Here is a 72089-nt window from a genome sequence, read left to right on the forward strand (position 1 = left end):
CCTTTGATCTTTGATGTGATTACAGTTACAGATACACACACACACGCGCGCGTAAGCGCGCACACTCCTCACACATGCATACACATGCTTCAAACACACACGTGCACACACACACGCACACACACACCTAACTTTATGTGCTTTTAATTACACACACACACATACACACACACACACACACACACACACACACACAGGTAACTTCATGCGATTTTCGCTACATACACACACACGATACAGATACACGTTTCACGCACACACACACACACACACACACATTTTGAGGTTGAAGGGCATAGTTTGAATTCTCTGAAGAATCTCATCATAGTGTACACACACCGGCAGTAGCCCCCGTGGCCCTTTCAGAATTTCCCCAGAGGAAATTTTCTAGTGCACACTGCAATTTAGCATTGTGAAAAGAAGTGGGAGGAGACGGTAGTGATGTGTAACAGAGCCACTACTGTGTGTACAAAAAGCAATGGCAGTGGCGAGTGCATTCAAAACAATGATGATGGGAAAACTGCATGTTGTGCTGTAAAGATTCTACATACTCAAGCAAAGTTGTTTGCATTTTGCTAAATAATATTTTATTACTGTCAGACTCAAGTGTTATGTGTCTAATAATATAGTGTTGGTCGCACAATAGATCACATTTTCCTGTCTTGCCAGCTCCACCAGTTGACTTTGATCCTGCCTTGAACAGTCTCTTGAATGCCTCTGTTATTACTTCCAGAGGCGTAAATATCACAGCTCTAAATGGCAGTCTGACAGGGTTCCTCTCTCTCTCAATCTCAACGTCAAGGTTTCAACTGCAAATTTTGTAAAAGTCATAGTGTCGAAGATGCGTTCCAGCTGTGTGCCCATCTCTTGTAAAGCTGACCCCTGCATTGGAGGTCAGTCAGTGGCAATTAGTACTCCAGATAAGAGTAATAGTACTCACCATTGCAATGACAGCAGCCCCTTCTCCTGCCAGAGTGCACACGAACAGATGGAATGGTAAAATAGTAAATGGTGTGCACTTATATAGCGCTTTCATCCAAATCGCTTTACACTACACACTACGCTCATTCACCCATTCACACTGGTGGCTGAGGCTACCTGGGCACACTGGTGCCACCTGCCACCTGCCACCATTGGGAATTCATTCACACACCGATGAACGCAGCATCGGGAGCAATCTGGGGTTCAGTATCTTGCTCAAGGATACTTTGATATGTAGCTGCCATGGTCGGGGATCGAACTACCAACCTTCCGGTTACTGGATGAACACTCTACCAACTGAGCCACAGCCAGAAGGTCAAGTCCAGCTGTAACGCACCACACAAGTCAGTTCTGATGGAGTTTGGACTAATCTGCTCTTGTCCTGAGTCACAAATGATATTTACAGTTTTTCACAACCGCTATGACCCGTTGTTCAATACGTTTACCGCTTTTTCAAAACTCTACACACAGTTACCACAACATCAGCCTGGTTGGGCTATACAATTAACACAATTCTTCTTCTTTTGACACAAAATACACACATTTTACATGTTTAAAGTTGGTTTTAACTCCTTTTACACACAATCTCAATCAAGACCAAAACAGTAAATGTTAACTGGTGAATTTTCAATTGCTTTCACACGGTTTGTCAAAACAGAAAACCTCATGTTCAAAACTAATGGATTGAAGATTACATTGATCACAGCTTCTGCTCCTTTTTCTTTTTGTGTATTTGACAATACAGTAATGAATGACAGCTAAATGCTGATTTTTTTTCCTCTTTACTCTACTGTAGGTCATTTTCATTTGCAATACAGTAAAGTGTTTACTGCAAATCCTGTCATTTACTGTCTTCTTCTTTCATAAATATTCTGCAAAGCTGCTCTGACATGGCCCGTTCATTTTTTGTACTGAGTGAACAAAATTCATGCCCAACAAATGAAAAATGAAGAACATCATCACATACATTATCTCTATGGAGTCTTGGGCTATTTTGTCCATTTTTGAATCCTTTTCATGTCTTTTCATGTCTTTGTAAGTCATTTTGTGTCTGTTTTTAGTCATTTTGTGTCTTTTTGTGTCTTTTTTTTTTCATTTTGTGTCTTTTTGTGTCTTTTTTTGGTCATTTTGTGTATTTTTTAGTCCATTAGTCCAACATAAAATGTGATTTTGAATCTTTTTTTTACTTTCAAAACACTATAATGCTCAAAAAATTATTTTAAATGTTGGAAATGTGAACAAAGGTCGCAAATATAACATATAAGAGGGTTACATCCAGTTCTATTATTTTACACTAAACATATTTGAGCTTGTCTCCAGTTTTAATTGGTATATCATCATCAAACTGAAACTGGCCTCATGGAGTTTACAGCCAGAACTTTGCTTTGTTTTCTAGTCTGGATGGAGTAAACAAGCCTGGATTTGGAGCTTTTGGAGACTCCAGGGGGTTAATTTACATGTATGATCAATACAATAATCCGTTGATTGTAAAAGAAAAAGGAAAACAAGTAGATTTGACACATGCAAAGTGATTGAGTTTGTGTTCTTCCATCAGTTGTCAGTGTTTTTTATGACACTGTGCTGTGACTGACAAAATGTTTCTGTTGAACGTGTGTCAGTGCTTTGGTAGATTTGGTGAACTGTGTTAGTGTATTACAGTTTTTCACAACCGCTATGACCTGTTGTTCAATACTTTTACCGCTTTTTCAAAACTGTTCACACAGTTACCACAACATCAGCCTGTGTGGGCGATACAATTAACACAATTCTTCTTCTTTTGACACAAAATACACACATTTTACACATTTAAAATTAGTTTTAACTCCTTTTACACACAAGCTCAATCAAGACCAAAACAGTAGATGTTAACTGGTGAATTTTCAATTGCTTTCACACAGTTTGTCAAAACAGAAAACCTCATGTTCAAAACTAATGAATTGAAGATTACATTGATCACAGCTTCTGCTCCTTTTTCTTTTTGTCTATTTGGCAATACAGTAATGAATGACAGCTGATTTTTTTTTTACCTCTTTACTCTACTGTAAGTCATTTTAATTTGCAATACAGTAAAGTGTTTACTGCAAATCCTGTCATTCACTATCTTCTTCTTTCATACGTAAACATTCTGCAAAGCTGCTCTGACACGGCTCGTTCACTTTCTGTACTGAGTGTTGTACAAAAGAGGACCAAAATTCATGGCGAACAAATGAAAAATGAAGAACATCATCACAAACATTGTCTCTATGGAGGCTATTTTGTCCATTTTTGAATCATTTTCATGTCTTTTCATGTCTTTGTAAGTCATTTTGTGTCTTTTTTAGTCATTCAGTCCAACATAAAATGTGATTTTGAATCTTTTTTTACTTTCAAAACACTATCATGCTCAATAAAGAATTTTACACTACAGTTTTTCACAACCGCTATGACCCGTTGTTCAATACTTTTACCGCTTTTTCAAAACTCTTCACACAGTTACCACAACATCAGCCTGTGTGGGCGATACAATTAACACAATTCTTCTTCTTTTGACACAAAATACACACATTTTACACATTTAAAATTAGTTTTAACTCCTTTTACACACAAGCTCAATCAAGACCAAAACAGTAGATGTTAACTGGTGAATTTTCAATTGTTTTCACACGGTTTGTCAAAACAGAAAACCTCATGTTCAAAACTAATGAATTGAAGATTACATTGATCAGCTTCTGCTCCTTTTTCTTTTTGTCTATTTGGCAATACAGTAATGAATGACAGCTGATTTTTTTTTACCTCTTTACTCTACTGTAAGTCATTTTAATTTGCAATACAGTAAAGTGTTTACTGCAAATCCTGTCATTCACTATCTTCTTCTTTCATACGTAAACATTCTGCAAAGCTGCTCTGACATGGCTCGTTCACTTTCTGTACTGAGTGTTGTACAAAAAAGGACCAAAATTCATGGCCAACAAATGAAAAATGAAGAACATCATCACAAACATTGTCTCTATGGAGGCTATTTTGTCCATTTTTGAATCATTTTCATGTCTTTTCATGTCTTTGTAAGTCATTTTGTGTCTTTTTTAGTCCTTTAGTCCAACATAAAATGTGATTTTGAATCTTTTTTTACTTTCAAAACACTATCATGCTCAATAAAGAATTTTACAGTAAATGTTGCAAATGTGAACAAAGGTCGCAAATACAACATATACGTAAGAGGGTTCCATCCAGTTCTATCATTTTATACTAAATATATTTGAGCTTGTCTCCAGTTTTACTTGGTATATCATCATCAAACTGAAACTGGCCTCATGGAGTTTACAGCCAGAACTTTAGAGGTAAATTTACAGTAGGGCTCCACGCTGCTTTGTTTTCTAGTCTGGATGATGAAGATGTCATGCTTTGGAGCTTTTGGAGACTCCACAGGGTTAATTTACATGTATGATCAATACAATAATCTGTTGATTGTAAAAGAAAAAGGAAAAAAAGTAGATAAGAAACATGCAAAGTGATTCAGTTTGTGTTCTTCCATCAGTTGTCAGTGTTTTTTATGACACGGTGCTGTGACTGACTAAATGTTTCTGTTGGAAGACAACGTGTGTCAGTGTTTTGGTAGATTTGGTGAATTGTGTTAGTGTATTATTGTATTTTGGAAGTGTGTGTCTGTGTTTAGTTACACTGGGTGATTTTGACCATGAAATTAACTGTTTGGGGGATTGTGTGTATCAGGTGTGATGTGCGTTAACAGTTTTGAAAAAGTTTTTAAGGTTCTGACAAATGGGTCATAGCGGTTGTGAAAAACTGTAAATGTTGCAAATGTGAACAAAGGTCGCAAATACAACATATACGTAAGAGGGTTCCATCCAGTTCTATCATTTTATACTAAATATATTTGAGCTTGTCTCCAGATTTACTTGGTATATCATCATCAAACTGAAACTGGCCTCAGGGAGTTTACAGCCAGAACTTTAGAGGTAAATTTACAGTAGGGCTCTACGCTGCTTTGTTTTCTAGTCTGGATGATGAAGAAGTCATGCTTTGGAGCTTTTGGAGACTCCAGAGGGTTAATTTACATGTATGATCAATACAATAATCTGTTGATTGTAAAAGAAAAAGGAAAAAAAGTAGATAAGAAACATGCAAAGTGATTCGGTTTGTGTTCTTCCATCAGTTGTCAGTGTTTTTTATGACACGGTGCTGTGACTGACTAAATGTTTCTGTTGGAAGACAACGTGTGTCAGTGTTTTGGTAGATTTGGTGAACTGTGTTAGTGTATTATTGTATTTTGGAAGTGTGTGTCTGTGTTTAGTTACACTGGGTGATTTTGACCATGAAATTAACTGTTTGGGGGATTGTGTGTATCAGGTGTGATGTGTGTTAACAGTTTTGAAAAAGTTTTTAAGGTTCTGACAAACGGGTCATAGCGGTTGTGAAAAACTGTATTGTATTTTGGAAGTGTGTTTCTGTGTTTAGTTACACTGTGTGATTTTGAGCATGAAATTAACGGTTTGGGGAATTGTGTGTTTCAGCTCTGATGTGCATTAACAGTTTTGAAAAAGTTTTTAAGGTTCTGACAAACGGGTCATAGCGGTTGTAAAAAACTGTAATAAATGTGTTACTTCAAATGTCTTCAATCTTTTCTCTGTGCTTCTTCTTACCTCATTGGATTCACACATCTTGACAAACTTTTCAGATCCTGTACACACCTTTCTCTCCTCAGAGATGTACCTTTTACATACAGGCTTTTTGGTAGGATTTGAATATGGTGCATGTACATGAAAAAGGATGAATTATTATTATTAATATTATTATATTTATAAAATTATAAAATATATGCATATGATGTTTAATTTGTCATTAATAGTTGATTGATATTTTCTTTTGTTATGAAATATGGGTTGATATATGGGTTGTTATTATTGTTGCTTATTGTTATTGGGCGATTGATGTGAGTGAGCTGCGATGTTCATGTTAATTGAAACATTGCATTCCTTAACTTTCAGGTGTATTACCTATTTCTGTTATGACTGATGGACAAATGGCCAAATATATCACTTCATATGGTGACAGAGTAGCTGTCCTTTCCTTCTGTCAACAAACAATGTGCAGCCTTGATAAAGAGACTCTCATACAAAGATTAAGAGATAAAATAGAAACTCAGAAAATGAGATCAAGGACAAAAGTTGTGCTGTGTGGTACATCAGGTGTACTCCAAAACCCAGGTGAGGGGATGGCAAGACATAGAAATACTGCAGCAGAAAAGACTTCCAGGAAGACTGAAATAGGATGGCTTCATTTTTACAATAATGAATACAATCAAGTGAGAACCAACAATGGCGAAGGAACAAGACATGCAACTGTGGAAAAAACAACAACTGTTGCTCAGATTTTGGAGCTAGGAAAGGAGCTATTTTTTCCAAATGGACACTCACCCAAAGGGCAAGCTGATGACTTTACCTTTGAGGTCTGTGATTTTAAAAAGAAAGCAAATTCCTTTCGATGAGACTGTTGGTAGACTGTATGAACAAACCAAACCGAAGTTGCTTAGATTTTACATTTGCACAAAAGAAGAACGACCTGCAACAGATCAGTCTTTATCTGAAGAGGATGAATGTTGTGAAGATTCTTTATCTGAGGATTTATCTGTCAGCATCACTGAGGGAATATATTCACAGTTGACTGAGGATGGATTCCACCTTGATGCAGATGATTCGATTACAGATCTACTGGATCGTGGACACTCATTTGACAGTGACACAAGCGAACATGTCTTTGGCAGTAGGAACAATATTTGTTATAAAATAATAAGTAATGACAGATTGAAAGAGATTTTGCTTAAAGATTAAACTTCAGGTAATACCTTCATCAAAAGATAATTCTCAAGTATTTCATAAAGCACAAAGTGAGATTGTGTACCAACAATAGTAAAGCACTTATATTGAAATATTTTCTTAATGAGAAATATCACCTGTATACCATGTATGTGTTTGCTGCCAATGTATCACAGAGACTGGGGGAATAATATTGCTCAAGTTGTATATTTCCCAATAGGTTTTTTGCACACCATTTGATCTTAAATATGTTCCTCTATTGCATGATTTTAAATTACTGCTGACAATAATTGTGAAAATGTGTCTTTTATTTGTTGCAGAATCTGCATTTCCAGTTGCAACCAACATGCAAAAAACAAAGAGCAATATCTGAGACTGTGACAGCACAAGGTCCAGGAAAGTCACATCTCTCTCATTCAACCCCAACAGACATTAAAAAAACTCACATTGGGCAGGGGCAGGACACCAACACAAGTGATCTAAGCCAGTGATTCCCAACCAGGTGGGCGAGACCCCCCCAGGGGGGCGCAAAGAACCACGGGGCGTCGTGAAGCCCTCTTGATTTTAAGGGGTGTAATAAATCTAATGTGTTTAAATATAGATGAGTCAGCATTAAATTCATTAGTGTGACAAAAACAACTAAATAAGGGCTACATAAATGTTTATTTATTCATTTTTTTTTCTTTTTACAGTACACTGTAGGCTGTACACTTTAATTTGTATTTGTCAATTTCAGGATGATATTTTTCACAGTACCTATGTTTCAATGCAGAGTAAATGCTGAATCCACTGAGTTGTGCAATCTTTATTTTTTTATTTTTTATTTTTTTTACTTTTGAGATGCAAAATGCATTTGTTATACTTTAATTTGACCAATTAACATTTCTCCATGAGCTACATGCCTTGAACACTGTGTTTTCAATTTTTTGGTGTAGTGTGTAATGACTGCTCAGCAATTTTTTTATTTTGACCGATGGTTTTGCTAAAAGAATCAGAGATTTTGTGAATGTAGTGTGAGAAAAGAGTTTTGTGTTTAGAATTCTGAGAAAAGGACAGGAGGATTAGAAAAATGGGTAACACTTTCTATGAAGACTACATCTATAGTGTATTATGAGCGCATTCATAGTGAATTATAATGCTCATTATAATCAATCATAATGCATTATGACTGCATTCATAAACAGATATAAAGCTTCATGATGCACTATATCAACAGTTATAAATATAGCTTATAATGACTTATAAATCCAAGTGTCTTATGAGTGCTCTTGACTGGTTATAAACTACAGGCTGACTGATGAGGCTTATAATACATTACAACCACTCATACCCCTCTATACACACACCTCAACAATCAATTGTTATAAGGATTCATAGGATGCCATAAGTATAAATAAATGATCAATGTATGCTTTAAGTAAAGTGAGGTTCATATAGACGCATCTATAATGCAGTATAGCTAATCATGATGTTTCATTGTTGGCGTTAAGTAAAGTGTAACACATTTTCATGCACTTAAAAGAAGCTATGCTGCATCATAAGTCATTTCGTCAGATACCAAATATAGAGAATTACACTAAGATTAGGAATGTAACGGTAAAGCTCAGTTTCAACCTGTAGGAGGCAATCCAAGTGCATATTTTGTCCACAAAATGTATATTTTTAAGATTCACAGATTTGGAGCTCAATCAATCACCAACACTACTTAATACGTAGATATAAGGGTTTACATATGAAAACTTTGGTTTTGGGATTTAATTACCAAAGACACAACACAAAGGGATATAGAACATATTGTATTGATATTTATTGCAACTTTCCAACATATTGTATAAAAAAGGGTAAACATGGCTGAATAAAAACTTGCCAACATCAACAGTGGATCACAGACGTTTCAAATATGACAAATAAAATCTTTTTTTTTTCAAAAAATTAAAAACTTTCTGTATCAAAAATAAAGTCAGAAAATATTTCAGTGTCACAATTTAACATCTCCAACTCGTGTGATTTCCTTTTGTCCATCAGCTGTGCAGTAGGGGCCATGGACGCACCTAAAAGAAAGAAAGTGTTCATTATAAAATGCATGTAGTTAAATACCAACTGAGTATATTTTCAGACACTTGTGATTTTGGCATGCTTTGACATTTAAGCAACTTTAATCAGTGGATCTCATGTGAAATAATTTATATTCAGTTTATGTTCTATGTCAGCATGTCATAACTTTATATTTTTGTCTAACATACATGCATATACTTTTATTTCCATTTTGTATGAAGCACACCAATGCCTGTAATTTATTTTATGTAAACTTTGGGGTGCATTTATCATTATCAATTTGAATATAGTTATTTTTTAATTGTAATGTCGCCGCGGTTAAGTCAGTCTAGTCTTGTCTAGCCGGGTGAGGTGAGTGCCTAGGTCGGTTTTGCCACCGCGGGCGGGTCGGTAGTAATGCTAGTCGGGGAGCGAGAGCAAACGCGTTCAGCTGCTGACAAGCTAATGTTAGCTTTCATCCATAATGTGTGCTAGAAAACAAAGACACTCACCACTAGTGCTACTGCCGGCCGCCGACTCCAATGTATCCCCCACACCGCCATATGTATTGGCCCGCGTCCGCCTGACTCGTTGATTCAGGCCAGACTTCACCATGCTTCTCTTGGCTGCGCTCTCAGAAACTTCTGAGAGTTAAAGTAAATATGAACGTAAAATGTTGACGCCTCCCACCGTTGTCACGTTGATGACGTGCTGAGAGCGGGATTGCAAGCTCCCAAACCGATAATCATAATACATCTACTAACACAGTCACTAATCATTAATACATGTCTGAATAGTGGATGTGCAAGTGCTTGCAGAAATGTACATCTAAATACTTTGTTCATCATTTACATACACTTTCTAAATGATATTACAAACCACTGACAAATCCTAAATAACTGGTTAGTAAGTGATGTAATACTTGATTTAGAAATGCTGAATCCATCATATATAAAATATGAAAATGCAATCATTAGGACATTATAGATGAGCTTATTAACGAAGAGTAAAACATATAATTGTGATTATAAACCACATAGTAATGAGTATTTACGGCAGAAACATGCTTTATAAATGATGAATTCAGTATTTACTAATCCATAACTAATGTGCTTATCAATGATGAATAAAACATTTTTAACTGTTTATAAACTACATACTAATGTGTGGTAATGTCAGAAAAATGCCTTATAAATGATGAATTGAGTATCTATTAATGCTTAACTAATGCTTAATAGTGTGTACTCATTATAAAGTGTTACCCAGTTGGGTAGAATAAAACCAAAAAAAAGAGAAAAAGACAGTACATTTTTCAAGCTTTATTTCAGCAATTAAAACAGTCTCAATCAACCATCTGCTGGTGAGGAAATATTTGAAGTTTGCATTTCTTTCTCATCTTATTCTTTCTTTCTTTCTTTCTTTCTTTCTTAATTAACTACTGTAGCAAACATAGGCAAAGGGCATGCAAAGCCACCACTGCTACAAATATAAAAACAAATTCTACAAATATAAAAACATACTTTACTGTATACTGTAGCTTTCAACTTTGAACTAAGTATCAACCTTTAGTACAACGATTCATATTTACACTTGGGTAGCAAGCTCGGCCGGCTCATTCATGACATAAGAAAATTCAACATTCATGAATGTGAATAGAGACCTTTGAGTGGAAAGAAAAGCTGTCCAGTGTGGCCACAACATTCATTGTAAAGTGCCATGGTTGTAAGGTTGACACTTAGTTCAAAGTTGAATGCTACAGTATACAGTATAGTATGTTTTTATATTTGTAGAATTTGTTTTTATATTTGTAGCAGTGGTGGCTTTCCATGCCCGTTGCCTATGTTTGCTACAATAGTTAATTAAGAAAGAAATGAATAAGAATAAGATGAGAAAGAAATTCAAACTTCAAATATTTCCTCACCACCAGATGGTTGATTAAGACTGTTTTAATTGATTGACTATTGAAATAAAGCTTGAAATAAAGCTTGAAAAAATGTACTGTCTTTTTCTCTCTTTTAACTGTAATTAAATCCCAAAACCAAAGTTTTCATATGTAAACCCTTATATCTACGTATTAAGTAGTGTTGGTGATTAATTGAGCTCCAAATCTGTGAATCTTAAAAATATACATTTTGTGGACAAAATATGCACATGGATTGCCCCCTACAGGTTGAAACTGAGCTTTACCGTTACATTCCTAATCTTAGTGTAATTCTTTATATTTGGTATCTGACGAAATGACTTATGATGCAGCATAGCTTCTTTTAAATGCATGGAAATGTGTTACACTTTACTTAACGCCAACAATGAAACATCATGATTAGCTATACTGCATTATAGATGCGTCTATATGAACCTCACTTTACTTAAAGCATACATTGATCATTTATTTATACTTATGGCATCCTATGAATCCTTATAACAATTGATTGTTGAGGTGTGTGTATAGAGGGGTATGAGTAGTTGTAATGTATTATAAGCCTCATCAGTCAGCCTGTAGTTTATAACCAGTCAAGAGCACTCATAAGACACTTGGATTTATAAGTCATTATAAGCTATATTTATAACTGTTGATATAGTGCATCATGAAGCTTTATATGTGTTTATGAGTGCAGTCATAATGCATTATGATTGATTATAATGAGCATTATAATTCACTATGAATGCGCTCATAATGCACTATAGGTGTAGTCTTCCAGCAGCTCTCTGTTACCAATGTCGTAGTTGGTCTCGGCGGGGGTGTAACAACGTGAGAAGAAGGCACAGGGGTGAAGCTTCTGGTCAGCCGCTGACTGTTGTGATAGGACCCCCCCGATGCCGGTATCTGAAGCATCCACCTCTACCACAAAGGGCCTTGAAGGGTCTGGGTTGGTCAGGATTGGAGTGGAGGTGAAACGCCTCTTGAGGTTGGCGAAGGCCACACTGGCCACTGGTGTCCAGGCAAAAGGGTGCAGAGTGGATGTGAGGGCCATCAGGGGGGCAGCTACTTGGCTGTAGTTCCGGACAAATCGCCAGTAGAAGTTCGAAAAGCCCAGGAAACTCTGGAGCTGCTTCCTATTGGTGGGCTGCGGCCACTACATGATGCTCTGGATCTTCCGGGGGTCTGGTTGGGTCTGCCCACCCTTCACAATGAGACCCAGAAACTCAACGGAGGGGGCGTGGAAGATGCACTTCTCAGCTTTGAGGTAGAGCCGGTTCTCCAGCAGGCGTTGGATGACCAGGCGAACATTTTGGGCGTGTTCCTCAAGGCTGCGGGAGAATACTAGGATATCATCCAGATACAGGACAACGAATATATTCAGCATGTCACGGAGGATGTCATTCATCATCTTTTGGAAGACTCCGGGGCCATTGGTTAGCCCGAAGGGCATCACCAGGTACTCGTAGTGGCCGCGAGGGGTCTTGAACGCAGTCTTCCACTCATCCCCCTCACGGATCCGGACCAGGTGGTAGGCATTGCGGAGATCCAACTTCGTGAAGATGTTCGCCTGAAGGAGGGGTTCGAAGTTGGCACTCATGAGGGGGAGAGGGTTCTGGTTCCTGGTGATGATGTTGTTCAGCCCCCGAAAGTCAATACAGGGCCGAAGGTCGCCCCCTTTCTTCTTGACGAAGAAGAACCCCGCTGCCACCGGGGAACGTGAGGGACGGATGAGGCCCTCGGCCAGGCATTCAGTGAGGTAACGGTCCATTACCTCCTTCTCCGGAAGAGTCAGATTGTAGAGGCGACTGGCTTGAAGTCTCGCACCGGGGAGGAGCTCGATGGCACAGTCGTAGGGCCGGTGGGGGGGCAGTGTTTTGGCCCGTTCCCTGCTGAAGACCTCACCAAGGTCATGGTAGATGGTGGGGACCAAGGACAGGTTAGGGGGTTCAGGTGGAGGACGGTCAGGATGCAGAGAAGGCTTTGCGGTGCGGAGACAGCGAGCATGGCAGGCGGTGCTCCAGCTGAGAACCCGCGCCTGGTCGAAGTCGAGGTGTGGGACTTGGAGCTCAAGCCAGGGCCTGCCAAGGATGAGAGGAGCCCTGGGAGACTTGATGATGAGGAGCTGGATCTCCTCCACGTGGTTTCCCGAGAGGGTGAGAGGGCAGGTGCGATGGGTTATAGGCCCCAAGCTATGTCCATCGATAGCTTGGACAGGGATAGTGGGGTTCAGGAGGACTACAGGCGAAGTGGTCATCCATGAAGCTCTCGTCGGCACCCGAGTCGATGAGGGCGCCAACAGAGATGGTCTGCCCCTGCCAGGAGAGGGTGGCTTGGAATCTGGCTGGACCGGAGGTAGGAGGGGGGCGAGATAATCGGCTCACCAGGAGGCCGAAACCAGGTCGTCTAGGGTACTGGGTTTGTCTCTCACGAGCTCGTCCTTTACACCTTCACTGAGTCCCTGGCGAAACGCACTCCGGAGGGCTGTGTCGTTCCACCCACTGCCAGCTGGGTGCGGAATTCAGTGGAGTAGGCCGCCACAGTCCAGTTGCCCTGATGGAGGGACGTTAGCCTCGCTCCCACGTCTTGCCCAGCAGTGGGATGGTCAAACACCTTCTTAAACTCAGTCAAAAAGGTCTCACAGTCATCGTACAACTCCGGGCGGGCGAAGAGAGTCGCCTGAACCCAGTTCAATGCCTCACCAGTGGTCAGGTTGGCAACAAAGGCGACACGCAGCAGGTGAAAAATACTGGCTGGGTTGGTGGCGAAAAATCAGGTCACACTGCATAAGGAAACCACATAGCAGAGAAAAAGTCCCATCAAAAGGTTGAGGGCTTGCCAGGGTGGGGCTTGGAGCAGTGCAGCTGGTGGGACCTGGGCTGAAGTGTCAGCGGGAGGAGGACTGGGAGGAACAGCAAGCGTGGCCATCTGGGTCGATAGGGCCTGGATCATGGAGGTGAGGTTCTGCATTTGCAGCGTGTGGTCCCGGTGAAGAGCCTCCTGGTTCTGGAGTTGCTCTTTAGAGACCTGCATGGCCACCGAAGCCTCACGGAGTAGTCGGGCATGGTCGGCGAGCATTCTCCCCTGGTGTCAGAGGACTGTCAGCGTGGCGTCAGCGGACACTGTTCCTGTTGCAGAGCCGGCTGCTTCCATCTTGGCCAGATCTTCTGTAATGGTGGTGTTTGGCAAGGAAGCAAGCGCACGGCCAGGAGAGGATTAATGCCTCGCAGGGCGTTTTATTGAGTGATCAGGGGTGGAGATGGATGGAGGATACATGCAGCATGCAGCAAGCTCCAAACCAGACAAAGGAATTAGATTTAGCATGTGATAATAGCAAAGTTCAGTGAGATACTTGCCAGGCGTTTCTATCAAGAGATCTGGCGATGTGTGAGTGGAAGACCCGGGTCTTTGTAGGCAGCAAGGTGAGGTGATTATTGGAAGCAGGTGTGCAGTCCCCAACTGTGGCTCGTTCCCCTGATCAGCTCCATTGGGAACACCTGTGCTGTGCTGGGTGCCAGTGACGGTGAAACAGTAACAGGTACTAGACTTAGACCACAGGAAACAAGTAAGTACAGAACTGTAAGAGCTAACTGTCATCGCTACAGGAGTGCTATACGTTAAAGAAGAAAAGAAGAGAAGAAGAGAAAAGAAGAACAGCATTTTTTAAAAATATATATATGTTTGGTGACCATGACTTAACCGAGGTATTGTTGGAAGAGGTAGGTCTTGAGCCTGCGGCGGAAGATGTCTAGGCTCACTGAGGTCCTCATGTTGGTGGGGAGCTCGTTCCACCATTTGGAAGCAAGGACAGAGAAAAGACTGGAAGTAGTTTTGAGGCGAGATGACCCATGCTGGGTGGGAGTCGCCAGCTGTTTGGCTGATGCAGAGCTGAGAGGACGGGCAGGGGTGTAGGGTTTGACAAGGTCCTGGATGGATAACCAGAACTCCACGCACTGGCTGCGAAGAAAACCCCACCAATATTCAATTCTTTGATTGGTGGTGCTGGCTCCATCTGTCAAGGGTGCTGTCCGGGGGAGTGGGGACGAGGAAACGCTAGAAACCTTTTACATAGCCATTTTCGGTTCCAAGATCCCCTCTCACAATTCGAGGGCAGCCCCCCAAACGCTGCACTACGTCTACATAATACAGTTTTCCCAGTTGCTAAAACACTAAACCCTATTGTCTGAACCAAATGTTCAGTTGCCTGAACCCACTGATTGAATCAATCACTCTTTTGGAAAAAAACGTAAGCACTTTTCACCTGTTTAGACACAATTTGCCAACACATTTTCATAGTGATGCACCCGTGCTGCATAACAGTGAGCACAGGTGACAAAAGTCAAACACAATAAAAGCACAAGTGTCACCACTAGTACACAACAACTCAAAATTGTTCACACTTGTGGCTGATGATGTGAGGCAGGGGTCTCAAACTGAAATTACCTGGGGGCCGCTGTAGGCAGTATCAAAATGACAAAAAAAGACAGAAAATTACCAAAACAAGACAGAAAATTACAAAAAAAAAGTCATTAAAGGGACCATCCACACACAACACGGTAAAGTGGCATTCATATAAAACTCACATTAAACTTTCATATCAAGGTGGGGGCCACAAAATATCGTCTGCGAGTTTGAGACCCATGATGTGAGTGAACATATAAGCCAGGTCAGAGAGCTGGTTTGTGAGGCCCTAAAATGGATAGGGCTACATGTAAATGCACAAGATTTCTGTTTTTTATCTTTTTGTACAAGCGCTAAATGAACAGGTTTTTAGTTTTACAACATGCATTTAGCCTACAGTGAACAATGAACATGTATTTTTCCAGCTTCATGTCCTGAGCATTGTGTTTTCTATTTTTCTCTATAGTGTTTAGTGACTGCTCAGTAGTGTTTTTCATTTTGATTGACTCGGGGCACGATTTGACAACATAGTTCAGTTTTGAGGTGAAAGTTTGGTTTTGCAAGAAGAGTCTGAGGTTTTGTGAATGTAGCTTGAAAATTGGGGTTTGTGTTCACAGTTTAGAGAAAAGGAGAGCAGCTTTCAAGAAATGTGTCTTAGCAATCGAGAAAAACTGCAACATCCGATCAACTTTGGGGCATTACTTGTTGTGTAGGCATTAAGCCACATTATTTTCCTCGAAAAACCATCAATACTTCGATTGACACAAATGCCATATGGCTTAAGTTTATCATAAGAGTCCATGTGCCAAATTAAATTTGGCCCTTTTGAGAAGTAGCTCCATCGTCTGAGACGTCTTGCCTGGCTTAACGACACTCCTCTTGGATCCAGTTCCTTCTACACCAAGCGCACATCCTCTTTCCTTACTCGTAGTCCATATTCTCTACATTTTGCAACCGGTTACCACCTTCTGTAACCGTGAAGCTTTCCAGAATATTGCATTTGGTTGCTAATGAATTCAATCAGGACCGCCAAGTCACAGTACATTTTTCTACGAGAATGTTGCTTTAAGTAGTCGCTTCAGATGTCTCTCACTTACATGAAAACTGTATTTACGGGCAAGCAATGATTTAATGTCGTTGTATTTGAGGCCAATCTCAAAATAAAACTCTATGAACCTCTCCCATGGGTGAATGCTCTCCATCGTTGTGTTTAACCCTTGTGCACCCTTAGGTACATTTTTTGCACATTTCCATTTTAAATACTCAATAACTTTACCTGTGTGAATGCTATTGGGACCAAATTTTGCAAGGATATGAGTTTTCCATCAAGTTTTAAAATTTCAAACTTTGATCAATTGATAGGGCAATATTTCACTGTGTCAAAAAAATAGTTCCTCTGGGTACCTTAAGGACATTTTTTGCACCATTGACTCCCATTCAAACATACATTTTTGATCCTAGTATAATTTGAGCATAAAATTATGTTTTACAAATGAATACCCTTTCAATCTAAGCTTTTGGCTTGAAAATATATATTTTTTTAATTATCCATCATATGACGTCATTTTCCACTATATGGCTGAGGGCTCCATTATATGCTGTTTCAATGAGGCTTTCTCCTGTTGCATTTCTGACTATAGCTTGGCAACAGAATACATGATTACAACTAAAATGGCCTGGATGTGTTGGTATTGATGTATAGAAGTATGGTATGAATGTGTGTATTGAGAAAATTATTTGTGTGTGAGTGTGTGTGAGTGTGAGTGTGTGTGTGCATGTGTTTGTGTACAGGGAAACAGCCTTTTTTGCTCATCACATTTTGCACATCCCCATCCCAATGCCAACAGACCCCCCCTCCACACCCAAACACACACACACACACCACACACACACACACACACACACACACACACACACACACAATACAATACAGTACTTATTAGATCAAAGAAGCACTCTGCTACAGAAGCAACTTTAGTTTTGGAGTTCAGTGCAGCATGTTTACTCAGGTGCTGTTGCTGCAAACCTATAGGTGCATGTAGCATGCTCTAGCTTGCTGTAGCTTGGCCTGTCATGTCTTCAGCTAAAATGAAGAGAGTCTTTTCTCTGGAGGAGGCTAGGACTGCTGTCCTGCAGTCCTCTAAGGATGCGGAGGAGATGTCCAGCAGGACTGACACAGGCAGTGAGGAGACAATTTGAACAAGATGAGTCTTCCAGCTCCAGCTCAAGGGAAGACATGGAGGAGGAGGCCACTGCTGATATGGGCTCCAACCCCTGAAGAGACTGTAGTTGTGTGTCGTTCATTAATGTTTCGTTCACTCTGAACAAATCTTTTATATGACTGGGGAGTAATGAGCAGTCTCAGTGAGTGATTCGGTCATGTTCACGCAGTACGTTCCCACGTCATGTAGCAGCTGCATCAGCTCAGTCAGGACAGGAAACAGAAATGATTAGTTCACGACTAAACTATGTGTCTTCAAGTTTGAGTCTCTCATTCATTTGTAACGTGACAGCTGTAGAGGCTCAGCCACATGTCTGTGGGATGAGCAGTAAGCACAGTGGTTCGTTCACCATCGGTGATTCATACCGATCGCTCTTCTGCTCTTTTGTCACGTGACAGCTACCGAGTCACTGTAGAGGATCTAAATGATTTGTTCACAATGCATAACAATGCTGCGCCGACCAGCATCCCGGTAGTCCCAGAACTTTACAATCCCTGGTTTTCACATGGTTTGAATTGGTTGGGACATTTGTGTATTATATTTTGTCAACTGAAACAAACCGTGTTGCCTTCAGTGTTTGAGAAACGCGACATTCTCTTACATTGGCCTCAAGAGGGCTACAGCGCTGCACGAGTTAAAATTAACGAAATGACTTGAAAAAAGATTAGTTCAGTTTACCGTCTGAGAGTCAGTGATCTGAGCCCAGCGCATCAACAGAGAGAAGGGATGGCTGCCATCCGGGGTTTGTGGGATTTGTGTTTTTATCATTGAAAACATCTGGGTTAACATTCCTAAAAGGGCATTAAAGGGTTAAAATTATTTAAGAAATACATGTAAATTTTATAGTTATGATCAGGGCTGAAGTTGGTCAAAAGATTTAATGCATTGAAAGTGAAAAAAAATATTCATATATGATATTTTTATAGCACTTTTTAAGAGGTGAACATTTTTTGCACCTAAGGTAATACGTGGGGTATTTTTTTATAAACTCACACTGCTCAAAAATTAATAATGCATTTAAATCAATGTTGTTGTTAATTATTGATGCATCCAAGGGTCTAATAATCCCCCCCAAAAAATTCCAGTTTGCACTTAGTATATGGAAAATATTTCATATTTTGTGTTTTTTTCATAAAAAAAATGTGGATTTACATTTCTAAAAGGGCATTAAAGGGTTAAAATTATTTAAGAAATACATGTAAATTTTATAGTTATGATCAGGGCTGAAGTTGGTCAAAAGATTTAATGCATTGAAAGTGAAAAAAAATATTCATATATAATATTTTTATAGCACTTTTTAAGAGGTGAACATTTTTTGCACCTAAGGTAATACGTGGGGTATTTTTTTATAAACTCACACTGCTCAAAAATTAATAATGCATTTAAATCAATGTTGTTGTTAATTATTGATGCATCCAAGGGTCTAATAATCCCCCCCAAAAAAATCCAGTTTGCACTTAGTATATGGAAAATATTTCATATTTTGTGTTTTTTTCATTAAAAAAAATGTGGATTTACATTTCTAAAAGGGCATTAAAGGGTTAAAATTATTTAAGAAATACATGTAAATTTTATAGTTATGATCAGGACTGAAGTTGGTCAAAAGATTTAATGCATTGAAAGTGAAAAAAAATATTCATATATAATATTTTTATAGCACTTTTTAAGAGGTGTACATTTTTTGCACCTAAGGTAATACGTGGGGTATTTTTTTATAAACTCACACTGCTCAAAAATTAATAATGCATTTAAATCAATGTTGTTGTTAATTATTGATGCATCCAAGGGTCTAATAATCCCCCCCAAAAAATTCCAGTTTGCACTTAGTATATGGAAAATATTTCATATTTTGTGTTTTTTTCATAAAAAAATTGTGGATTTACATTTCTAAAAGGGCATTAAAGGGTTAAAATTATTTAAGAAATACATGTAAATTTTATAGTTATGATCAGGACTGAAGTTGGTCAAAAGATTTAATGCATTGAAAGTGAAAAAAAATATTCATATATAATATTTTTATAGCACTTTTTAAGAGGCGTACATTTTTTGCACCTAAGGTAATACTTGGGGTACTTTCTGAAAGGGTGCACAAGGGTTAAAGTCTCTATGGGCCAAAGTGACCCAGATGTACATCAATTTAAATGAAACTTTTGCGAGATCTCTCAAAGGTTTTGCGAAACTGCAACTACATTTTTGTCGTTGTCAGCAGGATAGGACGTTTCGCTGACTTCCACCGAGAGGGATTAACAGGTATGCACCGGCAACAGGGAAATTCCGCTCTGACAAACAGAGGACAGGATCCGCCTGGAGATCCCTAATGGTGTGGGGCAGCAGACACTCCATCCACTTTAATATGTGAGTACTGGTGTTATTAATCATTCCTTGTAGTATTTAAATCCTAAGACCTAGGTCATGTAATGTTCTACACGTAGTTTTGACTGTCTTAATCTCTCGTAATTCCCTGTTGGGGGTGGAGTAACCTACCCGTGTCAAAAGCCACTGAGTTTCGGGCAGGGAAAACACGTGTTGGTCTAGGACCAAAGTTATATAAAAAAAAATTTAAAAAGGAAAGGAATTAGCAAAATAAGTATGTTTTAAGGCACACAGCAGGGTGAAATGTGCTATTAAAATCAAATGAACATATGAGTGGAAATATACAAAGATAAAGCAATAAGCTTTGTGATAACAAATTCAGTGTCTAATAAAGTATAATTCACATTATACTGAAGGGTGCGCAGGATTACTATTGCAACAACACATCATCAGTAGGGTAAAACTAACTGTGTCACAACGGTCTAATCCCAGCTCACGTTCCCTATTAGTGGGTGAACAACGCTTGGTGAATTCTGCTTCACAATGATAGGAAGAGCCGACATCGAAGGATCAACGAAACAAACGTGTCGTACAAACCACCTGGCTGAATTAAAAGTTACACAAAGTTAGTGTGTGTATGGTAAGATCTGACCATACTGTATATGGAACGATCAGAGTGAGTGTTTTTTGTGTGTGAAAGATAAGTCCATTAAAGGTTGAAGCATACCTGTCCCAGTGAGTCAAATGGGGAACAAAATGGGGAAATTAAAACATTTATCTGACCCTCTTACAGGCCCTGTTAAAATAATGATGGGGAAAAAATGTGGTTGAAAATGTTCCATTAGGGCATTACTTGACTCAGGGGGTATTTCCTTTAACAGGCACACTGAGTACGGATTGTTTGAGGAGGTGTAAGATTATGCTAAAAGAGAGAGAAGAGAGACAGAAAGTAGGAAAGGAAAAGATTGACTGACAAGCTTTTGAGAAATGGGAAATAGAGGCAAAATTCAGAGAAGCTAAATCAGTAAAAGGTTTAATGATAAAGCAACGACAAGAAGGAAAATAGAGAATGTAGGGAAAGACAGAGAGCTTTTTCTGACCCATATGCCGCTGTCTCCATGTCTGCAGACCCTCCTCCAGCCTCCTGACGACTTCAGCTGCTGTCCGAGTAGCTGAGAGGGACATCTGCTTCCATGCTTCCCAGTGCTGATGACTCCTCAACCAGCCAGGTGACAGCTTAACCAGCGGGGCCAGAAGGAACAACTCGGCTGTGGGATCGTGGCTGCATTCCCCACCACTGGATTATTATATTGGATACAAGAAAGGTCAGAGCAGACTCTACTTCTTGAGGAAGCTTAGGTCCTTTAATGTGTGTAGCAAAATGTTATGTATGTTTTATCAGTCTGTCGTGGCAAGTGCCATTTTCTTTGCAGCCATCAGTTGGGGCAGCGGTGTAAGGGCTTGTGACTCTAAAAAGCTCAACAAGCTGATTAGGAGGGCTGGCTCTGTGCTGGGGACTGCTGTAGAGTCCCTGGAGGTGGTGATGGAGAGAAGGATGGTAGAGAAATTGTTGAGTATTATGGACAATGTGTAAGAGTGTTTTTCGTTGGAGGCTACGGCAGCTAAGCTGCAAAAAGGAAAGATTTAAGAATACCTTTTTACCTACTGCAATTGCACTTTATAATGACTACCCTTTTAGTAAGGACAGAAGAATATTTATTTAAACTTTAGCTTAAGCTGCTTATACTGTATGTATCAAACTGTATTTTTGCACATGTATATTTGCACACCTGTTTATTTACACACCTGTATATTTGAAAAAAACAAACTTTCACCTCAAAACAGTTCAATCTGTGCACAAAACTGAACTATGTTGTCAAATCGTGCCCCGAGTCAATCAAAATTAAAAACACTACTGAGCAGTCATTAAACACTACATAGAAAAATAGAAAACACAATGTTCAGGACATGAAGCTGGAGAAATAAACATTGTTCACTGTAGGCTAAATGCATGTTGCAAAAAATAACATGAAATACTAGGCCTACAAACAGACCAACCCTCCATTACAAAACTACAGTACATTGGTACAGTGATGTACTGACACATATATTTACTTACAGTACACTGTGGTACAGTATATAGTATGTCATACAGTAATTGCTGTCAACATTTACATACTGTACTATAATGTCAAAAGAGGTAATTACCTGTTCTCTTTTCTAAATCTTTGGATTCTGGTGGACACAGTGAATCTACTGATGTTTGGTTGAATCTACTGATGTTTGGTTGTACCCTTTGTCTGGCCTCCCTCATGCTCATACCATGGACAAGAAATGGGTCAATCACAGAAGCTCTGATTTCATCAGATATTACTGTTCTTTGTCTTCGCTGACCACCTTGACCTCCTCTCACTCTTCCTCTTTGATTCTTTCCATTGTAGGGCCTCACAAACCAGTGCTCTCTGAACTGGCTTATATGTTCCCTCACATCATCAGCCACAAGTGTGATCAATTTTGAGTGTGTTCAAGTGGTGACACTTGTGCTTTAATTGTGTTTGACTTTTGTCACCTGTGCTCACCATTATGCAGCACGGGTGCAGCACAATGAAAATGTGTTGGCAAGTGTCTAAACAGGTGAAAAGTGCTTATGGTTTTGCCAAAAGAGTGATTGATTCAATTAGTGGGTTCAGGCAACTGAACATTTGGTTCAGACAATATGGTTTAGTGTTTTAGCAATTGAGAAAAGCTGTAAGCAGGTATGTAATTTGGTCTGCTATATGAGGAGCACTAAGCTTTAAAAAATAAGGATCTATTTTATCATTGCCTGTTGATTTCTTGCAGTCTAAACCCTGAAGTGCTTTGATAACAGCTTGAGACATAAAAGGTTGCAGTGTAAACGGGGAAGTGTGGTTTGAACAGTGGTGGTTTGGAGACACATGAGGCAGCAGCTGACCAGCAAGACCAGGATATAATATATCAAATTGGTTTCCAGCAGCAACAAAATGTGCATTGAAAGCATCACAAATGTCAGATGGTTTATCTATTATACAGTCATTTGATGTGATAGAAGGAGGAATAAATGCACATGATTTGTTTTTCTTTATATTAACTGCTTTCCAAACTTTTGATGGGTTTGTAAAAGAGCTGGAGATTAAGTCAATGTGATAATTTGCTTAGTTTTTTTAAAGTAAACCAGTGAGCTGCCTCATCGGTGCGCCTTGCTGTGGCCCACGCTTTGTCTCTTGCTTTGAACATAAGTGCAAGTTCAGTGGTGAACCAGGGGGTTGTTCTATTTTGAACTCGATGTGTCTTATGTGGTGCATGTTTATTGATAAGTGACAGAAAGGAATTTGTAAAATAATCCAGAGCTGAATCTATATTTGGTATTTTATGCGTTTGGTGTATATTACTTGCAGAAAGGTCACAGAGTAAAGCGTCCTCGTTGAAGTGTTTGAAGTTTCTTTTGAGTATAATTTTGGAGCATGATTTTTCAATTTTTCCATTTCTGACACAGGCTACAGGGCAGTGATCACTGATGCCAAGGGCAAAAACACCAGAAACAGGGATTTTGTTTATCCTGTTAGACAGAATTAAATATATCAATGTTGATTTTTTTTGGGTTCTTAAGGTAAGGTCTGGTTGGCTCTTGAATAAACTGTGTCAGATTAAGATGATCACAAATGTCTTTTAAATGATCTGAGTCAGATGTCAACCAGTTTAAATTAAAGTCACCCAAGACCAGCGTCTCTGATTTGTTGTACTGAGCTATGAGGTCAGCTAATGAATTGATTGCACTGGGGATGGCTAAGGGTGGTCTGTATGCACTAACAACATGGATGAAATTATTACTGGATAGGTTGATTTTAAGAGCGATAAATTCGAAGTAATGAGGTATGCTGACTGTTGTGGAAATTTTCCTTTGCTGCTGGTGAAGAATGAAATAGAGACTTCTGCCGGCTGACAAATGTTTTATTTCTTTGCAAAGAAAGGTCAATCAACACGCGAGCGGTCAAAATGGAGAAAGACCCCGAATGAAGGAGAGACAGCCCAATTTATAGCTGGAGAATGCCCACTAGGGTGTGGGGCATCTCACAATATACAACATAAAGAGGACCTTGCTAGGTGTGAGAACTTCGTCTGGACATCCCATTTGAAATACAAAGGGGACCTTTTCAGGTGTAAAATCTCATCTGCATATCAACTTTGAGACACAAAAGGGGACAAGGTATCGGCAGGAAAGGGGGAAGGGAGTCTTGCATTTCAAACGGGCTGAGACGAAAATCACTATTACAATCCTTCCTTTTGATTATTGATTAATCACTAACAGTAAATAAAAAATAAATAAAAATAAAACAAAGAAATAAAATAAAATAAAATAAAATGAAACAAAATAAAGTACATAGTCACAACTTAAATATCCGACACATTAATTCACATAGATTTTAAAATGTATCATCAAGGCAGTTGTTTAGAAGAGGAAGGAAACAAAATAAAAACAAAAAAATAAAAATAAAAATGAAAATAAAATGAAAATAAACATTATCAACATTATTTACAAGATGTCATCATCAGAGTCAGATTCTGAGCTGGGGTAATGATGGGGATCAGAAATGTCAAATGAGTTCTTTGATTGTCATATTTGGTATAATATGAGTGAATTTGTCCTGATAGCCAAATTTCTGGTTAAACAGTGCAGGAGAATGTTGCATTTTGTCCTTCTGTCAGGGTGGTGGTCTTGGTGGATTTGTAGATGTAGGTTTCTATCAGCATCGTCCAACATGATAGAATAATGATCAATTGTTACATGGTGTAGTTTTGTGGGGTGGGGGGTCTACGTTGTTAATCCTGTTGTCTAGGTGGTGTCTGTTGAATTTATGGTGTTACTCCTACAGTTGTCCTCTCGCTGTCAATCTCTGCATTGTCTGTCCTTGCGTTGTCTGCCTCTGCGTCGGGTGTTCCCGTGTTGTCCGTCTACTTCTGGGGTCTCCTGACCCATGCGGTGGTGACATGCCAATGTCACTTCTGCCCTCTGTATCCTCCTTCGCCCTCGATGATAATGTATCCTTGTTATTCCCTGGTCGCCTGATGACCAGGGCTGGAACGGGTGATGCAATGGTGGGGAATGCAGCCACGATCCCACGGCCAAGGTGTTCCTTCTGGTCCCGCTGGTTAAGCCGTCGTCTGGCTGGTCGAGGAGTCATCAGTACTGGGAAACATGGAAGCAGGAGTCCCTCTCAGCTACTGGGACAGCAGTTGGTTGGTTGTCGGTGGCACCTCATGGTCCTCTCCACCTGGGTTGGAACCAATGCTTCCTCCTGAGGTCCTTGACAACGACCCAGTTTCCAGGCTGGATGTTGTGGAGTTGCTGGTTGGTCCTGGAAAGGCAGCTTTCATCTTTGGAAAAAAAAACAAAAAACTTGCAGAGCATGGTTAATTGTACAACAAAAAATAAATTTAAAAAAATAAATGTATATATATATATATATTTTTTTTTTTTTTTTTGCACACAATCTATTGACAATATCCATCATCAAATGTTCAAATGGTCTGTCTGGTGGTGGGTGAGTAGCGTGTTATTGTTTTGGTTTTATCTGCGTTGTGTGTTGCACAAACCATACATGACTGACAATACTTCTGCGCATGAACCGAAAAACCTTTGGTGAACCAATGTTGAGTTACTGCATCCAACATCCCCCCTTTTGACACATGGTCCAATCCATGTGTCAATTTTGTGAGGGAAGAAGTGGTAGGGAAGAAGGGAAGAAGTGTTTGGGTAGGCAAGGTTTTGTTATCTGGTCCCCGCCACACTGCTTCCATCTGTGTGGCTCTGCAGCGTCTCCACAATGTCTTTCCTTGTGGTGTGGCAAAGGACTGTATTGCTGTAAGGAAAGTGGGAATAGATACTGGAGTAGAAACAAACAAAGGATGGGTGGTGGGTTGGATGGTGGGTTGAAGAGCCAGAAGCCTGAAGAGAGACATAATCTGAGTTTTTAGTATGGGCAAGGCAGTTACACACAGCAACAGATGCTGGCAGTGAGGAATAATGCAGACAAGAGGTTAATGGTGAGAGGTTTATGAGCAATTGACTTTCCTGTAGATGTAAGAAAGCCACGGTTTTTCCATAAAGCATGAAAGTTATGACACACATTGAAAGCATACTGAGAGTCAGTGTAGACTGTGATGTTCTGACCTGTTCAATGAAAGCATGTTAATGCAGATAATTCAGCTGCCTGTGCATCCACATACAACATAGCATCAGAATTAGGAAGGTGTGTTAGAAGAAATCATTGCATGGTTTTGACAGTGTTAAACTCCTCCAGACAGGACTGTGGTCCTCATCAGGAGACTGTAGGAAGCAAAAATGATTGGTTTTTAAGAACAGTACATGTAATAATCACGTTTCTGAAACGAAAAGGGTTAAAAAGGTTTTGTCAGGTCTGGAAGTCTTTAAACACAGAGAGGTAGACAAAGCTTGTTTAGGTCAGTGAAAGCAGCGCCCGCCGCAGTAGTCCAAGTCAAAAAAGTCAGTCATGGCCAAATGTTTTTCCCCATGTGTGATGTCACACAGGGGTTTGGAGATCTCCACAAAAAAATTTTTTTAAATCCATGGACAGCAATAGCCTGCTAAATCTATAGAATTTGTTTGTTTTGTTTGTTTTGTTTGTTTTGTTTTTGTTTTGTTTGTTTTGTTTGTTTTGATTGTGATACGAGTTGCAACTTTTTGTTCGTGATAGTTTTGTAGTGAGATCTATGTTGTGGAAACTTCTTGAAATGATCAGATGTGAACTGTACATATGCTAAAGTAATTGTATTTCTATTGTTTGATTTCTCAATAGATTGTATATTATCTGCTCATTATGTGTGTGAGTGTGGTGCAGTACCTTCTTCCGGTCTCACAGGTTGGTTTTGGCTTGTCAGCAGGATTCCATCCCTCTCCGACAACCCCAATTCACTTTCAGTCCCATTTGTCCATCGGCTTTGAGAGCATTTGGTAATGGGCATGTATGGCAAGTAGAGATGAATTTCCCACACATCTGGAATGTTGTTTAATTCATCATGTAGTTGAAGGCCACTGTAGGTGTTGAAAACCTCTGCTGTTGTTGGGTCAGGCAGATGTTGTGAGGCTGCTGTGATGTCAGCAGAAGTACATGGGCGGCAAACCAACGTTACACCTTCTGGTCCTGATACTTCAACCATGGGCATGTTGAAAACTGCATCTTGGTTTGGATGGCGCAGTCTATGTGCTATTGGAGAAGGTGGGGTGGTCGTAGGTTTTTGTAGTGAAGCAGACACGTCAGTGGCACAGTGAGCTGCTCCTGAACTTGTCTTTTGTTGTGGCATGGTGGAGTCGTCTTTTCTTCTTGAGCTAGTGGGTGTTACATTGTATGGTGGTGGGGCTGATGGATAAATGGAGGGGTTGCCATCAAGTTCTGGATCCAGCTTCAAAGCCGCCAACTGTGGAAACAGAGAAGAAATCTGCGAGTCTGGTGTTCTTTGTCTGTGTGACATTTGTATTTCATTGTTTTCAACTTTTTCACATGAAAGAGGATGTAGTACTGTTTTCCTATTTTGCGCCTCTGCTTCCCCCTTCCACAACTGAAAACATTCTTTCTGACCTTCCATATCTTCTAATTTTCTTACAGAAATCTTATTTTTTTCTTCTCATTTGTTGTTCTTTTTCCTTTAGTTTTTCTTCTAATATCGATATATTTTTAAACTGAGGGATCCCCCTATTGGGAATCCAAACTCAGCTGTCCAGACGTTTAAATATTTTAGACTTTTAACCCCACATTTCTTTCTCATAATATCCACAATCACCCCGGAGGTCCAACCTCTCTCCATCCAATGGAGGCCGCGCGACTATTGAACAATACAGACGTCTCTATATTGCTTCGCTCTGTTTATGCTACAAGCTAAGAAAAAAGCAGGGATATTTCGTAAGGAAAGAATCAGTCGCTTTATTTATGATACAAGCAGTGGTGGAGGGAGTATTAGGATCCCTTACTTAAGTAAAAGTACTAATAAAACACTGTGAATTTACTCCACTACAAGGAAAAGTCCTGCATTCAAAACTTACTGAAGTAAAAGTATAAAAGTATCAGCACCAAAATGTACTTAAAGTATCAAAAGTAAAAGTACTCGTTATGCAGAATGGACCCACTCAGATTGTTTTATATGTTCTAAATATATTATAAGATTATTTGTATTGATGCATTTATTTATGTAGCATTTTACTGTTGTCCAGATAGGACTAACTTTAACTATTTAATACACTGTTATGTTTTATAAATGTGTAACTAAAGCTGTCATCTTAATGTAGTGGAGTAAAAAGTACAATATTTGCCTCTAAATGTACATAAAATGGAAATACTCAAGTAAAGTACAAGTAACTCAAAATTGTACTTAAGTACAGTACTTGAGTAAATGTACTTAGTTACTTCCCACCACCGGTTACAAGCAGCAGATTATTTCATAAGGAAAAAACCAGTCACTTCGAATTCAGGGGACCAGTGATAAAAAACCCAATCGCTTCGTTTTGATATGCTACAAGCGAAAAAAAGCACGTATTGTGAATAAGATGAGAAACAAAAATGTTATGCCAATTTCAAACCCAATTTTTAAAGTCAAGATTCAATATTTCAGTGCTCACCAGATGAATTTAGCTGAATTGCGTTCTTGGAAATCCCAGCGGTGACGATCCGGGGCGTTTGCGGTCAGCTCTCCCTTCTCAGAAGATTTTTGAGGTTGGAGACTGAAAGTTTTTCTTCCAGGATGGCCCGTCACTGTCCGCGTCCCGTCCCAGACGATCACACGAGGGAACCCACTTCTGACACCAAATTGTTGTGGAAATTTTCCTTTGCTGCTGGTGAAGAATGAAATAGAGACTTCTGCCGGCCGACAAATGTTTTATTTCTTTGCAAAGAAAGGTCAATCAACGCGCGAGCGGTCAAAATGGAGAAAGACCCCGAATGAAGGAGAGACAGCCCAATTTATAGCTGGAGAATGCCCACTAGGGTGTGGGGCATCTCACAATATACAACATAAAGAGGACCTTGCTAGGTGTGAGAACTTCATCTGGACATCCCATTTGAAATACAAAGGGGACCTTTTCAGGTGTAAAATCTCATCTGCATATCAACTTTGAGACACAAAAGGGGACAAGGTATCGGCAGGAAAGGGGGAAGGGAGTCTTGCATTTCAAACGGGCTGAGACGAAAATCACTATTACACTGACATTTTGTAAGACAGTAACAGATAAACATAATTTGACGGATACAGCCACACCACCCCCTCTCCTTCCAACTCTGTCTCATCTGTATAGATTGTAGTTTTGCAGGGAAATTGCAGGTTTCGGTTAGGACCAGGATGTCTGGGTCAGTATGTGATATGAGAATTTCTTGTTGATCTAATTTAAATTGATTGCACAGACTTCTCATATTTAGATGCATCAATCCCAGGCTGCGTCTTGATCTAAAAATCTATGGGTGAAATAACTCTTCCCTGGAGTTATCAGAGAAGTTAGTTGTGGATTTTGGATGTATAATTATTTTGGAAGGATTTATAGTTATTAAATGTTTTGGCCTTTTATTGTTCTTTTTAACTCCCTGCCCAGGGACCACAGAATCTGGTCTGTACATGGTCCCCGTCAACTAAACCGAAAAACTAAACTAAACTCCACTGGTTGCGTATAAATTAGATTAACCCTAACCCTAGAATACATCATGGTTATTATGCATTATGGACATGGGTTTGCATAAACAACGTCAGTGAGTGTAAGGCTGTATAAAGTGTTATGATAGTTGACCTAACATACTCAAAATGCTTCATAATGCATCATGAGTGAGTATTGTTATAAAGCATTATGAATATTTGTGAGTGCTTATTACTATAATTACTGAGTTCTATGAGCAGATTGTAACTCATGATAAGTATGTTTATAATGCATTTTAGACACGGCCTTCATAGAAAGTGTTGGGAATTTGAAATAATTAAGTTCTGCCTCATGACATAACATTTATTGCTGCATACACCGACACTACCAAACAATCTGATGAGAACTTGTGCGTAGCCCAGTAGATAAACAAGTAAAAGTGCACATTTAGATGGTTCAAACATATTTCAATTAATCCAAAATGTTACAGTCTTTAGATAAGATGCCTCCGATAGATGCTTTCATAGGTCAGTGAGCGTCTGGTTTCGAGTATTCAGGTCCCGCTGCATTTGTGTGGCTCTCAGCTGTGCTCTGTGTGTCCACATTTGTCACCTTACTTTTGGCTGCATTCTCACTCTGAGCCCGGTTCTGTTTCTTCCTCTCCAATGCTTTCTCCATCTCTGTGTAGTAATCAAGAGCCTTCCGTACTGGGTCAATGATATGTTGCTACAGGATAAATGAAGAATTGTTAAAATTGCACCCCAAGTGAGCAAACTATCCCCCAACATTTGAGTTACTAAGTGAGTTTCACAGCAAAATTATAGGTTTAGGTACATTTTCTGGATATTTAAAAATCCTTTAAATATTAATTACCTCCAAGCAGGGGAAGAGGTTAGCCAGCTCGATGAAAAGAGGCAAAAGGACAAATCTGATGAAGCCTGTTTGAGATGATGGCTTTGTTACTTTGTCTCGATCCATGAAGGGAGTGACTGGAAGACCCTCTAACTTCTCCACATCACTCTGAGGGCAGATAGACCACACAGCTGGAATTAATGACGGGTAATGACATGTTGGGCTGGCTTTTGATAATGTCTTCTTTTTTAAGTGAATCATGATACCCTTTTTTCAACAGCAGGGCGTAATCCACTTTTTTTTTTTTTTTTTAAGATATTTTTTGGGCATTTTGTAGCTTTATTGACAGGAGAGATATTGAGAGTGAAAGGGGGAGACAGAGGGGAAGACATGCGGGAAAGGGCTCCGAGTCGGATTCGAACCCGGGCCGCCCGCTTACGAGGACTGAGCCTCTTTGATATGCGCTCTACCAGGTGTGCAACCGGGAACGCCCCCGTAATTCACTTTTGACTTCACTCGCTCAATGGCAAATTGAGGCAGCACCCGGTGGGAATTAACGCCGGGCAGAGGACGGAGCAAAGCCGTTCCGCAACCCAGTGGAAATCCCCAGTTAGGGGCTTTTATTTCAGTAAAGGCTAAGGTATAGCAATGTGACATGATATTAAGGAGCTACTATTTTTAACAACATAGTGGAGATCTCTCTCTCTCTCTTATATTCATAATGCCCGATGCTTGAAGTTTGTGATATACAACTAGAATCAACAGCAGAATAAAACATCACCAAATCAGAAAACATGGAGCAGTCCAAACAATATTAGTGGGGCGGATTAGCTGAACAATCGTTCACTTTGTGATAAAAGCATGAAATTTGGTAGATGTGTTGGTGAATATGTTTCGAAGAAATCTGGATATTGGGCCACCTCAAAAGCGCCCCCTAGTGGCCGTGGCAGGCATTTGTTATACAAATAAATCAATGATGAATAAAAACTGCCCTTTTAATAATACCAACTGGTGATGAATTGTATATTGTTGGAAAGCCTGATTAGTCACCTTTACAACGAGGTACAGCTTGTAAGGATCGTGCATTCATGGAATGAGCAACGGGGCTAAACGTGTGGGTAGCAACCCCCAAAAATGTGCATCCCTGTGGGGCGGATTAGCTCAATAAATCACAAGAATTGTTTATTTTGTGATAGAAGCACACAATTTGGTGGATGTGTTGGTGGATATGTTTCAAACAAATCTGCATATTAGGCCATCGCAAATTCGCCCCCTAGTGGCCATAGCAGTCATTTTCTTCTTTAAAATTACAAAAAATATTTAAATTATTTCTTAAAATATTTAAAAAATTTAAACTAAATATACAAACGTAAATTAAAAAATGTAAATACACATATTAAATTAACAAAAATCCAGTTAGACACTCTTTCAGTTATTTTTCCTGCCCCACCACAATCGGGCTAGCCATCGAGCTAGCTAGCAAATGAGCTAGCTAGCATTTGCTTCCTGGGACAAGCAGTGCAGTGAACTGTCCATCAAGGTATGTCTCAATATTTTATTTCACCTGTTATAATTATGAATAAAATATGCTATGAACATCATAAAGGCTAAAGAGAAAAACAATCATCATGGGCCTTGGCGGAAAAGTAAATCAGCAAGATAGCAAAAATAGGTACTTAAGCTAGCTAGTTAGCTTGGAACATGTATCAGTGGCTGTTGGGTGTGAAAGCTTAATAAGACACTGTTAAATTATGTCCTGTGGAATGTGGACATGCCTCTCTGCACACACACACACACACACACACAGGCACACACACACACACACACACTATATGTAATGTCTCCTTTGCCCATGTGGTTCTTTTTTTCTTTTTTTAAATGTATTTTATAACTCCATCACAGTTAGTCAGGCGGCTTAGGACCAAATTTGAGAAGAAAGGGACACGCCGGACAAAAGCACCAAAATTTTTCCACATGCTCTCTATCACCAAAGGTTTCAACTTTTGGTTGGAGCCACTTCATCAAGATTGCAGATAGGAGACGGCAGCCATATAAGCTATAAGTCTATGAGAACCAATATATCTTCCAAGCCACTTAGAAGGTCAATCTTGGTGTCAAAATATACATTTTCTGGGTCAAAGAAGCTGGGTTAAAGCTATTGAGAATATCACTGGATGACTCACTGTAAATAATTTGTTGATCAAGATCTGACATGAGATGAAAGCGTACCCTTGATTTTTTTGAGCAGTGTACATGGCAGCTAATCCTCACTCTCCTGTGAATATTGATTCCAAACAGTTTCAACTCAGGATTCCCTGCTGCAGCACTTGAAGTGAGTTGCCCAGTCTGAGTGAAAATGAACATATCTATTTGATCAAATAATCATCTAGTGATATTCTCAATAGCTTTAAATTACTCCCAGAAAATGTATATTTTGACACCAAGATTGACCTTCTAAGTGGCTTGGAAGATATAGCATTTCTCATAGACTTTATATGGCTGCCATCACCACAATCTTGATGAAGTGGCTCCTACTAAAAATTGAAACCTATAATGATAGAGAGTATGTGGAAAAAATGTGGTGCTCTTGTCCGGCGTGTCCCCTTTATTTGGCTAAGCCGCCTGACTAAGTCACACACCTCAGTACAAGGATTTTGCCAGAAAGAGTAACCTGCTACAAGTAACCCTAGTAGAATTTTGAAAATGTATGATTTTTTTCTCTGTCTAAATGTGTTTTGTTTTTATTGTTGCAGGTCATACAATATTGAAAATTATTTTTTCTTTTTAAGGAGCAACAGAAGAATACAAGCCAAAGAGGAGGCCGTAGCCTGTGAATGGGAATATCAAGACCTAATAAAATGTTATACAAAGTTAATGTTCTTTTCTATTAGACTGTAATAAAGCTTTTGTAACTTTAACATGTCTCTAAATTATATTTGTGGTGCTGAAAACGTGAAACAGCAGCTGTAGGGTAGGCAAAGCATTCCTCGCCAGTAACCACCGGCGGCCATTTTTAAAAATGGCCGCTTTTAAATGACCATTTTTAAAAATGGCCGCCACAGCCATCAGAATTTTTTTTGCAATGGCCCAATATCCAGATTCATTAAACATGTATTCAGCAATGAGTGTACCAAATTTGATGCTTTTATCACAAAATGAACGATTATTCAGCTAATCCGCCCCACTACACAGGGGATGCTACCCACACGTTTAGCCCCGTTGCTCATTCCATGAATGCACGATCCTTACAAGCTGTACCTCGTTGTAAAGGTGACTAATCAGGCTTTCCAACAATATACAATTCATCACCAGTTGGTATTATTAAAAGGGCAGTTTTTATTCATCATTGATTTATTCGTATAACAAATGCCTGCCATGGCCACTAGGAGGCGCTTTTGAGGTGGCCCAATATCCAGATTTGTTTGAAACATATTCACCAACACATCTACCAAATTTCATGCTTTTATCACAAAGTGAACGATTGTTGTACAATATTGAGCTAATCCGCCCCACTATATAAACTGCACAGCGGATAAAGCAACAACAAAAACAATATATAATATTTATATTATATTTATATAACATTTTTTATACCCCATGTAACATGCAGAACATGTCGCCTGGCTGAGCAGTGGCTGTTGATGTTGTCATGCCTGCCTCTTTACAACCAGTCCACTCAGCCTCTCTATCCCACTGTGATGACCCCCTCCCCCTCTGTGTGTTGTGGCATGCTTTCTCTCTTCCCTGTAGGAGGGGCCACAGGTCAGGCCACTCCTCCAGTCTGCAGAGGCTGGAGAAGCACACCTGAATCCAGTCTCAATCACTGAGGCTATATAGAGGAGCTGAGGCCTCAGTTATATCTCCCTCTCCTCCACAGCCACCACCTTGGTTTGTTTTAGTTGGTTTGGTCTAGATTAGTTGGTTTTGTTGAGTTTGTTCGTTACTTTCAGCTTATACACCTGCATTTCACCACATTGCATGCATGCACACACCTCACCACTGACATACTGACTCACATAATTAAGTAGTGATGGGTAGATGAGGCGTCATGAAGCGTTTCAACACATTGCTAAACTGTATTGATACTGTGTCGATACTGTGTCACTGAGTGAATACTGACACCTGCTGGACCTTAAAAATCCGTAGGGATTTTAAAGGTCCAGCAGGTGTCAGTATTCAGTCTGTCAACTAGGTTGCCTGTAGAGGCAACCTAGTTGACAGACTCAACTGACACTGATTTGATGACCTAGTATATACAATAATATAATTTAAGTAATTATATTTTATATTGTATTATTTAATATATTCATTTAAATTTAAAATGTCTTTGATATTTTTAGATACAGTCAATAAATAATGTGAACATGTATCATAACGTGAAAATCTAAGTGAACGTGTTGTGAATGAGGATGCTTGTGGACTGGGATTTTTTTTTTTTTTACAAATTTTTATTCAAAACAAGTTTTTCCAACGTTTTGAAATTGAGCCTGTTGTGCTTTTTGGACAATTTCTCCAGCCGTTGAAAACACCCGCTCACACAGCACAGATGAGGCTGGAGTGCAGAGAAATTGCAACGAAAGCCGGAAGAGGTTTGGATAATGGTTCTTTTGATGTCCCAGTATCTGATTGGATCCTGAGACCTGGCAATATTACCCTCTGCCAGGTATCTCTGCACCTCCTGGATGGCATCGGCTGTGGCACTTTTGCTCTGTCTAACCACTTCAATGTCCAGATGTTGCCAAAAGGTTATCTAAAAAACAGCGAATTGGCATTTTAGTACATGATTTCCAAACAACAACAAACAAATAATGCAGAATAACATGCCTGAAGTGGGTGCAGACAGCTGTTGTGAAGACGGTCCCGGCTGCGGCTCATTTGTGCGTCTGATTACAGACGCACATTCTGACCGCAGTCTATTGATGGCCTCATTGCACTTGGAGGAACTGTGGAACCTGAGTGATTTAAATCTGGGGTCTAGAAGTGTTGCTAGGGTCAACACACTTAATGACTCCAGATTGGAAGCAGTGTCTGTGACTCGACGCTTCACTTGTTCATGTAGGTGTATGGCTGCCTGTGTGTGCAAGGTTGAAGCATTACGCTCTACTGCAAGATATAGCATTTTCATCATCGGGATGACCTTTGACCCTGACACTCGCCTCTCTTCAGACAACTCCACTGTAGCTTGATGGAAAGGAGCAAGCACAAGAAGTGTTTCTCCTATGATGGTGAACTCATCAGCTGTAAGTGGAGTCAAATCTGTTTTTACAGAGGCCAGAGATACCCACACTGGTTCCCTCTCATCATGTAGCCTTTTCAGCATTTCATAGGTGCTGATCCAGCGTGTTGGCACCTCATTGATGAGTTTCAGGGTTGGTCGTCCCATCTGTTGCTGCACTTGAGCAAGCTTCTCCTTGGCTGTAGTGCTTGATCTGAAGTATGTGACAATGTGTCTAGCTTTGTGTCTGATGGATGTAAGTGTGGGGATCTGGTCACATGACTTTCTAACTATTAAATTGAGACTATGTGCAATGCAAATTGAGTGCCGAATTTGGAGCTGTCTAGTGGATGCAATCATGTTTGGTGCTGCGTCGGTCACAAGACACTACTTTATTGGTTATGGCCCAGTCCTCCATCATGCCCCTTTTGACTTGGGCCAAATTGTCAGCAGTGTGACTTTGTTGAAAGTATTCCACACCCAACACAGATGTACACAACTGCATATTCTCATTAATGTAGTGACAGGTAAGAGCCAAGTAAGCCTCCATGTTCACAGATGTCCACATGTCAGCTGTTAAACTGACTGCCAGCTTGCTGTACTTCCATTTTCACTCGTTCCCGTTCCTCATACTTTTTGGCCAACATTTGTTTGATGGTCTGAAAATTACACCAAGTGAATCAAAAGCAAATCAATATATTTAAATTAAAGATTAAATCAATTGGATATATCAACTACTACTTTGGATAGTACAAACCTTTCTGGTTGGCAAAACATATGAGGGCTGAAGGACCTGAACCAGGTCCCTGAACCCTTCATTTTCCACAACACTGAGGGGCTGGCAGTCCTTCAGGATGAAATTCAAGAGAGCCCCATCCAGCATCTGCTTCCTGGAAGCTTGATGGTAAAAATGAGGTAAAGAGTAAATTAATAGGAATTAATTATCAAGAAAGCAACTGTGAGTAAGTTGTAGAATGGCTGTATACCTGAGTTTATCCTGGGTGTATCTTGGACTTCATTTTCATGAATGAGTCCTATAATGCCTTAGCATTGAGGAGGTGGTCTTGTTTAAATATGAAAGTTCTGTCTTACAAATGCGACATTTAACCTGCAGAAAATAATATGAATAGTAAACTAAGAGTCACTTTGAAATTAATTTGACTTCAGATATATCAAGTGGAAACTCAGAGAGAAACATGATGAAACCACAAGGAAATTAAAACAAATACCTTATTTTCCTATATGAGATCAAAATGGTCCCACACAGCAGAAACCTTTCGTTTGGCTTGAGGCTGCTCCATAATTCTTGATGACTTCGAGGATGAACCGCAAAATATCAGATATTGTTTTGGCAGATGCATCCCGTTGACAGATGCGCTTCCTTTAACAGAGGTTTGGCGCGTTTCCTTGACAGGCGATACTGCTGCTGTTTCGGTCACGTGACTTTCTTAAAGCGATACGCACACCGACAGGGATTTTCGCTCTATGAGCTCCACACATGCACCGACGCATCGGTGTTGCCCGACCCATCACTATAATTACATTTCTTTGTGTTTTCAATTAATCAAATAAACATTATTTTCTTATGACTTGAATACATGTGTGGTCTCCCTTGTTTTTGTCATGATCCATGAGCCGGTTCATGACAAAATGGGGGCTCATCCATTGGTTTTGCAAAATCTAGTTGTGTAATTTTAGATTAGTTTGACTGGATGACTAAATGGGGGCTCGTCCTAGACTCAGGCTGGACCTAGAGGAGCGCCGGTTGACCTTAAGTGCACCTGGTGGTTCAGTACGTGGGGCTCAAGTGTTTCCTGGTCCACCTTTGTTTGAGGTTGCCACTAGTCTGCGTTTAGTGCCTCTGTTTTCTGCATTACCTGTGGAAGGGGTTGACATAATTCTTGGTGATGACCTGGCAGGAGGCACAGTTTGGGCTGAGGCTCCACCCCTTAGTGAGGTCACCCAGGTTCCTGAACCTCTGCCTGCTGTCTCACAGGCTGTGAAGGTAGAGGTGGACCCTGAGGCTGAGCTGTGTCAAGATGATGCAGTAACTCGAGCAATGAGTCGGGTAAGAGACGAACCTGCTCAACACTCGAAGGCTGAGGCAAAAGTTGGGGTCATACCTGAACCTTTGAAGTCAATCTCTTGTATTGATCTTGTTAGAGAACAAGAAACTGATCCTTCAGTGACTGCTTTGTGTGATCTGGTGTCTCCAGTGGTAGACATGGAAACTGCAGCTCGAGGGGAACTTACAAAGTGGTGCGCTGGTGCTTAAATGTTCTGCACAGGGTGATTGTGTGGGAAAACCAATAGTGCAGATTGTGGTGCCTGAGAAATTTAGAGTCTGTCATGAAAGCCTCCCATGATGGTGTGGCTGGGCATGGGGCTGTTCATGAAACTTGGCATCGAGTCTTGCAGCATTTCTTTTGGCCCAGATTGGAAGGGGATGTCGCTGTTTCAGCAAAACTTGTCAGCTGCAGAATTTGCTTGACTTTGTGAATGCCTTTAGCCATAAACTGTATATGGTGGGGCTAATGACAAAACAAAGGTTTTGCCATTTGAGGTGGCCATTGTTTCTGCCCTCTTGTCAGTTGGGATGTTTTCCTTTATGGAGGGCAAGGAAAATATACTGGCTGATGCCCTCTAGACCCTTCTAGTAGCTTACAAAGCTTGTTGGTTAATGTGACCTTATGTTGCGAAGGGGGTAGGAAGAGTGCTGTGACGAACTGGTAATGTAAACAAAATTAAAGGTAGCCATACTATTATGTTTTTCAGTCTGACTTAAGTGCCCTGATAAGATGTATATTGGGGAGTGGGTATTTAAGTATTTAATGTATGTTGTGGAAATATTGTAATAGTATGGCATGTTGTATTTGTCTTCCTTTGTAGGAGGGGCCACAGGTCAGGCCACTCCTCCAGTCTGCGGAGGAGGAGGCTGGAGAAGCACACCTGAATCCAGTCTGAATCACTGACTGGGGATTTCCACCGGGCGCATTACAGCAGCAGCACGTCTCCACCGCGGTTTTGCTGCGTCTTCTGCCCGGTGTCAATTCACACTGGACGCTACAGCAGCGTCACGTCAGCTTAGCAAGCCGGTCGTATACACGCGAGATAACGAAATCACGCGATAATCCTGACCATACGGGAGACAGCAAGATCCCGTGATAAACTCTAAACTCTATTTAGTCTATGGATAAACTGTGTGTATAAAGTAAACAACAACAACAACAACCAACTTACTTTGCTTCTCTGACGTGAAAGATATGTTGATCTGACCATCTATCCTTATTAAAACAATATGTTATGTCATAAATGATTGTATGATGTTCCACTTCAACAATCAGTCTCTTGTCATCCGTGTCGCTGATCCTCTGAGACCCTTTGATTGATTGATTGATTGCTGATCTGGTGCCCCGGTCATAACATAATGTTGATGTGAAGTAGTTTTAGGCTGCATGAACTGCGTATTGTGTTTTATTTTGAAAGGGGCGGAAGTGTTTTACGCTGATTCTGAGTCGGACTTCCTGTCTGGTGCGATCTGCTCTGTTGAGATTCACGCGATTTGGCAGCGTCTCGCGGAGAAATAGAAGTCCTACCTAATGCTCGCGTAGAGACGCTGACGTGACGCTGCTGTAACGTTACGCAGCGCGCCCGGTGGAAATGCTCTCATTGATTAGAGTGTTACCTATTTGCAACGGCGTACGTGACGCTGACGTGACGCTGACGTGACGCTGCAGTAACGCACCCGGTGGAAATCAGGCTTTAGGCTATATAGAGGAGCTGAGCTCTCTCTCTCTCTCTCTCTCTCTCTCTCTCTCTCTCTCTCTCTCTCTCTCTCTCTGACCTGCAGTGGAGAATCCTGCAGGGGGCGCTGGCTGTTAACAGTTTTGTATCTAAGATAAATCCGACTGTTTCCATTAATTGCCCTTTCTGTAAAGAACCAGAAACCATTTTTCACTGTTTCCTAGACTGTAGAAGACTAGAAGTTCTGTTTGAAGCCCTGAAAACTGTGTTTTTAAACTGTAGTGAAAGTTGGTCTGAAACTGCTTTTATTTTTGGTGCTGGCTACAAAAAAGAAAATGCAAAGAAGTGGCAAATGTTGAACTTTGTTGTGGGACAGGCCAAACTGTCTATTTATAAAAGCAAAAAAATCAAATAGAGACTGTGTCTGGTGAGGCGCTGCTGCCAATGTTTGTAGCACTGGTGAAAGCCAGAGTGAGAGTGGACTTCAGGTTCTACTCTCTGATGAAGAATATTGATGAGTTTGTGTCTCAGTGGTGTCTCACCAAAGCTCTGTGTTCTGTTGTTGAGGGGGAGCTGAGATTTAACTCTGTGTTATTTAGATTTTAGACTATTTTAGACTTTATTAACATTTGTATATGCGTATGTATGTATATGTGTGTGTATGTATGTATATATGTATATGTATGTATGTATGTATGTATATATATATATATATATATATATATATATATGTATATATGTATATGTATATATATGTGGATGTGTGTATATATATATGTATATATTTCTATATTTTTTTCTGTCTAATCTGGTAATCATGTCATGTTGAGTCCTTAACTATTGGAAAATAAAGGTGTTTTAAAAATAAAAAATAAAAATCTCTCTTTCTCTCTCTCTTTCTCTCTCTGTCGAATACATGTGTGGTCTCCCTTGTTTTTGTCATGATAATGAGCCGGTTCATGACACCCACTATAACACAGTCAGAGAGAATCTTTGTTTCTGAGACTGTCATTGGTACGCTGCAGTCCCAAGCACAAAATGCTCAGCTATGGTGCTGATTGCTTATTTCAGCCACAATGTGTCTTGTAGCATATAAAAACACCATCTCAGGAAACATGTAAACAATCCTTTATAGTTGTGAAACAAATATCTGGGTGTTGCTACACTATGAACTGTCTTTATACAACAGGACTCAGTTACCTGGTTGTAGAATTCCTGCAGAAGACAGTCCAACCAGGGCTCAGCCACCTCCATAGGACGCGCCTCATTGGATATGTCACTAACTTTGATCAGAATCATCATCAGCTGCAAACACAACAGGAAAAAAAAATAGATGGTAGACAACTACATACTAATTATGAGAGACAGAGGTATAGAGTTTAACCACACCATCAGTTTTAGCCAGTCTAATGATGAGGACTCAAAGAAACTTGGGGCCTCATGTATTTAAGAGTGTGTACTATACTGAAAGATGGCGTAAACTAGAAAAGTATGTACGCAAACTCACCTCTACATGTATCAAACCGTTTCTACACCAGGTTCAACACACTTTTCCTTGATACATCCCAATCAGCGTGGAACTGAGCGCACATCCACAAGCCACCAATCACACCCCGGCTCCTCCCGAAAATGAATATGCAGATGACATGCAAATGACTATAAATCACCTGCATGTCCGCTGATTCTTCTGAATATCTTCCTATGCTTTGCCCCCTGGCTGCGTGCGCACCTGTTACTGTTTGTAAACAAGGCACCTGTCTATACACAATACATTGTTGACATTGCAAGCAAACTACACATACTGGCCTTCATTTATCAAACAAGTGTACGACAGAAAGTGAGTGTAAAGTGGCTGTACGATCATTTCTTTTTTTTTTACGATCATTTCTACGCAAGGCTCGACATTCATCAATTTCGACGTGAGTGGAGGGTACGATCAGATCTTACGTCTGCTCTCAGCTCATGTATGCAAATTCGAGTCAGCGTGAAGTCCACACGTCTGAGCCTGAGAATTGATCTTAGACTATTGTATCGATGCCGGGAGCTGATAAAACTCTGTGGTGTTTTGTTTTTTAATGGTGATAAACCAAAGCATGTTTAGGCTACATCATTTATCACTATGATACATTTATCACCTGATTAAAAATAAATACACCCTGTGACCGTGAAATTCTTTAAACGGAATTCTAGACGAGGATATTAAATGTTGTTGTCTTCTGCTATTAAATGTTTACTGTAATCCTGCTGGACACCGGAGCGTCAGTGTCTCCTTCACCAGCAGTTCTGATCCAAAAGAAACATTTCCAATCAGACACACGCTCCTCTGACTGGGACAGAATTCGTACTAAATGTAAATAAGTGAGTAATATCCCTCCATAATAATAATAACAATAATATTTGCATATTATATAGGCTATTAGGCTTTATATATCACAAATATATTAAATATTCCAACCTCCAAAGGTTCTAAATTCTGTCGTAAGAATGAAATTTAGAATGTGTGTAAGTACAAAAAAATCTGTATTTATCAAACACACTTGTAAGTAATCATTGATGATAAATCCCACCTGTTCTTAACTGTCGTTAACTTGTCATTTGCATTCAGAAACACCTCCAATTGATCATATATGGCAGTGACACTCCCTTTAAAAATGTGTGAATGGATTTTTTTTCCCCCTCACCAAAATCATGGCGAAGAGGAATTTCACGGACATGGAGATTGAGGTACTTGTGGGAGAGGTTGAAACAAACCAAAATGTATTGTTTGGAACACTTGATGCCGGTGTGACCAATAAAAGAAAAAATGCTACCTGCCAAAAAACGCGTCACAGCCCACAGACAGGAAATATCTGCAACCGTAGGAGGACAAGCAGCAACAACCCAGCTGTCACCCATGGACACCAGTATTGCCAGCATCATCGGAGACACACCACTATGTGGTATTATTCCTGATGGAGATACAGACGCTCTCTTAACACAACCGGCTGTACCATCCACTAGTCACACTGCAGGTAAAATAAAACGCTGGGCTGAGGTGTTTCATAAACATTTATTTAGACAGTTTAATTTGTGAATTTTAATGAAAATAAACGTGACAATAATGTGATGTTTCTTCAATAACTCAGAAACTCAAGCCAGTCCCGTCTGCCCTCAGAAGTCGGAGGCGGTGGAGGAGCTGGGGGAGTTGGCAGAACAGGAGCAGCGGGTACACCACAAATTCCATAAACGAGATAAAGGATCAGCTGACAAACATCTCAAATACATTACTGCAAATAAACGAGTCACTGAAACAGATCGATGCATGCGCATTGCAAATGTTAAATAAATAAACTTTAAAATGTTGAATGATGTTTATTTTTCCATGCACGCTTTTGATCTTGAATTTTTCATTTTTCAAAGTTCGACTAACAGGCAGATTTACCTAAAATGTCTGTATGATCCTCTCTCTTGTTTGAATGGCAGCGGCACTAGGGGGTGGGAAAAGCTCTGCGTTGGGCATGGGCTTGTCTGCTCTGGGGGGTTCCTTGTCTGATGGCTAAGTTGTGAAGCACAGCAAGCCAAGATGATGTGGCAGACTTTATGAGGCGTATACTGAAATGTCCCCCCCGCGCCGGACAGGCACAGCCATCGGGCTTTAAGCAGGCCTATTGTGCGTTCAACAACAGTTCTTGAGCGCGCATGGGCCCGGTTGTAGTGCTGCTCCTGCGGGGTCCTCGGGTTGGCTACGGGGGTCATCAGCCACGGCTTTAGTGGATATCCCCGATCACCTATATAGATGTTTTAATAAACCATACGAAGCCCAGAAAATAATTTTGAAATGTTTTAACATTCACCAATAAGCCAGCCATCCTCAACAGCTCCTGCTTGGAGGTGCACACCGACAGAGCTGTTCCACAGAATGAATGAGTGGTGCGTTCCTCCAGGCCTCCGGGCAACAACGCTTAACAGCGATTATTTGTGCATTTATTGAATGAAACCCTTTCCTGTTCACATAGCTGAATTCATTGTGTGATGGTGCTTTTATTGCGATGTGGGTGCAATCTATGGCTCCAATTATGTTTGGGATTCCGGCGATGCCGTGAAATCCTCGTTTAATTACGGCTTGTTGGTGTTGTCTGTATGGGAACTGGATGTAAATTGGGGCCAGAGAAATTATTGCATCCAACACTGCCGGCATGAGTCTGCTTAGTGTCGGCTGCGAAATGCCCCATATGTCTCCAATCTCTTGCTGAAATGTTCCAGTGGCCAAAAATCCCAGGGTGGACAGGAGCTGGATGTGCACTGGGATGGCTTTAGTGCGTTTTGTTTCTCGCTCCAACATAGGTTGTAAATCACGGCATAAACCCATCAATATGTTTTTTGGGAAGCGGTACCTGCTGAGAAGCCACTCTGTGCTCTCACTGAACAGATCAGCACGCTCTTTGAAAACGCGCTCCCTGCGCTGCGCACCGTTCTACAAATCCTCCAATAGAGCCAGATAAGCCATTGTAGCCTACTTGTATTTCAGATTTTCTTTTCAGGTTGTCCTGTCACAGCTGTCTTTTATAGCTATAGTCACATCAATCATTCAAAATGTCTGCTAAATGACTAATTGAGAATTTTTATTAATAAGAGGAAACAGGGAACGTGTGAATTTTGAGATTGCTGAACACCGTGACTCCTTTAATGGGTTCTATTTGTAGTTTCACTGTTCTACCACTAGATTTTTTGTGTACACATGATCAGAGCTGTGCTTAAATTTACACATGTTCGTAAGCACAGGTACAAGTTGATAAATTCCATACTTTGTGTGGGAATGTTGTTACGCATTCATTACGCACACATCTGTGCATATGCATGGTTGATAAATGAGGCCCCAGGAGTTGAATGGTCCACTGCTATTCTGCTGACAGCACCACTGATTTCCTTCCTTTTCACTTTTTATGCTGCCAAACAAAACCAGTTTGTTTTGTTGCAGCTGTTGGACATCAGTGTTTCACTTTCTGACTCTGAGAAATTCCTCTTCTTTTGGGATTAAAACTTTCTTTAAAACATTGTTTATCTCCTGGCTGCAACCAAAAAACTGCAAACATTTAAGTCCGAGCTCCAAATATAGTTTTAAACTCAAACAAGTTTGGTGACTAGTGAAGTGAAAAGTACTTTTATTTCATAAACCTCCATCACTGCGCATTTTCACTGCCCTTTTTTTTGGCCGTATTGCATCCTTCTGTGTCGTAAACTCTCTAGGTGAGCCACCTGAATCGCGTATATATTAGGGCGTGGTATTTAATTATTTTTGTTTTCTGCCGCCACATATATCAACAGACGATCATTCTCATGCTGTGATTGGCGGGATACGATCGATTGATAAATTACACGTGAACCCTGTCATAAAATATACACTAAGATCTGCGCTCGTTTCTACGCTTGTTTGATAAATGAGAGCCATTCTCACGGCACCTCAAAAGAATGCGCAGTGGTCCGCACATTCTCACGGTAAGTTCACTTTTCATACATGTGCCGTGTGCGGGAAAAACATTGAACGCAATGTTTTTGTGCGTATGCAGCGTTTAGAAATGAAGCCCCTAGAGTTTACCACTTACCTGCACACCTGCACACCATCTTCAATCAAGCCACCTGCCAACAATCAGCCACTTCCACTCTTCCCTGGTTCAGTTCACCACTCATCGCCAGATTGTCAGCTTACCTCTGTGGTAGTGTGATGTTCTTTGGCTCTGTAGTTTTTGAATTGCTACAATTTTTTTTCACTGCTAATCCTGACTGCATTCTCTTTTTTCATTTCCTGCCTGTGCCTTCTCCCCCCTGGACATAAACAACCACCTCTGCCCTGCTCCAGGTCCTGCCAAGCCACAATCACTATCATTAAAGACTTTTTTATTTTCATTAAAAACTATTTTTGTGTCCTGTTTGTCTGCATCATAGGTCCAGTTCTCGTGAACCATGACAGTTTCAAAGAAACTGTTGTACCATAGGACACAACAATTAGTAATAAGTAATAGAATTAAAACATGTCCTTTTTCATATATATCTTATTACAATTTAAAAAAATCTATTTCATGCAAAAAATAGTAGCCAAGCATGAAGCTACATGAATTTCTGAATGCATCTTCACTTTAATCATATTGCTGCAGTGTCCTGATTGCTGTCCTCTTACCACGTCTTTGTGGTCCTTGTTGGTGAAGTCAAAAACTGGCAGGATTGACTTGAACTTGTTGAGAATCTCATTGTGTCTTGTCATATCAGTGGCCAGAATACATCTGCAATTACGACAGAATAAAAATCATACCATCAAATTCTGTTCTTGTGACCTCCTCCATCCTGCTATTTATGCTGTTGCACTAACTAATAAGGAAATGTGCACACTAAGATTATAAGAAATAAGATCTCACTTGATGATGCCTTCCCTTATCCGTTTGTATTGATCCATGGACAAATTCCTGAAGATGTTACTCTCTGTCTACAGAACAGAAATCCAGCTAAAACGTTTCAAGGCAGCTCGGACAGAAAGTTTTGAAGAAAACATGTTGTCACCCTTACCTTCTCCAGTATCTCAAAAGCTACTGCACAATGGTGGTTCTCCAATGGAGAGATGTCATTGTAGCGCAGAGCAAGTTCAGTCCGAGCGTTTATCTGAAAGATGGTCAGACATAAGCTTAGAGCGTCTGGTTTACATTAACCCTCTGGTGTCTGAGCCTATTTTGGCCATTTTTGAATACTTTTGATTTTGCCCTGCATGTACCACATAAAAAATGTTTACTATACCCATATTTGGTATCCATTTTTTCTTCACCTATATGATCTTACGATTATTTTTTCGATTTAACCTACTTTATCAACATATTGAGCCCAAAAATACACAAAAATCAAGAAATCCGAGTTGAAAAATTATACTATTTCCTACAATAAAAACTACAAATATGCTCAATGAACTGTTTTGGAACTTGAAAATTTAATCATAGGATACAAATATGATATATATAATAAAACTATATACAAAAAAGTCCCATAAAAACATTTTTTTTCCTTGTTAGCTGCAACTCTTCAAAAACAAACTGTGCAAAATTACATGTTATCATTATTTTTTTATCTTATCTTATTATCATATCTTTGGTTTTACATGACCTGGGAATGTCAATGTTGAAGGTTTTTTTGTTAAACTTCACGTGATCTGATCAGGACGGCATGATCATAGACCCCAAGGGTTAACTAGGCTGATGCTAAAGCAGTTCTGCATACATTGGTGCTGTAGCCTCAAGGGACAAGAATAAAAAACTGAATTAATACATTTGGGTCATGTTTCTGTATGTCTGCTGCTAATCTGTCATAATACTGGACAAATCAGCAACTTCAGGGCCTCATAAGTGGCAGAAGTGCCTTCAACTTCTTTCTGATGGCCACCAGAGGGCCACTGGTTGCAAAAAGAAGTCAGTTTGGATGCAAGTCTATAGGAAAATGAACCTACTTCTGATTTAATTTATTATCTCAGTATAGATAGTACAGTATAGTATAGATTCTAATAACAGGTTTATTGTCTCTGTCGCTAGCTTCAAGTCTTTTTTAATACAGCATGATGTAAATTATGGTCTCATTTAGAGTAAAATAGAAGATAAAGCAATGTATGACTTTAGGACAGGGCTACCATACGATTGACAGGTCACTATCACATCATGTTTCATGTTAGAACTTTGACCCTCACTGTGCATTTTGACTTCATCAAATTTTATTTTAACATTTTGGTCGCTAAAAATGTCTTATTCAGTGTTCAGTTGGACTAAAAGATGAAGAAGAAGAATGATTGCCTCTTGCACTAGCACTAGCATTAGCTGATGATGTATCGTTCTGGCTCTGGATCTGTTCTGCACATGCACAGGTCGCAAAAAGACCCAAATATGGCTGCGGCTCTCAACCAAGATCTCCTCTCTTGGTTAGGGTGATTCACAAGTTCTTTTAAACCTGTTACATTGATTGTTAACTGCTTTCTCCTCACTCCTCCAGCCAGTAGGATTCGCAAATCATCAACAACCGCTTCAGTTACATTGCAAAGACACGAGAATGCAATTTCGCGATAGCACACTGTCTTCAGAAGCACAAAGAGGAGATTTCACATACCTGATAGGCATTGTTGTACCCTGTGTGGTCGAGATCGTGGCAGACTGCAGAGGTCAGCATGATCAGCAGGTCAATGCTGTCCATCTTTCTCTTCAGGTCAGTCAGCCAAATCAAACCATACATCTGCTCAGACATAATAAGTAAATGCAGAATGTCGATAATGTGGAATAGCTGCCCTATGCTCTTAAGAAAACATGAAAACTGCTTTATTTTTTTAGTCCAGTAGGGGGCAGTGGAACAAGCTGTAAACACAATATTAACATATTATCACTATAAAAAGAAGTCAGCAAATGCTCCAAATAGGCCTACACAATATATTCTGCATTTGCATTCTGTTTTTATTCATGTTTAACACACCATCCCAACTTTTTTTGGAAACTGAGTTGTAGATGGTAACTTCCTGCATCAAATGTCATTCATTGTTTACAACACAATGATCTATGCTAGTACAATGTTAGCGCTAAACCAGAAGAATGAATACAACTACGTTCAAATCGGAAGAGAAGCATTTTTGAGAATTGGTGGTTGAGGGCAGTAGATGTTTAGGGGGAGATAGCAGGTCAGCAATAAATGCTACATAGATGTGGTGAACATCATCTGAAAGCTGTGTGATCATAAAAACCCTCCAGAGTATAACATCACTATATCAATACCTTTGGAACAACATAGAAGAATCCTTGCTGTTTCATGAGGCTCTGATTATCCTAGAGGTCACAGCAGCTCTTTTTATAAAGTGAGGTTGAGACTCAAGAAATGCCCTCACTGCAATAACCTGGCTACTACTGATGATTAACATCATCCCACATGAAGAAAACTGGGCTCATTGAATCCACAAAAGTCTCAGCTTTCTAGTGATACTCAGTTTATGTAATTCAGCCTGTTTAGGGACCCCAGTGTGCACAAATATACACATACAGTAGGCGGAAATGGAACATTTGCACTACATGAGACAAACGATATGGTTTTTGCCTTAAACTGCATGTTATCAGCATAAGTAGGCATGTATGTAAAGAGGAGACTTGTAACACAGCGAGCCTATTTCAGTGAGATAGCATGATGTCAGCGGTCACATGACCGGTTTGAAAATCACCAAAATAGCCTAACTTTGCAGCATTTTTTTTGACATCTTCCCGACATGATTTCCTGACATGATACTTTAGATTTTCTAGTTTCATATGATATCTCCAGTATATTTCTACAATTGAACCTGTTACGCCGCAAACAGTGGAGTTTGCCAGCGGGACCTCTGAATAATAACTGGATAAGCCAACCATTGCCAGCCATATTAGGGATATTATTTGATTATATAAAGTATATTAATTAATGCAGGTTCAAATTATTAATACCTTTATACATCAGCTTTTCTAAGAAGTGTTGGAGGCAACAATCTAAATCATCAAGTGAACTCCTACATGGATGTGCTAAGGTAACTACTTAACCCAGGGGTCGGCAACCTGTGGCTCAGGAGCCACATGTGGCTCTTCAGGCCGTCTGCAGTGGCTCCCTGTGGCTGCGACAAAAAAAAAGGCCCAAAGCAATTTGTTTTTCTGAATAATAAAAATGTGTTGCTTATATACGGCATCCGTTATTCGTTATTTTTACATTTTAGTCAACTAAAATGTGCACCATAGAGTAATAAAGTCTAAGGCTCTGCATCTTAACCTCTGAATTTTGCCAACATCAAGCCTAGTTTTGAGTTTCTCTTTCAATTCCAAATCTCCTGAGATATTTTTGGTGTCCAGCCTCTCATTTGCACCTTGGTCCTCGGGCTGCATTCTGACAAAATCATACCAATAAATGCTCATTATTGTTTATTGTTAGTTGTTAACAATAAGAGCTAGTCTTCCTGGGGTCCAAAAAAATAAATAAATCACTTAACAATGATAATGTAGAAAAAATGAAACATTGTAGACATCAGAATCATCAGAAATTATTCAAATAAGTTATTATATTCACAAGTATTACATTCATTATTACATTCATACAGTCTATTCCCTACTCACAAATTTAAATAGTGCATTCTGAAATGGTCCTTGAAAGATATCTTGCTATTCATCTTAAGTATATTCAGTACATTATGACCTATTAGTATTCTGGGTAGGTTCATTTAGACTTAGTAGGCTGTTTCATCTTCATAGTGAGGCTCAAAATAAGGTATGTGGCTCCATTACGATATTTTTCTCTTTTTTTTGGCCAACAATGGCTCTTTATTACGTAAAGGTTGCCGACCCCTGACCTAACCTGCTGAGCTGTCCACTGATTTCAGTCCCTTCTCCATCCTGAGGGCCAGATGTCCTTCACCAATTAGGAGTCAATGTGATGACATAATTGCACCTTTCCAGGATTACAAACACCATTGGGCTCTTCGTGATTTGCCCATATAAAACGTCCCTAACACACACACACTCACCATCTGGGTAACACAGAAGCAGTGTTTGAAGTTGTGGAATGGGATGTTGTTGTATCTTCGATAGACCTCAAACAGGAACTGCTGTAGCACTTCAGGCTCAATGTTGAAGGCCGCTATGAAATCTAAATCTGTGTACATGACCTGCAGGAGCACCATGATCTCTGCATCCTCCCACTGCCTGTATACACACACAACATACATCAAATATTACACAAATATTAATGCTGATTATAAAACAAAAACATATTTTATTTTAGTCTCAACAGCATAAGATCTGTGTTGCTAAAAAAATTAAATTATTAAATGGAGATAACTGGTAATATACTATATTTATAGCAAGTATTGTCTATCCAGTCTGATGCATCTCGTTCATCTCTGCCACAGAGATCCATTGTTATCCAAATGCATTTAAAAACTCATTAATTAGCCATGCAGGTCTAACAGTGGGTAACATGACCCTTCATTACCAAGAACACACATACACAGTACATTTTAACTCCCACATACACTGTTCTACTGTAGGAAATAGTTCACGCACACTGAATGCGTAATAAATCCGCAGCTAGTCCTCAAAAAATGTGCTCCTGTATGAGTAATGCTAACACCAAAACCAGCATTTTACTGTTTCAAGAAACTGCTGAGATTTGAAAAAATAATGGTACATTTTGATCTATTTTATTTTATATTTTTTTATTTCTGTTGGTTTTGGTTGTTTCATAGGATTTGTTTACAACAACAAAAATGTTGTATAACACCAGCCTGATTAATACACCGACGCCCACTTAGCAGGAAGCATGGATGTGATGCCCCAAGCGTCACTTGTTATTCTGTAGCCTGTGCATAACCACATGAACCCATTGTGTGTTCGCTTTAAAAGCTTTTGGGCAAATGAAATCACAACAAAGCCTGGCTGAATAGAGAATGCACTTCCTGCCCTTGAAGGCCCCTTCAAACATGGTTTGTTGAGTAAGCCTTTTATGAAGACCTTTTGATTGGTGAGCCCTCTGCAGTCCTACTCATATTGAGATGAGTGTGTTGATCAGAAGAAAAGGCTGATGTCTCCTGTCCTCTTCAGAAGCACATCAGCCGGCACACTGAGGTAACAGGTGCACTGACACACAGCACACCATGGTGATGAAGACTAATGCTGCAGGTGACAACAAATGCCCATATTGTAAGAGTGAGATTTCCATGTTTTCTTTTATAAAGGGGGACTATGTGTTATAAATACTGTGAAATGATCAAAACACTTAATCCACAGAGAAATGCTCACAGCCCATATTCAGAAACTGTGTCTTTAAAAAAGCTTTTTTTAAAAAGCTAAAAGCTAAAAAAAAAAGGTTGCCTTAAAGTGACAGGCACTAAAACTGGGTGTTTCAAACAGCAAGTGAACACAGGGATTTGGGGAAAAAATGTGTTTTCTGAACGTTAACTCATGTAAACAGCCTTTACAATGTTGTGCTTGAAACCCAAAATACAAGTATGTAATTGAAACTGAGCATAATAACCCCCCTTGTCTGTTGAAGTTATCTGTGTCTTTTAATGCATTTATTAGATTTCATTCTATGTTCCTTGTCCTCCAAACTAAAAAGGAACAACCTGTTTTTTCCCTTTATGTAACTAATAAAGTATGTTACATTTCAATAGTTGTAACTGCATGTAAATCCAAAATACAAGTATTAATTTGAAAATAAGTACAATATGTCCCCTATAAAACATCTCCAGATTCATATTGGCCAAGTGGAAACTTACCAGTTATCAAAGGTTGGCGTCTTTAAGTACTGCCTCACTTCTTCTGATACCTCCAGGGAGCTGCAATGGTGACAACATAAGCATGAATGCTTATTAGTAATTAAAGCATGCAATATATGAAGGCAGTAGTTTTTTAGTGAGTTTTGCATGTGCACGTGCCTCATTTGAAGAAACTTTTCCCGTACATGCTCACACTCCTTCCTGGTTTTATGCAGGGTTCTCTTGTGGTAGAATGGGGAGGGTTTGTGTGTTCCCTCTGACAAGTCTTTAAACAATCCAAGCCAGCTCAGGTGCTCTACACTCTGAAAAGAGATGGGGATAAATCCAGTCAGCCGAGGTTAAAAAACATCATATCAAATCTCTGAGATTTCAACAAATAGGACAGGATGCTAAAGCTGCCTGCTCATGATGGAAACAAGGTTGATAAGCAGAGTTTGTGGCAAACAATGAACTAAAGGGGCACTTGAAGACCTCAGACCAACACAAAGGCCATGACTTATCTCACAACGTTGAACAGTAGAAAAACTCCATGACTAAAATCAACTCCAAAATCCCTTATACATCATAATTGGGCCAATAGGTTTTTCATATTTCTGCAGAAAAACAAATTAACAAAGAACAAAGAAACAGACAAACCAATAATCCAATTTTTTAAGCTATTCAAAGTGTGAAGTGTCCCTTTTTGTTTTGTGTCTCTTTGTAGACATTTGGGGTCTCTTTCCAGTCATTTTGTGTTTGTTGTTGTTCTGTGTGTCATTGTAGTCATGCCTGATAGGCCCATTCAGTAATCCGTCCAATCCATTCATTGTATCATCATATCAATAAGTTTACCCATTAAATTCCCCAAATAGCTTTAGAGTAGAGCACAGCACTTTGTCCGTACCTCTAGTTTGTCCCGGAATGAATCCACCTGTTTCTTCATTTCATACACAACTGCAGGAGTCTCACCAGCCTCAAACAGGATTTTCTTCTCCAGGCCCTGCAGTCTGAGATCATACACTCATTACACATCTATATCTTTCATCTGTGCTGTTCAAAGTCTCAATTATAATGCATCCAGATCCATGACAAAAAACATTTTTCTCCTTTCACAGTAAATATGAAATAGGGCTGCACAATTAATCAAATTTTAATCGTGATTACGACTTTGGCCGCCACGATTAAATTAACCAGGTCGTCGGTGATATTTCCTTTTTAAAATGTGGCTCTCCTGCATATCTAATTAAGCACTTTCTACATCAGTAGCCCACCAACCACCAGGGGGCGGGGCCATTTTTCTCCCGTGAAAAAAGCCTGGTTGCTGTTTGGATAGAACACAAAGCAGGATGTGACGTAGTACTCAGCGCCATTTGTAAAAGCTGGCAAAGCAGTGTTGCCAACTTAGCGACTTTGTTGCTATATTTAGCAACTTTTCAGACCCCCTTAGTGACAAACAAATCCAGCGACTTTTTCTGCTGTTATTGGAGACTTTTGGAGACTCGTTCTTACTCTTCTTAACAAGCCTCTCAGCTCAGGCTCGAAGCGGCACAGTCCTCCTGCAGCAGTCTCTCCCAGCTGCAGAGCCAGAGGGGATGTAAACCCCTTAGCGTCCAGTCTGCAAATTGCTAACAGGCAAACAGTTAGCTCTGTAGCAGTACAGCGTGTATGTGCTGCTGCTGCAGGAGGTGTTCACTTAGCGATCTCTGTTTGTTTACAACAAGCACCAGACACTCTGTACACACACTAAAAACTGTTCCTATTGTTTGTTTAAAAGTAGTGCAATAAAAATACAGATGTTTTCCCTAACATGATGAATAATCGTGATTAATAATCGTGATTAGAATATTGATCAAAATAATCGTGATTATCATTTTGGCCATAATCGTGCAGCCCTAATATGAAATATATTTCTGGTCAAGAATATCTTGAAATATGTCTTGTTTCTGATGTGTGCCTACCTTTTCTCCATAGCGGAGAGGTCAAATCCAAGTGCACCTGCAAGCTCCGCACCTGAAATTAAATTTCAGGAAGAGAGGGAGACTGTCAACAATTTCTAAGTAAACTGAAGCCCTGCATTTCCCATAATGCAAAGTTAAAGATACCTAATGGCTCACTGTTGCAGTCTGCAGCCACCACCTCTAGCTTGTAGCAGGAGTTTGGGCTGTTGGGCTCCAGGTTCAGGGAGATGTTGATGATGTTTCCTCTGGGGTTGTACAGCTTCAGGATGTCATGGGGCCCTGCTTCAGCTGCAGCGCGGAACAGATCTGAAAAGTACAATTGTTTGTTTCACACTTTGCCCTGAGAAGTTATTTTCCAGTTTTCTTCAACTGCTACGGAAAAGCAAGTGGTGTGCAACTTTTGAGCTGACAAAAACCCTCAGTCTAATGGGACTGCATACAGTCCCATTAGACTGAGGGTTTTTGTCTCCCACTGACCTGCAGGAACAGCACCTTGCATGCCAACTTTGACTCTCACAAAAACACTCAATAAAATATATTCTAAAGAGTATTATATCACTAGTGCAGGTGATGTAGTATAAAAAAATACACTCAAGGCTATAATAAGCTGTTTTATTTATGTATATGTTGTTTTATCATTTTTTCTCTACAAGAATCCGGCAACCCTCAGAAATTAGTGATGGGACGGACTGTGCCGAGGCTTTGGAGCGTGTGTCGTGAAATCCAGGAAGTCTTTTATGAAGCGCGTATCGAGACTTGTTCCTTTAAGGGCGAGTGACGTCACTGATGACATTTGAAGCCTCGCTGGTTCAGGGAATGGTTCGAGTGTTGGCATCAGGTTGGCATTATTTATGAACATATATAAAGCGCAATGGATCCCTGCAAAATTGAGTCCAAGCAAAGTGGCAAAAATATTCATTCTTAATAATGAAGTCATCATCATCATCATCATCATCACCCCAGTATTCATCAGCACAATTACTAGTCTAATTTTTGAAATCATACTGACACGTTTTTTTATTTATTACATAAATAGACTTTTACCATTTCCCATAAATTAATCAAAAACAGATTAAATGAATGAATGAATGAACCACACAAAATCAAATCAAATTGTTCTCAGAGACTGCCTCTGACTGTTGTTGCCTCCTTGCGACTTGCAGTCGGGGAGAACTCCAACACAGCGGCGCTCAGCCGGGGCTTATGAGTATCAGCACCCCTAAAACTTGGAGTAAGAAATGTTGTTATTCTAAAAATTTTGTTCGTCTTTGAAAAACTTAAATGTTCTCCAAAACAAACTACGTAGTTTGTAGTTTAAATGTATATGTAAAGGATGAAAATGAAAACACCCCCGCTTCGCAAATGGTATCATCCTCCTCTCACCCGCTCCCTCTCCTGGCTGCACCGCTCCGCTGACCGACCGAGACACAGACGCAGAGCGAGAATCCTTTAGTTGTAGTGTTGTTAATCAACTAAGTTGCTCCAAAGCTCTGTCTCATACTTTCCTTTTACCTGGAGTTGTTCCGATTCCGATACCATATCGGCAAGTCCTGGCACCGTTTTCCAGTTAGTTTGGTTAGCTTCGTTAGCGCCATTAGCGCAGCTACAGTCAAACTGGAACTGTCCGTTTATTAAACAAAAGGAGCAGTGCGACACATTAACTGCGTACCTGTGAAGTGCGTACTTGTGTCTCTGTTGTTAAAGTTTGTCGTTACTTTAGAGCATGGGTCTCAAACTCGAATTACCTGGGTGCCACTGGAGGCAGTATCAAAATGACCAAAAAAAGACACAAAATTCCAACAAACAAAAAAAGACACAAAATGACAGAAAAAAATTAAATTACTTTTAAAAAGACACAAAATTACAAAAAAAAAAGACACAAAATGACCAAAAAAAGACACAAAATTACTAAAAAGGGCACAAAATGACCAAAAAAAGACAAAATAACTAAAAAAAAAAGACACAAAATGTCACAAAAAAGACACACAATTACTAAAAAAGACACAAAATGTCACAAAAAAGACACAAAATGACAGGAAAAAAAGACACAAAATGACAGAAAAAAGACAAAATAACTAAAAAAAGACACAAAATTACTAAAAAAAGACACAAAATAACTAAAAAAAGACACAAAATTACTAAAAAAGACACAAAATGAACAGAAAAGACACAAAATAACTAAAAAGGACACAAAATGAACAAAAAAAGACACAAAATGACCAGAAAAAAGACACAAAATTACAAAAAAGACACGAAATGACCAAAAAAAGGCACAACATAACTAAAAAAGACACAAAATTACCAGAAAAAAGACACAAAATAACTAAAAAATACACAAAATGACCAAAACAAGACACAAAAAAAGACACAAAATAACTAAAAAATACACAAAATGACCAAAAAAAGACACAAAATAACTAAAAATGTAGGAAGATGGCCTATATTTTGCATTTTGTTGTCCAAGTAACTGTTACTTTGTTCAGTGACAATAAAGTTCAATCTAATCAATTCTAATGACTGTTGATTGAGGGTGAGTGGTGGCAGCGGGGCTCAATGGGTGCTCAGCAGCCCTAAAGCTCTGACCCTAGACTCGCCCCTGGTCTGGCCCCTCCCCTGGGACCATTTTGCCTTGGGAGACCCTAACAGGAGCTATTGCTCCCGACAACACAGCTCCTAGATTTGCCACTTTAATCTCGTAAATTTATATCTCAAAATATTACGCCTCTCCCCCGGGTCTGTATCTTTTTTTACACATTGCACAGTCCACATTCTGGCTGTATATAATATCCTACAATATTCTCTTGGGTTGAAATTTGGAATTTGCAAGTATTTCAATGAGTGCCCTATTGAGGGTTAAAAAAGACCATGTGAGCCAGGGCTACAGTAGACAAAGCCTCTCGCCGATGTGATGAGTGAAGAGCTGTCAGTGGCAGCTGTATCAGACAACCCCCTAACACTTGCACAGTCAGTCGTTAGACACGCAGATAAAATCATTGTGTATTTGATCAATTCTCTTTTCAAGACTGTTTGTTTGGTTTGCAAAAAAGCTCAAATTCAGAGTCTATAATAACACATCATAAAGTGAAATTATAGTAAACATAGGAGAATTTGTAAATGTACATTACACTGTAAAAGAAAACCCTGTTGTTTTTATGGTTAAAAACCGGCAGCTGTGATTGCCAGAACTTTACTGTAATAAATACGTTGCAACTTTTTGTAATATTACGTTAAAAAGATATTGGCACTGTTGATTTCCCATTTAAGATTGCCATTTTATTCCATATTTTACTTTAAAAATAGAAAGTTTTGCCATATCATTGACAAGAAAATATTTTATAAATGCTGCATGAATTAAAGATGTTACCATTAGATATTACATATAGAGTATAGTTTTGTTACAAACACGGTGCCAGAGTATTTTTTACAGTAGAGTATTTTTTTTTTTCATTGTAAAAAAAATACTGTTTTGGCTGACATATACATTTATGGTGTTTCATTGTTACTGAAACTGAATTAACCCATTTATCATTTTATGGTCTTTTACTGTCATGGTTTAGCAGTTTTTCACCGTAAAATCAATATACTTTTCTTACAGTGTATGATAAAAATAGATCAAGTTACAGATGTTGGTATTATTTTTAATGCTATAATTTAACATGTGGATGTGTGTGTATGCACTCAGACATACCTTAAAATACTTTCCTGATATAAATAAGTTAACTTTAAATAGTAAGATCATTTTGAACCCCACCTTTTAAATCCTGTGCAGGGCAATCCACAGGAAACTCAGCCTGCTCTGGTCTCCCATTCATTGTGAAGTAGATGATTTTTGTTGCCATGTTATGAATTCAGAGCCACTGATGTTACTGTGTGCACTGCCGATCTCTATCTAGTTATTTTACACTCCACCCCCTTGTTTTCATCCTCTCCACCTCCTCCTCTGCTCCTCCTTCTCTTTCTGTCTTTCCACTTGTCTTAAAGACAGAAGGCATAGGCCTAATTCAAAATATCCAACAGTTTACTTTTTTGTGTGTGCATGTGCTTTTTTTTCTCTTGCATTTGGGTTTTAATTTTTATATTTATTTGTGCTCAATTCAAAAAGGTCAATACTTGAAAAAAAATTAAGACTTTTTAATAAGTCCTTTTAAAAAGTTAGGAATTATTATTTAATGATAATGATGGTATCTTATGGTTGGATGATGGTATCTTATAATATTAAGATAATAAGTCAAGATAATCAAATCAACCCTTTGATGCACAACATGGGTCTAAATTGAGCCGACTAAGTTTTTATGTTCTATAGCTTTGCAATAAATTAATTTCATCATTCAGTATTCTAGGTTTTCCTCAATTAACTTGTTTTTGATCATCATACATCCTATTTTTTTTGTTTTCATTTCTTACTTTTTGAATAAAAACCCTTTTTGTATCACTACGCTTCTAATGCACAAGGTCATTTTTGACCCATATGTGTAAACTTGATGTAATAATACAAAAAAACGATTTTTCTTCATAAAGTATGAAAGGAAAAATGGATATAATGACCTGTTGTAATAAAAAAAAAAAAAAGATATTCAAACACACAGCCAGCATGAAATAACATGGGAAATGAATGCAGGTCATTTTTGACCCATGTTGTGCATTAGAGGGTGTTTATGTTGTTACTGTGATATGATTAAAATGATATGACTGTCTTTAGCACGATAATAACTAAAAAAAAAAATAACTTTAATTTCTTCATTAGTTTGTTCATTCAATAAAACATGTTAAACCATTCCAGTATTTCACAGCCTTTGTTTCAAATTCCCACAACAAAAGTGAGGACTGGACACCCAAGACCAGACATTTCCTGTTATATGTTGTAGCAGGTTTGATCAGTGCAGTGCAAGTTTTGTGCTCTGATGAATATTAAGAAATAAAGAACTGAAATAGCTGGATCAAACAACATGTGTAAATGATATAAATGTAAACCAAAATAGATATTTGGGTGTGATTAAACGTAAAGAAAACATAGGTGTAACATACCTTTATACATTTGTTAGTATTTTGTATTTTGGTGTAATCACCCTTCCAACTGTTTAGTATCGGGGTGTACTAACCTTTAAACTGTTAGAATTGATGGTGTACTAACCTTTAAACTGTTAGAATTGATGGTGTAATAAACCTTTAAACTATAAGAATTAATGGTATAGATAAATCTTCAAAACTTGTTAGAAGGGGGACTTCAGACATCAGAATCAGACTGATTTCTGGAGGGAAATTCATGCTTCGTTGATTAAATCTTAGTTTTAGTAAAATTTTAAAATTGTAAATTGTAATACAAGTGTAACTTATTTTAAAATGGTGCTTGGGTGAGATGCTGACTTAGTTGCAGTTCTACAGCCGTCCAGTAGGGGCACTGACAGGTCCAGAACTACAGGTCTAAATCTACAGGTCCAGGTCTGCAGCCCTTGAACTGCTCTTTCTGTGAAGGACATCCTGAAGATGTTTTTCATTTATTTTGGTCTTGCCCTTTCTGGCTAAATTGTGGGAAGATATTTGTAACCTGATTTCTTTTTCGTTTGAACCTCATTTGTCACTGTGCTTCGAACATATACTGTTTGGTTTCACTGACTTTCCTTCTGCAAAGGAAAATCAATACTATATCATCAATCTTATAATACAATTGGCCAAATGGCATATCCATAAATGTCGCTACATTAATCGAAAACCTCTCTTTCTTGTTTTTTTAAATGAAACCAAACAGTTTATTGAATCTATTAAGAAATCTTCCAAGCTGAAAGCTGTAAAAACTTTGAATTTATGTTAACTTTACAGTTTTTTCGTATGAGGACTTGCCTATGTATTGTTGAGCCCCCTGACAGCGTTTTGTATTGTTGTTGTGTTGTTGATGTATTGTCTTGCATTGTGTTGCTTTAATAAAGTTAAAAAAATAAAATAAAAAAGGTCTACAGACAGAGACACATAGGCTGCGTCTCATGTCGTCTATTTCGCATCCCTCACTTGCGCCGTTCACTTGCGTCTTAGTCCCGCCCACCGGGGATGCATGGAGAGACGCAAGTGAGGGAAGTGAGGAGAGGGGAAACGATCAGTGCATCCCAAAGCTCTTAATTTTCGCCTCCTCTATCCTCGCTTGAACCAGAAGTTGTTTCGCGGGCGCCATCTTTACGACCGTCCCAAAGCTCTTATTTGTGATCGGAGGATAGAGGAGGCATATCGGAGGAGGCACATCGGAGGAGGCCCAAGCGAGGATACACGAGAGCATTCTATGCGGAAGTCTTTTAGCGGTGGCCCCGCCCCCTGACCTATTGAAAAGACGCAGCAGCTGATCGGACTGATCTTATACATCGCAACATCGCTGTAGTTTCATACCGGAGTGCAGAGAGATCACAGATTAAACTAAAGTGTGTCACCACAAGTTTTATATTTTATTTATATGATTCACCATCTAGTTTAACTCTGTTTTATTGTGACTCTGAACAACAAAAACACCACATACATATTTCTACATTTATAATAAATTAAGAGAAAGATCGCTCTAGAAGTTTTTTTTCGTTTCGTTTTCGTCGTTTTCATTAATTATGGATATTATTAAAGTTAAAAAAAACAAAAAAAAAACAGTAGAGAGTATGAGAGTCTGTCCGTCAGCAAGAAACACTTTTACATTGTTTGTCATTTTAACCAGTCCCACATGAGGCTGATCATTGCTGAGTGACATAATTTACATTTTACCTTAATCATCTAACCTAATAAAATATTGACCGGTCTTCAGCGGACACAATCATGTTCTGGGATATTAAATAATTAATTTATCACCAGGATCGTCTACTACGACGGCGTATTAGGGCCATGTATGAAAAATAAATAAATAGGGATGGGGAGAGGGGCCCAGCCACCATGGCATGCTTAAAAACACATAACATGAGGTGATGGTACTACATCCATCCATCCATTCCATCCATCCATTTCCATCAGAGTGATTATTTATGAGTGATCCGACTGACGCTCCCCTCCTCCTCGCGTTCACACAGAGCGCTGTCTTTCAGACCTCCTCTGCTCCTTGTTGACAGTTATGGTGTGTAACGTCCATCCAAACTTTTTTTTTTTTTTTTTTTTACAGCCATGGTGGCTGGTTTATGGAATCTTTATTCATCTTTGAAGTGTGTGTGTGTGCGTGTGTGTCTGTGTGTGTGTGTGTGTGTGTGTGTGTGCTTGCATTTGTGGCACCGGACGGACCCAGTGAGGCATGGACCAGTATTACCCCCCTCCCCCGGGTCCATATATTTTTTTTTTTTCATACTTGGCCCTACACCGTCCTAATATATACAGAAGCAAATAATAATAACAAATCAATAATATAAAGGCATTCCCGTGCCCCTGAGCTGGACAGTTCACAATATAAATACACCATGAAGGTTGTTTTTCATGTCCAGGTGTATGTTAAACAGAGAAAACACTTATTATTATTAGTGCATGTCTCCAGCTGTTAAAGCGACTGACAGCTGATTATTATTATTAGTGCATGTCTCCAGCTGTTAAAGCGACTGACAGCTGATCCAGCTGTGATCCGCTGCCGCCGTCATTAGAAACGGACGTCGCTTCACGTGATGCTTCGGAGGGAAGGACGTCCCATGTCTCTTAAATCGTTTCCCCTCTCCTCGCTTCCCTCACTTGCGTCTCTCCCAGGCGGCAATCTCCGTGTCTGAGCATGGAGGCCAACCAGGAAGTGCCTTAAGCCTGCAATCCACCGAAAATTCCAGCAGGGGGTGCTAAGTTTGGCTGCAAGAAAAATCTGCCCATTCATTTCAGTGCAAAATTTGAAAACTTCTCACTTGATTTATTACCTCAGAAAAATTTTTCAGGACAACAATATGGTCTCAATCGGAAGTAAAAAATCATCATCAAGACAATTTGATGTCAATAGTTCTAATAATGGCCCCATTTAGAAGAAAATAGAAGATAAAGAATCGTATGATTTGGGGCGTGGCTACAGGTCACTGACAAGGCGAGCCGTCATCAGGAGAGAAGCAGAGCAATGCGTATCCACGGCAACGAGTCAATAAAGTTATTTGGTCTCATAACTTTTACCCTTTCACACTGTATTTTCACTTAATGACAGTTTATTTGAACGTTTTGTTCAGAAAGAATGTCTTGTTCAGTGTTTGGTTGGACCAACAGACACTCCAAGGAGTCGCTGCTCAGTTTTCTGAGGTAAGAAAGATACATTTTGGTTTTGTTTTTTTGCTAGCCAAAACTAACATCCCAGTTAATGCTCCAATTACTGCTAACATGAATTAGCAGCTGCTTCTCTCAGTTGGGTTGCCGGTGTAGAGAGGCTTGTAGTCAGTGTCGTCAGATTCCTCTCGCTCCTCCACAGTCCAAATATGGTCTGCTCCGCGTATGGGAAACAAGATGGCGACGCAAGATGGCGACGAGTATAAAGCTGAACTCAAGTTACCTGTACAGTTACTACCTGTACATCTTTGGGTAAGGCTTCTTGAGACTTTTTGGTGCGTCTCCACAGGATTCATATGTTTACCAAATTTCGTGGCTCTACATCCAACTTACTGCTAGGGCTAGGTGTAAAACATGGTACTTCCTTTTGCCAGCGGGGGTGCTATGACTGTGTGTCAATATTGACATGTGGGTTCGTTCAGGCCTGCACCCTCATCACGTATGAGAAATTTGGGAAAGATAGGACAATGTATGGTCAAGTTATACAATCTCATGTGTTGTGGCGAGACGGCATAATTTGCTGCCATGCCATGTGTAGGAGGAGTTCGTTAAAATATGAAATGTAGGGGGCACGGTGGCGCAGTTGGTAGCGATCTCGCCTCACAGCTAGAAGGTCCTGGGTTCGATTCCCGCCAGGACGCTGTGGGCATTGGAGGCGTGTCCCCAGCTCCATGTCTCCGGTGTCCGTAGAGCTGGTCGGTGTCGGCGTACAGGGACCTCTCACAAAAACATGCATTGATCCTGGTCGCTATGATGAGATTCTTCAGAGATTTCAAACTATGCCCTTTAACCTCAAAATTTGTGTGTGTAGCGAAAATCGCATAAAGTTACCTGTGTGTGTGTAATTAAAATCACATAAAGTTACCTGTGTGTGCGTGCATGTGTGAGGAGTGTACGCACTTTAGTGTGTGTGTATCTGTAACTGTAATCACATCAAAGATCAAAGGCAATCAGATCAAAGCAATCAACAGAATTAACTGGCATCTGTTCCGGCTTAGTGACAGCAGAGGTGGACAGACTGAAATTTCTGGCCTCGAACAGAAAGCATTTTTGGCAAAACCATAATACCTATTATTGATCCGACTTCACTTTGATCGTCCTGAGTTCTTCCTGAACGTCTACATATGGTTTTTTTTTAAGAAAAATGCTTTGTTAGAGCGATCTACAAAAACTGTTAAATGTCCCTTTTTCTGAAATCTTCCAGCATTTTTAATATGGGAGCCAATGAGGCTGTTGGTGGTGTTGGTGGCACATCTGTGCGTCCTACACCCAAACTATAACTCTGACAGCTTTACCAGAGGATTGTGAGTGAGAAGACAAATTTTCCTACGTTTCTATGTATAAATTATCTCTGTAGAGTGAAATTTGTGGCCTGGAGCGCAGTTTTCAAATGTATTTGAAAACTGCATCTTCTCTCCCTCTACGCTCTGGCGATGATGTCATACACTGTGACAAGAACATTCCGTGCAATACACACCCATTATAATCTCAGAATTTCTCCAAAAATGATCATGGTCATTGAACAGGGATTGATAAAAAACTATATGACCTATCGAAACGTAGATAAATACACCGATACACAAGACTTGTGTCTACTGTTTAAAGTTTAAATGGAGTCTATAGGTGAAATTATGCCGGAGGAGTAGACGTTTAAAAATCTCCAATTATTGTTCTTTTTCGCTCATTTTTTTTCGGCCGTCCCATTCATTTAGAGATTCATTAGAGAAAAGTAATAGCACACCGATCCCGATCAAACCACACGTTTTGATATATAATTTGTCCTGCAACTCTTCAAGTTGTAGGACTAGTAGCGGGACGAAATTGCGTCCGGAAGAGGAAGAAGAAAAAATCCACAGTATAACAGTAGTGCTAAATCCCCTGGAACTGATGGCTTGACAGCTGAATTTTACATAACATTTTCCGATAAACTTGCCCCCTTCCTCCATGGTGTAATCACCGAAAGCATCCATAAGCAGACTCTTCCTGCTACTCTAAATCAAGGACTTTTAACACTTATCCCTAAATCCAATAAGGACCCACTCCGCATTGATAACTGGTGACCAATCTGTCTCCTCAATAATGATTATAAAATCTTAGCTGGAATCTTTGCCAAAAGACTTAAAGCAGTACTGGACAACATTATTGATGAAACACAAACAGGTTTCATGAAGGGCAGACATATATCTAATAACATAAGACTTGTTCTGGATCTCATTGATTATGCTGAATATCAAATCAAATCAAACTTTATTTATATAGCGCTGCATAGAAATGTAACACAAAGTGCTTTACAAAAAATAAGGATAAAAACAGACAATAAAAATGACAAAACTCACCCCTCCCATCCCCACATACACATCTGTATGTACACACACACGCACAGACACGCACGCACACAAGCACACACTCAGACTCACACACAGCACATATTGATAGACAGTGTAGAGAAAATTACTGCCCTGATACTGGTACTTCTCCACGTTTTGATTTAAATCGTGGAATTAGACAGGGCTGCCCCATGTCACCATATTTATTTTTGCTATGAGCCCAACTGATCTCTGACTTTATCAAGCAGAGCCCCATCAAAGGAATATCTATAGCAGACAGGGAAATTGTCATCAGCCAACTGGCAGAGGAAACCTCCTTATTCCTAAAAAATGCCTCACAAATTTAATTTGCTGTTAACCGAATTTCAGTTTTTTCCAGAGCATCCAGCCTTCACCTGAATCTCAGTAAGTGTGAACTTCTCCCACTCAAAAACTTTAATAGTACATCCATCTCCAACATACCTGTAAAGGAATCTGTCACATATTTGGGAATCATCATCAACAAAAACACAAGCAACAGGTGATCCATGAACTTTCACCACATCATAGAAAAACACAGAAAAAATTCAACTCCTGGCTCCAGAGAGATCTGTCCCTTCAGGACAGAATCCTTTTATCTAAAGCAGAGGGCCTATCCCGACTCACCTATACAGCAATATCTCTGGACGTAAACAAACAAACCACTGCGGCTATTGACAAAGTTCTATATAACTTTGTGTGGAAAAATAAAATTCATTATATAAAAAAATCAACTTTAATGAATTCCTATGAAAACGGAGGTTTTAATTTTCTTGATTTTTCCACCCTGTATAATACATTCAGAATCAACTGGATCAGGCAATTTATTAGTAACCCAACATCAATCTAGAACTTCATTCCCAACTATTTATTTTCCAAAATCGGTGGCCTTCATTTTTTTTTGCTCTGCTCCTACAACATTGAAAAACTCCCCACAAAACTAGCCAACTTTCATAAACAGATACTTCTTTCCTGGTCTTTGGTTTATAAACATAACTTCACCCAACATAGATATTACATTTGGAATAACAGGGACATACTATATAAATACAAATCACTTTTTATAGAGAACTGGTTCAATCATGACATAAATTTAGTCAGTCAGCCTTTTAGTCCGAATGGCACACTGTTATCCTACGCAGAATTATTTTAAAATAAATATAAATTTCCTATTCCTCCGAAAGAATACGCAATAGTATTTGATGCAATACCCTCTGGTGTAAGTATGTTGTTCAAAAGTGTCATAGTATCTGAAATTGAGCTATTACCTCTGGAGCCTGTGCAGACAGAAGTCGGTCGAATCTGCTTTTCAGTGAAAAAGAACAATAGCCGTAATATACGTGTACTATACCAAAAAGAAATCATCAGTACCCCATATGCCGTATCATACTGGAACAATACATTCACAAATCCGGTCTGGAAAAACATATGGTCTCTACCTGCCAAATACTTCATCACAAATAAAATCAAAGAAGTTTCCCTCAAACTCATCCACCGAATCTATCCCTCCAATCTATTTATGCAAAGATATAAAAAAGACATCAGCGAACTCTGCTCCTCCTGTAAACAGGCTCCAGAAGATCTTCACCACCTCTTCTAATCAGGTCCCCACCTGCAGACGTTTTGGAAAAATGTTACCACATTCATCCATCAACATATTGATAAAAACTTTCTTTTGGAATATCAAAATATTGTTTGGTTTCTTATTGGTCCCATTCCCCCAAGTAGACCAATATTATATGATTAATTTAATATTATTTTTAGCCAAAGCTCATATCCATAACCGGAAATTCACTAATCAAATACCATGTACTTACCGTCTTGAAAGGGAAATCAAACAATACATTAATACAATTACTCAATCCGAAAACAAGAAAGAATTATTTGTTTATACTGGTCCATGCCTCACTGGATCCGTCCGGTGCCACAAATGCAAACACACACACACACACACTTCAAAGATGAATAAAGATTCCATAAACCAGCCACCATGGCACGCGTAAAGACGCATCACATGAGAATGAAGTGAGGAATGGAGGCTGGGGACAATAAACCTGCTGCTGTGAAAAAAGTTTAGACGAACGTTACACACTGTAACTGGGAGCAGAGGAGGTCTGAAAGACAGCGCTCTGTGTGCCGACAGGCTGGAGGGGAGCGTCAGTCGGATCACTTATAAACAATCACTCTGATAAAACACCCAAAACAGAGTGAGTGATGGAGAAGAAGAGGCATCCCGCAGGTAGAAAGGAATGAAATGTGGTGATGTAGTACCATCACCTCATGTTATGTGTTTTTAAGCATGCCATGGTGGCTGGGCCCCTCTCCCCATCCCTATTTATTTATTTTTTCATACATGGCCCTAATACGCCGTCGTAGTAGACGACCCTGGTGATAAATTAATTAGTTAATATCCCAGAACATGATTGTGTCCTCTGAACACCGGCCAATATTTTATTAGGTTAGATGATTAAGGTAAAATGTAAATTATGTCACTCAGCAATGATCAGCCTCAGGTGGGACTGATGAAAATGACAAACAGTGTAAAAGTGTTTCTTGCTAACGGACAGACTATCATACTCTCTACTGTTTTGTTTTTTTTACTTTAATAATATCCATAATAAATCTGTATGGTGGAAAAAACAGATCACGAAAAGGAAAGCGATCTTTCTCTTAATTTATTATAAATGTAGAAATATGTAGCCTATGTGGTGTTTTTGTTGTTCAGAGTCACAATAAAACAGAGTTAAACTAGATGGTGAATCATATAAATAAAATATAAAACTTATGGTGACACACTTTAGTTTAATCTGTGATCTATCTTCACTCCGGTATGAAACTACAGCGATGTTGCGATGTATAAGATCAGTCCGATCAGCTGCTGCGTCAATTCAATAAGTCAGGGGGCGGGGCCACCGCTAAAAGACTTCCGCATAGGATGCTCTCGTGTATCCTCGCTTGTGCCTCCTCCGATGTGCCTCCTCCGATATGCCTCCTCTATCCTCTATCCTCCGAGCACAAATAAGAGCTTTGGGACGGTCGTAAAGATGACGCCCGCGAAAGAACTTCCGGTTCAAGCGAGGATAGAGGATAGAGGAGGCGAAAATTAAGGGAAATGAGAAGCAGCCTAAGAGCTTTGGGATGCACTAACCCTATTGGCCAATAGGGGAAAATAGTTAATTCTCCATGGCGTTAGATGGCGCTGTGGTGGATGGAGCCGTCACTACCAGAGGAAGACCTTCCTCCGCACTTCGTTAGTCGCCACCACCACATGGACATCCGGACGAGGAGAGCAACGTGGTTTGTAGTACTGACTGACGGTGTTGTTTCACATGTCTCGTGTCATTAATTCATCGAAATGAGTGAATGTAAAGAAGTAACGGCTCCTAAAGCGGCCAAAGAGTTGCTGGCGTTGAACCCCAAAGAAGAGTCTGAGTTCAAGAAGAAAGTGCAGGAGGCGAAGAAGAACAAATCTGCCAAGGTGGGTGAAGATGAAAGTGGCCTGAGAGAGAGAGAGAGAGAGACATGGAGTCACATACAGCTTCTTCTTGCTTCGTTTATTCATTCATACTTTAGTGTGTAGTAGGTGTTACACTTTAGTAGAACTCGTTCTTATTCTTCTTAACGAGCCTCTGGCCCAAAAGTTATTTGAAAAGTAGTCGCTAAGGGGGTCTGAAAAGTCACTAAATATAGCAACGAAGTCGCTAAATTGGCAACACTACTTCGCCGGCTTTTACAAATGGTGGGTGATCAGGTTGATTTAATCGTGGCGGCAAAAATACGATTAATTGTGCAGCCGTACACCTTAGTCCTTTTCCCCTCACATTTTGTGACCTAGTGCTTAGCAAATGCCAACGTTCAGTGGCGGTTCTAGACCAATTTTGCTGTGGGGGCCAAGGAGGGCCAGTGTTTAATCAGAGGGGGCATATTTTAAAAACTGCAAAGATGATATTTAAGCATTCAAAACATTTTATTTTAGGTTATTTAATAATCTCATTTAAGTATATTTGGAAGATACAAATACATTGATTGAAACAATGAGACTAATCAACAAGAACAGCTTTTATTTAACTACACAGTGTACACATTTTGGGTTCCAAATTACTTTATTAATTAATTACTTAATTTATTAATTACTTTAATATAATAAGTGTTAGATATTGCTGAGCCTTTTATAACGGCAACATTAGTATTCCGCTATATTAAGTGAAATCTATTTATTAAAATGGTACTCCATAGTACATTTGTTCGACATGGCCAACTTTAATACTTGGCCAAGCCATTAACCTGTTCGCTAGGCTGCCTTCGCAAATAGTAAATGGGCAGCTTAGGACCAGATTTCAGAAGAATGGGTACATGCCGGACAAAAGCACCACATTTTTTCCACACGCTCTTTAACACCACTGGTTTAAATTTTTGGTAGGAGCCACTTCATCAAGATTGTGGATCGGAGATGCCATCCATATAAAATCTATGAGAACCAATATGTCTTCCAAACCACTTAGAAGGTCAATTTTAGTGCTAAGATCAAATAGATACGTATGTTCATTTTGGCCATGTTTTTACGTAATTTCCAACTCTGTTCTTAAGTGGTCTGACATAATACAGTTCATATACAATGCATGTATTCTGAAAAATTGATAACATGAATACATTTAATTAAACTTTATTAGCTTCACTTTTATCATTTATTACATTTACAACTACAAAGATCTTTGCAATTCCAGTGTGCCTTCATGCATGAGCACCACAGCAACTTGCACCTTTAGTGCATGTTATCAATTTTTCAGAATACAAGCACTGTATATGACCAATTATAATAATCATCTAGTGATATTCTCAACGGCTTTAAATTATTCTTTGACCCAGAAAATGTGGATTTTGACACCAAGATTTACCTTCTGAGTGGCTTGGAAGATATATTAGTTCTCATAGATTTTATATGGCTGCCATCTCTGATCTCAATGAAGTGGCTCCCATCAAAGATTGAAACCTATTGTGATAGAGAGCATGTGGAAAAATGTTTTGCCCTTTTGTCCGGCGTGTCCCCTTTATTCATCTAAGCCGCCTGACTATCGTTCCACAATGTTTACTCTTTGTTGATACCAACTGCATTTTGGGGCATTTAAAGATAATTTTAAATGAGTAATATAAGTCTAATATATGACTCTAATAACACAAAATTACAATAATATTACAAAATATGAGACAATAGAAATACATTTAAACAAAACACTGATGTGTAATACTATTGAGATGTATGATGTTTAGTAAAATAACAGTCTTTTACTGATATGAGACTCGATATTATATTTAGTATTTTATAATATAAAATGGCACAATTGTTTTCTTGGTTTTAACCCATAAGAACCCATGGTGACACCTGTGTAACAAACACTCTAAATCTTCTAGAGTCTCCGCGATTCAACTTAATGCTTCACCTAAACTCATTAAATCCCTAAGTGAGGTATACTCAACACCCTGGTGTAGTGGTCATGTGACTTTGACAAGAAGTGACTTTTCCAAAATGTGGCTGTGACTGGAAACAAAAATTTGAAAAAGTAGCTAATTTCAAAAGCTTATTTTTTGTTACTAGGCTAAGTTTAAACCCATTTAACAATTCTTATCCTTTTATAGAATGTCCTGTATTGCATTTAACTTGTTCTGACCATGTTTCCTGAACAAATTAGAGTCACAATTTTGACAATTTATGGAGATGTTAACAAAAAGGCAAATGGTTATTTGTTTTTATTTATTATTAATTTATTAATTAAAAATAAATCTGAAAAATTATTTATTGTGTCACAATTTTGATAAATGTTGTGGAGCTGCAAACAAAAAGGCGAATTTGTGTTTCTGTTAGCAGAAAATGTGTCTATTTTTTATTTTAAAATAAGAAATATCATAAACATAAACATAAATACCATAAACGCCCAATGTAACATATATGTCACATCACAGATCTTTGACATTTAGGGGTAGTATTTTTTAAAAACATCAGAGATGTGTTCTATGTGGTCCACTTGGTTTGTGGTATATCCCCACAATTTTCCTTTTAAGGATAACTGGGTCTGGGTTCTTATGGGTTAAAGGCTGCACTACAGTAAATTTTCATCATTTTGGCCAGAAATATTGTGATTTTCGATTTTCTCCATTACCCAGATCTTGTCCCATGACAGTTTGAATGTGAGTCAACATGCACATGCCAGGAAGCTTAAATTGAAGCAGCCATTATTCATCACATTTACACATGTGAATGTCTGCAAAGAAAAGGCCTGTCTCACTTTGCATACATGAGATTGACCCATTAAAACACATCCAATATAAAGTATATCTATCTGTTTATGACATGTACTCCAGAAAATACTACCCTGTTTCCAAAAAAAGCTAGGATGTTATGTAAAGTGTAAATTATGAACAAAACTCATCATAATCAGAATAACAATATATTCACAAGAAAACAAAAATGTGATTTTATCTTTGTACCTTTGCACTCTTGTTTATTGTATTTTTATTTAATATTTCCTCTTTGTTGTTACAGGGGGGGCATTTGGCTCCTGGAGTGATCTATGTCTGTCACCTTCCACTCGGGTTGTTTGAACCTCAACTTAAAACTTACTTCGAACAGTTTGGGAAAGTCCTGAGGCTGCGGCTGTCCAGGAGTAAAAAGGTAGCACAGATGATAACTAAGTACATACAGTAGTGTTCAAAATAATAGCAGTCCAGTGTGACTAACCAGATTAATCCAGGTTTTTAGTATATTTTTTTATTGCTACATGGCAAACATGGTACCAGTAGGTGCAGTAGATTCTCAGAAAACCAACAAGACCCAGCATTGGTGATATGCACGCTCTTAAGGCTGTGCAATTGGGCAATTAGTTGAAAGGGGTGTGTTCAAATAAATAGTGTTGGCACTCATGACCAACAAATTGCTATTTCATTTTCATATTTTTTTTTCATTATTATTGGTCAATTTTTGTCAAATTTACAAAATTAGGGCCTCATTTCAGGAGGAAAAAAAGTAATAAAACCTGACTGGTTTTATTACTTTTTACTGATTATGAAATAATAATTTCTTGATGGGAATGCACAGATTAGGATATGTCAACTTCGAGTGAAACTTATGTTTTGAAAACATTGATCATTTTTAGATGGCAATTATATATCAATGTGTTGGTCTTGAGTTGCCTTAAAAGGTGAAAAAAAGTTGGTAATGTTTTTCTACATGTCCTAAAACCAGTCTGTCATTTTTGACCCATGAGGAGCATGGGTGTCTAATTTTGTGTATTTGATTTGAAAAAATATGAAAATGATATATCATTTTTTTGGTCATGTGTTGCCTTAAAAGGTGAAAAAAAGAGTTGGTAATCATTTTTTTCTACATCTGCTACAAACAGTCTTGTGTCATGGGTTTTTTTTGAGCCCCGAGGAGTGGTGTATAGTCAACAGGAGGAGTACACAAGGGTTAAACAAAATGCTGCTGTGAAATATCGTTGAGATATGTGATGTTTTTCTTTCCTGCTATCTGTCATTGTCTCAGACAGGTGGAAGCAAAGGCTATGCATTTGTCGAGTTTGAATGTGATGAAGTAGCCAGGATTGTTGCAGAGACAATGAACAATTACCTGATGGGAGAGAGACTCCTCAAATGTAAGTGTTGCTCACATACAAGTCTGTTAATCACCAGTATGATTCCCCTTTTCCTAGACAGGTGGATAATGTCACCTGACAGAGAAATGTTAAAACGCATAATATTAAATTCATTTCTAATCTGCTGAATCCCAGAACCCACTGGCAGGTTTGAAAGGGATCTTTCCACAATTTACACCATTAATCATAGGCAGAAACTGTAAAGACAGAATTTTTTCTCTTATTTTCACAATTGCCAAGGTCCTTGAAAGCATAATGTGTGACCAATACTTCAACCAGGAAAAGTACCCTAATCTGTTCTTATAATACCAGTATTTCATCAAAATCACTTCATTATTCATTCTACATATTTCTCATTTAAAATGTGACAAAAATAAAGCATTTGACCCAACTAGATCCTGTAAAAAATAAAACATTAAATTCTGCGGTCCTTAGCAAAACTGTGAAGCCATGAATGACTCGGCTGAGACAAATGGTGACAAAAATTCAGTGAAATGTGGACTGAACTGCAGG

At 39.3% G+C, this 72089-nt stretch overlaps 2 protein-coding genes across 2 annotated transcripts in view; one reads left to right on the forward strand and one right to left on the reverse strand.

The window, feature by feature from the left end:
* Positions 1-29548: 29548 nt before the first annotated feature.
* si:dkey-219c10.4 (high affinity cGMP-specific 3',5'-cyclic phosphodiesterase 9A) lies at positions 29549-57213 on the reverse strand. The gene is made up of 14 exons (XM_059343272.1): positions 57102-57213; positions 53495-53656; positions 53351-53402; positions 52297-52399; positions 51573-51715; positions 51414-51473; positions 49662-49839; positions 47252-47374; positions 45680-45772; positions 45532-45599; positions 45297-45399; positions 40343-40447; positions 30205-30351; positions 29549-30057 (listed from the first exon to the last, which is right to left on the reverse strand). Exons 1-14 carry the CDS (start codon positions 57187-57189, stop codon positions 29860-29862), a joined length of 1623 nt encoding a protein of 540 aa, XP_059199255.1. The 5' UTR covers positions 57190-57213; the 3' UTR covers positions 29549-29859.
* Positions 57214-67175: 9962 nt separating this feature from the next.
* The window catches only part of nifk (nucleolar protein interacting with the FHA domain of MKI67), an 8488-nt gene continuing 3574 nt past the window's right edge, over positions 67176-72089 (forward strand). Inside the window, exons 1-3 of the mRNA XM_059343529.1 lie at positions 67176-67408; positions 70469-70597; positions 71468-71576. Of these exons, the coding sequence (XP_059199512.1) occupies positions 67286-67408; positions 70469-70597; positions 71468-71576 (361 nt within the window). The 5' untranslated portion in view covers positions 67176-67285. The remainder of the gene's footprint in view (positions 67409-70468; positions 70598-71467; positions 71577-72089) is intronic.

Source organism: Centropristis striata, chromosome 10 (assembly GCF_030273125.1).
Source record: "Centropristis striata isolate RG_2023a ecotype Rhode Island chromosome 10, C.striata_1.0, whole genome shotgun sequence".
Classification (NCBI taxonomy): domain Eukaryota; kingdom Metazoa; phylum Chordata; class Actinopteri; order Perciformes; family Serranidae; genus Centropristis; species Centropristis striata.

What these genes read in the sequence shown, in the direction of transcription:
- si:dkey-219c10.4 (XM_059343272.1), bottom strand. Translation starts at nt 57,189, where the DNA reads ATGGCAACAAAAATCATCTACTTCACAATGAATGGGAGACCAGAGCAG. An exon ending in CCCTGCACAGGATTTAAAAG is followed by an intron (nt 53,657 to 57,101) that starts GTGGGGTTCAAA and finishes TGTACTTTTCAG; the next exon opens with ATCTGTTCCGCGCTGCAGCT. An exon ending in CTTTTGAGATACTGGAGAAG is followed by an intron (nt 45,600 to 45,679) that starts GTAAGGGTGACA and finishes TCTGTTCTGTAG; the next exon opens with ACAGAGAGTAACATCTTCAG.